This window comes from Nycticebus coucang, chromosome 14 (genome assembly GCF_027406575.1).
Source record: "Nycticebus coucang isolate mNycCou1 chromosome 14, mNycCou1.pri, whole genome shotgun sequence".
Lineage (NCBI taxonomy): Eukaryota > Metazoa > Chordata > Mammalia > Primates > Lorisidae > Nycticebus > Nycticebus coucang.
This window is the reverse complement of record NC_069793.1, coordinates 14,273,902-14,345,990: the sequence shown is the minus strand read 5'-3', so window position 1 is coordinate 14,345,990 and position 72,089 is coordinate 14,273,902. Positions and strand designations below refer to the sequence as shown.

At 37.0% G+C, this 72,089-nt stretch overlaps 3 protein-coding genes across 3 annotated transcripts; all 3 read right to left on the bottom strand.

Moving 5' to 3' along the window:
• Window positions 1-16,050: 16,050 nt before the first annotated feature.
• Window positions 16,051-36,433, bottom strand: LOC128564299 (olfactory receptor 10W1). The gene is made up of 2 exons (XM_053559793.1): window positions 36,356-36,433; window positions 16,051-17,088 (listed from the first exon to the last, which is right to left on the bottom strand). Exons 1-2 carry the CDS (start codon window positions 36,431-36,433, stop codon window positions 16,051-16,053), a joined length of 1,116 nt encoding a protein of 371 aa, XP_053415768.1.
• A 1,216-nt stretch (window positions 36,434-37,649) lies between these two features.
• Window positions 37,650-38,609, bottom strand: LOC128564298 (olfactory receptor 10Q1). Its single transcript, XM_053559792.1, has one exon. It carries the CDS (start codon window positions 38,607-38,609, stop codon window positions 37,650-37,652), a length of 960 nt encoding a protein of 319 aa, XP_053415767.1.
• Window positions 38,610-58,238: 19,629 nt separating this feature from the next.
• On the bottom strand, window positions 58,239-59,183 carry LOC128564297 (olfactory receptor 5B2-like). The gene has a single exon (XM_053559791.1). The coding sequence runs from the start codon at window positions 59,181-59,183 to the stop codon at window positions 58,239-58,241; it is 945 nt and encodes a 314-aa protein (XP_053415766.1).
• Window positions 59,184-72,089: the final 12,906 nt, after the last annotated feature.

Below are 72,089 nucleotides of genomic sequence, written 5' to 3'. Positions count from 1 at the left end.
AAGCAAAAACAAAGAAAATGTGAGCAACATACAAAATAAAATAGCTTAAAGTAAGCTGAGGAAAGTCAGTATTTTATTTATGAAAATTTAATGGAGTTTGTGTTTTGTTAGAAACAGTCTCACACTTATATAAGAAAAAATCTGATGACATGGAAAGGCTAACATCACTTATGTTCAGCCTTGTGTCCTGTGATTTAACCAATGCAATAAGGCAGAAAAAAGATACAGATGATGTGATTGTCAAACCAAAAACACAACAGAATCAATTGAAAAAAATGAGGACCGATAAGATATTCATTACAGTAGTTAGTTCCAAATGAAGGTCGCTTAAGTAAACTTCACATAACTTATGTGTCAGATTAACCAGTGTCCCTCATTCACCCTGTATATGATTTTGTGACACACTGAACACAAGAGACCCAACCTTATTTGCCAGTATGTCTGAGTGTTCCTATCCCCACCAGTGGAGTGGATGCCTACAAGTCAGTTCAATTTTCTTCAAACCTGCTTCTATCATGTGGATTCATTTTTGTAAGTATGTCATTGTGTTAAAAATTACAAAATCAGATAATGTGTCATTGTGAATAAAACATATTTAATGAAAATTAATAATTGAATGTTTGAAAAATATTTGATAATTATAGGTTGCTGAACCAGGTCACGATTAAAAGGTAGGAGGAAAAGTCATAAAATTTTGAATAATTTTCTATTCGTATTTAACTTGAATCTTAATTCTTCATTCCATATTAAAAAAGATAATACTGGGATTAATACACGAGCTGTGCAAAAGGGGCTTTGACTTCAGGTAACACATACATACTCAAGTAAAGCCCTTGACTTTATATCCAAAGGGTGATGAATAAAAGTCCACTTGTATGACTTAAGTTAAAGCAAAATGATGAAGTTTTATGTACATGCTTCATACATACATACTGAGCAGTATGTAGTTTATGCTTTGGATCACAGGATTTCTTTCTTAACTTTTCTTTTTTTTAATCAATGGTACCTTAGAAAATGTCCTTCCTCGAACAACCACAATGAATGCATGAATGAATGAATGAGTAAGAAATGACTCATCAGCGAATAAACTTAATAAATACAAAGAGAGTTATTTGAAGAAGCTTCACATATTGCCTATGTGGCAAAAGTCAATATTGGGGTATTAACTGACTCTGAAATAATGTTTGAATTCCATACACTTCCTATCTAAATCCTTAGAAGAGAAACAAGTGACAAGATGAAAGGATGTTAAAGGAGTGCCACAGCGGAATGACACTTGCACCAAAAATATTTATATAAAATATGTCTTACTATATCATAAATCAAAATGGTATTTGTAGAGCAGTAGACATCCAGCAAAATAGAACAGAATCACGAATAGTAGCTAGTTGTTCTCTTGTGCTTATTGGGTGAGACATTATTCTGTACACTTCACATGTATTAACTCATTTCATAACAGCCCTCCACAAAGGGGATCTTACAACTGTTTTACAGATGAGGAAATTGAGGCACAGTAAGGTTCCGTAACGTTCCCAAGTAATTTACACAGCTAGTAGGTGTTGGAATGGGAATTTGAACAGGCAGGCTGACTCCAGAGTCCCTTGCCTTAATCACTTTATCATAGTCTCTCTGTGTGTGCATGTTTAATTATCTATAGAATGGAAATGAAAATGCATTTACCTACCTTCTCAAGGAGTTGTGAGACTTGAACATGTTATTCCATAAAAGTATTTAGAACAATCCTGACACAGAGTACATGCTCAGGGTGCATATAGTCCATTGACCATTTTCACTATTTTAAATCTAGGAGAAAGAATCAATTTCCTAACATGGCTTTAGGACAAAGGGCTAATATTCACTTCCCAATGCATGTAAATCAAAATTTATTTCTGATGGACTTAAGATTCAAACATTTAAAAGGTGACAGAAAATTAGAAAATAGTGTGGATGAACAGTTGGCAGATCTCAGGATAGATAAACAACCCAACAAACCAAATGAGGAAAGGGCAGAGTACATAACATTGATATTTTACATAATAAAAATTTAGAAAGCTTTGCGGATCAAAAAACCACAGAAGCAAATTACATAGAAAATGATCTTTTATAGTTCAACAAAAATAAGCCTATCATTAGAAAAACAAATGATGGAATTAAAAAAGTGAAAAAGTAAAACACCATAAAAATCTATTTTATTAGTATTTGAATAAATATAACATTAAACAAAATGATATATAATTTTCTGTTTAAAAACTGATAATGGGAAAAAAATAATTCCTGGTGTTAAAGTTTCAAAGAGAGATATATTCTTTTTTTTTTTGTAGAGACAGAGTCTCACTTTATGGCCCTCAGTAGAGTGCCATGGCATCACACAGCTCACAGCAACCTTCAACTCCTGGGCTTAAGCGATTCTCTTGCCTCAGCCTCCCGAGTAGCTGGGACTACAGGCACTCGCCACAACGCCTGGCTTTTTTTTTTTTGGTTGCAGTTCAGCCAGGGCTGGGCTTGAACCCGCAATTCTCGGTATATGGGGCCGGCGCCCTACCGACTGAGCCACAGGTGCCGCCCGAGAGATATATTCTAAAATATATTACTGGAAGTATAAATTGCTATAAAAATTTGTGGAGTGCAATTTGGTAATATAATGAAAGACTTGTAGAAATTCATATGCTTTGATTCAGCAATATTGGTTTTAGGAATTTATTCCTATAAATTAACCACATGCATAAAATTGTTGATAGGAATGTTCATCATAGTTTTTAATATAGTGATAAAAATCGTATCAAATTAAGTATCTATAATAGGAGATTGTTCATCTTAATTGTGGTTTATTCATTTGATGGGACAGTGTGCAATTGTTTAAAATTACATTGTGCAAAATTTAATAAGATTAAAAGACTCACAAAAAGCATATTATACAATAGCATTATTTAATTTTAATTAAAAAATTTTATCTATTTATAAAAAGTAAAACATGCCTCAAAATAGTAACAGTGCATATTACTAGGTGGGTGGCATTGTGGATCTTTTTGCTTATGGCTCATGCTTTTCTGTGTTTATAAATTTTACAATGAACATATGCAGTTTTATGATCATACAATGAATTAAAATTCTTCCTTATCCTTTGGTGTTTCAGTTAGTGTGAGGAAAGAAGGATAGTAGTGTGTCAATCACATGGATTTTGTAGCTAGATTTGCATTCGAAACTACTCTTCTTGCTTGCTAATTTAATTTTCATAGTAAGCATATTCCTTGATGAGCCTCGGTTTCCTAATGTGTAACTGAGGATGTGAAAATAGACCCTTATAGAAAATTTATGAAGATTACAAGTTTCTAACATGTAGTATTTCTGAGACATTACAGTTCCAATGAATGTACCTGCCCTTCTGCCCCCTTTCTTGTAATGATGTGTTTTCCTTTGATATTTAGTCTTGGGTTCTTATCTTTTTTAGAGTGGAGAGTGAGGTTCCTCTAGAGCAGTTGCTCTGCTAAACCTTAAATAGTAAGATGAAGAGTGAAAGAGAAAAGGAAGAAGAAGAAAAACAGAAGAGAGATTTCAGTATAGGGTTGTAGTCATACAGGGCAGACATAAAGTTTGTGTACAATTTACTGCATTAAACTATTTTAATTGCACATGAACTTTATGTACACCCTGTGTATGGTCAAAACCAAATGAAGATAGACTTTGACTCAGGAAACCTTTTAAAAGTGATTTTCTTTCTTGTTAGACATGAACATCAATGATCAACATTGCACCTAAATAGGAACATTTCCCCCCAGCTTTCCATAAAATATAACAATAAATACCATCATTTCTATTAGGTTAATTGCTTCAGATGTTGGGTAGAATTTTTGTAACATTTCTCCTTTATTGCATTTCTCCACTAGAATTAATGGATTCTGCCATCTAAATTCAGTCTTGTTGGCCACTTACTGAAGTAGTACATCTATTGGCACAAAAGGAATATCTGACCATTTCAAGAGTTTCATCCAGATAATGGATGAGAGATTAATTGCATGTGAAAGTTAATAAAAATCTTTCATGGGCCATTTATTTATTTCATGTCTAAAAGTTGTCTGTGTATATAAACCACATTTTCTTTGTCCCTTCATCTGTTGATAGATACTAGGTTGACTCCATACTTTGGATATCTTAAAGAATGCTGCAGTGAATATGGAAGTATAGATGTGGGAGGTCTAACAATTAAGTTTGTGAACTTATCCTAGCAAAAATGCTATATACCTCATTGGTGAATATAACTATAGTCACCTTTGAAGTACTTTCCTTGGGAAGCTATCCATTGACACTAGTGCCTAGTCTATCCTTCAAAGAAATTTTGGACCTCTTTTTCTGGAAGAGCCATCAGAGCTGTTGATATATTACCCTTGATGTCCTTTTATGTAAATCAAAATATCTTCCTTTCAATATTTCCTTTATCTTTGGGTAAAGAAAAAAGTCACTGGGGTCCAAATCAGGTGAGTAGTGAGGGTGTTCCAATATAGTTATTTGTTTACTGACTAAAAACTCCCTCATAAACAGTGCCATGTTAGCTGGTGCATTGTTATGATGCAAGAGCCATGAGTTATTGGCCAAGATTTTAAGTTAAGATTTTTCTTTTTCTCTATTGATGTTTACTTGATCTGCTGTGCTTCTCACAGTCAGCTGACAATTCTGGCATACAATTTGACAGAGTTTTGCAATGTTTTCATCAACTCTGCTCATTACTGGTTTTGCCTTAATCTTTCCTCATTAGTGATGCTTTCTTTCCCCTCAGAAATGTGTTTAATCTATTTCTATACTGCTGTTTTCTTCATGGCACTATACTTATAAACTTGGACTAACATATTCCTAATTTCCACTTCCATTCTTGCCAAGTTTAACAAGGAAGTTAATGTTTGTTCATTGCTCTAATTCAAGCTGGGACATTTTTGCAATGGCACACAAAACATACAACAACAGTAATGAATGCCACTCAGCCACATACCTCCACGCATTGACATGAACGTTATTGTGAGACACTGACATACCAAGGTTATGAACCCTTACTGAGTTGTTTTTACAGGGCTGCCAACTTGACCTCATGGTGGCAAGTTCATAAACTTAATTGTCAGGTCTCATATCTCTTCAACATACTTATTTCATTTCTTTTGGATAATACCCAGTAGTGGGATTGCTGGATCATATGGTTGTTTTACTTATAATTTTTTGAGAAATCTCCAAACTGTTTTTCATTTGCCAGTTAAAAAAAATAATAAAGTAACTCTGTGCAAATAAATTTATATATTTTGGATCTGTATCATCTTATTGTATGACATGAAGCATTCAAAACTTTATTACCCAAAGCTGTTCTTAGAGGAACTCTTAACCTTTCCATCTTCTCTACCCACATAATTCACCTGACTTCTGGGTTCCTATATTGTTTCCTTGGGGAGATGACACTTAAAACACTCACTCCTGGCAAGGCCAGGAGTGATAAGCATTTAAAACATAGCAATATTTAGGCTCCATAAGGGCAAGGATGTCTGTCTTGTTCACATCTGTATTCTCACTTTTTATCCTCACAAATAATTGATTTGATTTGAACTAAATTGAATTACTTTGTAGTTAAATCTCATGTCCTTTAAACTTCCTTTAAAAGCCAATATTCAGTGGCACCTTCTATAACTCCATCATGAGATTTAATTACTATTGCCCTACAAAGATTGGAGCTTTTCTCAGTTCAGTGGTTAAATATTTATATTTGTTTGCTGCGTGTAACAAGGGAGACCTTGATGGAAGGGACTCAGTTGATAAACGGACAATGGGAAGCACAGCAGTTAATTGATATATTTTGCTGAACCAGTAAGTTTGGTAAAATTGGGAAGGTCATCTAGGTACCGGTTATCCCTCAATGGCTGATGGTCAGTCTTGCAGTGTGCAATGTACACATACTGCTAAAACATAAACACTGTACATATAAAACTGAAACACCTGAAAAAGTTAGGGAGCCATGGAACTATGGAAAAGCCCAGTCATAGGTCAAATATGTGCTTATCTATAAAATATATATGAAATAGTCTCTACCTCTAGTCTCTAGTTCTGTGAGGAACTCAAGAAGCATTTAGTCTTATTTCCTATAACCTTCACACAAGAACTGAGATTCATGGAGATTAAAGCCTTGCCCAAAGGCATATGGTTGGTTATGGGCATACCTGAGGCCAGAATCCACCTTCTATTGAATACTAATGTACACAATGTCTTCTTTCTTTCTCCCTTGTCTTCACTATTTTCCTCTTTCCACATCAGAAACTATGCAACATAGTTAAGAGAGTGAAAACAGCCAGGCAGAAAGGACACATTCATATGATTCTGGCCATGGAGCTAAAACAAATTCCCAGCCTCAGTCATGCTATTGTGTGCCCAGGTAGGGGAGACAGTGTCCTGGGTAGAATAATTCAATAACCCTTCAGTACTTTTCTTGCCTCAGTTTATTTCCACTGATGGCAATGGCCATTGTGCCACTCTTTAGCTAATTACACCTTTAGGAGATATTTGATCTTTCAAGAGTGTGAGTGCCAAATCTGCCATTTCCTGCATGGAGAACCATGGACTAAGTTATGAATCTCTACAAATCTCAGGTTTTTGTCTACAAAGGATATGATATAGTTACCCTGCAGAGTTGCTGTGAGGATTAACAGTGAGGCTCATTAAGTACACTGCTTGACTTCTAGTAGGTTTCTTTTCTCATTCTCCTAATTGTATTTGCAGCCCGAGCTCTTTTGAACCATTTTCTACTCCTTGCTATGATTGCTCTCACTCTGAGTACTTCAAATAACCTCTGCCTTGGACACTCTTCTCCTCCAAAACCTACTCCATCTTCACAGCTCACTAATCTCCTCATCTTTCCCCAACTAGTTATAGGTGCCTCTTCTATGAATCTCCAGAAAACTTTCTTCTCACCTCAACTATAAGGCCACTGTGTCTTATCAATAAGTAAGCCAGGCAGGAAAACATTAATTATCTGTTGTGATCTTAAGTCTTGGGCTTAGCTATGTGGAGGGATTTAAGAGAATTATAAGGCCTGGTGACCACATAAGAAAGGAATTTAAACATCCTCTGGGAAACTCACTTCTAAAGTGTGTTCTTTAGAACATGAATTCTACATGAAACCTTAGATATGAAAGTTTTTCTGGTTAAATTGGAAAACATTCACAGTTTTCCTCAGATATTCATATGTTAATTCATAGTAACACAATAATGTTTTATGAGGTCTTGATGTAAAGCAGCTAGCTTAATTTTACTTCAAATTATTTCCAACTGTATTTCACCATAGAATACATTTTTTCTTATGTAACACCATTAAATTGTCTATGATTTAATGATGCTTCTTTAAAAAAGTGAGTTCCATGCCGTTCTTTTTAGGATGGACCTATGGAAGAACATTGAAAGAAAAGGCAGAAGATTTTAATTCCATGCTGGCTTTACATTTTTAGGCATACGGTGCTGGGAAATGCAATCATTTATCAGAGCTCCCTTTTCAGTATCTATAAAAGTGGATACTCTGATAACTCTTTTCTTGTCCACAATTCAATATTAATCATATAAACAAATTATAAAGCGTTATAAAATTTATTATTTTTATAAAGAAAATCAAAATCAAATCAAAGAAATAATGTCTTTTAAGATGGTCTCTTACCACTTTGAAATTTGCTTCAGTCCATCAGCCACCTATGGAAATTCACAAATGAGGTTAGCTTTGCTGGGATACTAAGAATCCTGCAGTAGATGATCGAGGGAGCTCTACCAGAGAGGCCTTAGCAATCTTCTTTTTACAGGGCAAAATGGAATTAGGGTTCATGAACTTTGTGGTGTATAGCACATTCTGGAGGGAAAAAGTAGACAATATATGATACCCTCATAATATCTGGATGACAATGGAGAAATATCCTATACATGCATACTCAGGAGGACAATCACATCTTAGAAATTTGGGATGAGGGGAGAATAGGGTGAAAGGGATGACTTTTGGAAGTGTGATACTATGGAAAAATCCTAACTGGAGTCCTGAATGAGAAGCCCTATGTCCCCAACGATAGAAGAAGGTTCTGATGTATTTATTAAGAGTCCAGTCTTGCCTAAGATAGTCAGATTATTTAGTGTCCTATTTGAAATATTTTTAAAATTAATGGGTCCCCAAAGACAAGGAATTTCCCTGATGGTTTCTCTTAAGCTGAACCCAACTAGAGAAAATATTTGAAAACAATGAGTGGGGTTGATTGAGTAAGGCAAGATGGATGAGCAGCTCTTGTGTGTGGTCACTGTAGTCATTGCTGTCTGGGGATTCTGCTCAGGTTTCCTCATTCCTTTCCTGTATGCATCAGATATTTACGATGTTGCATTCCAAAAATATCTTCCCTCTGAGAGTGGTTGAAGGCAGGTATTTATTCCAGCTTGACCTCAAGGAACACTTGTAATGCACAAACCCAACATTAGCCTAGGCATCTTGAGATCTGGGGTCCAGTTGTTGTTTTGCCATGTGGTTGAGCTGTTGACTTCAGTCAACCAGGGAATCTCTTACATGGGCTTCCTCATCTGTGATATTAAATGTTGGATTACATGAACTCCAGGGGTCTTTCCAGCTCCTAAAATTCCATAAACTGCATTTATCTTGAGAAGCAGAACATTTATGAAGGATTTTCCCATAAACATCATACTTATTTCTGTCTTTTGATCAAGTTTTCCCTCTGCTATTACTTTCATAATTCTTAAAGCTTTATTTTTTGTAATTATAGCTGTCCCCTGAACTATTAGCTTAACCATATTTTTTTTTGTTTCTTCTTCTTGACATCTACCTTGACCTTACATACTTAAAATCATGTGCTTTTCCTTCACTGATACTATTAATTTTTAACCATATTCAGCCTCCCTATCTCATGTCCACTGTCAATAATACATCTTTATTCATTATGTAACTTCTACTATATTTATTGAACTTCTACTATACGTCAGGACGTATTCTCAATGCTTAGAATGATACACTAGTTTTTAACACAGGCAAAAATTTTGCCCTTATAGAGATTGCATTCTTGGAGGGATGAGATGGAATAAGTAATTAATAAAAAATAAGAACATTTAATATTGTGTTAGAAAGGGTGAGTGCTACTGAGCTTGCTTCCTACCAAACTAAAATGGTGAGGGCACTGAGAGGATGTGAATGAGAAAGGGTGTGCAGTCTGTGGCAGGCACAGATGACAGCTTTAGACAAAGTGTTCAGGGAAGGCCTCTGAAACAGTACCAGCCCATGATCTAAGAGTTGCCAAGACAGTCAGGAGAGGAAGAAGAGGCCATAGCATGTAAAAAGGTCTCTACTGAAAGCAAAATAAGCACATAAAATTTATCCATAAAAGTCCCCAAAACTTAAAATCCATTTGAATAAACATTTTATATTCGTTGGCAATATTCTTTAAAGCAATATTCTTTATATTCTAATGGCAATCAATGGTCAGTCAAAAGAGTTCATCCTAGTTCTTGGTACATACAGAATGTAGTTAAGTGAATATGGAGATATTATTTAGCCTTATTTCTATGTATCTGGATTCTTTTTTTTTTTTTTTTTGAGACAGAGTCTCACTTTGTGTGGCGTGGAGAGTACCAGGTGACAGGGCCATGGCTGCGCTTCTGCTATGCAGGTCATGCTATGCTATGATGCTGCAGCCCTCTGGGTGAATGTGATGGCATGTTTGTGAGGCCCCCAAGATGTGATGATATAAGGGATATTTGATCCCACTGAAGGATGTTTTCTGCTGGATGGCTCTGCTCTTAAAATGGCGCCATTTTGTAGCAGGCTGGGTTTATAGAGTTAGGGGGCACCAGTGTAAATTTCCTCTCTAGAATAGTTAAGTCATGTAGACTCCCCTATACAGGGCTCAGGGCCTGCAAAGGCTTTGGAGCTTTAGTGTGGCTAGAATTGCAGATGTCCGTGGTGGGGATTTGGGCTGCTGGGGGGTCTCTTGCTTACTTTTTTCCTGTAGTGGGAAGTGCCTGTTAGCTCTGAGTTCCTCCTAGCCAGACACTTTATTTCCCTCTCCGTGCTGCTATCTCAAGTCTTTCAACAATGAGGGCCTTGGTCACCTCTTTGCTGAATTCCAGTTTTTTCCTCTCTGGTGGGTAGTTATCTGTTCGTTATTTTGGTCTTTCTTTGTGGAGGAGGTGAGAGCTGGGCACCTCTAGTAGCTGTATTCAGGATGTTTCCTATTGTAAAATATTTAGAATCTTTTGTGGAAATATACTTTTAAAAATACTTTGTAACTTTTGTCTGGCTGCTCATATAATGCAGAATATTTTTGTTTTTATGTTCTGTTTTTCCATGGAGTCAGTGTTTTCAATCTTTTTTCTTCCTCTTTTAACTTGAACCTATAATTAAACTTCCACAGCACACTTAAATTATGTTGCTCAAAAAAAAAAAAAAGAATAAAGAATATACTTAGTGTGATTTGAACTTCTTTTGAAAACAATGTAATCCATGGCACACCTAAGATCCTCTCACAGCACATTAGTTGAAAATCACTGTTTTGAGCTTTCAGTCATTTTCAATGAGTTTTTTTTTCTTTCTGTTATCTTACCCATATTCCTGGGGTCTCTGCTTCTGAGCATATATTAAGGGATCATGATTTTTGTCTTGGGAAACATATAGGCCCCAAGCCACTAGATGGCTCGACTCAGTTACCGTTTATGTGATTTTCTTTCCTTTCAAGGGAAAATGTATTTTTCTGGAAAAAGTACTCTTTATGCTCAGTGAGAACCATTCAGATCTTAATTTTGTGTATGTAGTCTGGGTCTCATACTCTACCACCAATGCCTATGGCTGATCATTTCCAAGTATGGATACCAAAAACTTGCCCATCACTGTACACATACGCCGTGCTTCCCATCAAAAGACAGAGTTTATATATTCTCTTCCCCAAACACACACATCTTGAATTTGGGATGTCTTTGTGACTTCCTTTGATCAACAAAATAAAGTGGACGGGGCATTTCTAGTACTCGCTAGACTATGCTTTGAAAGGTTTGTAGCTTTCACTTTTAATCTCTGGATCCATAAGTCATACCAAGAAGCTTGTGCTGGACTACTGAATGCACAGAGAAAGGCTTTGGCAGTACCCAGAACCCAAGACTGGATAATATGTTATCTAGGATGTATCAGCTCCAGTGTAGTTCTCAGCTGGATGCAACTGCATCAGTAACCTTGGCGAGCACAGAGCAGAAGAATCACCCAGCTCAACCTAGCCAAACCACATAATCATGAGAATTAACAATTAGTTGCTGTTTTAAATCATTAAATTTTGAAATTGTTGTTTTTTTCAGCAACAGTTATTTGACATATGGGTCACTTCAGAAAACTGGAAATCCCAGTTTGCCAGTAGGTATTCCAGCTTTAATCTCTATTAACAATTCAGTCTTTAAAAATATTTTTAACCACAGTTGTGTTTTTTAGAATGTACATCTTTCATCAATCATTTCATTGTGTTTTGGAGTACAATGGGGAATATTTCACTTATTCCTACTGAAAATCATTACAAACTGAAACGCTATTCTCTCACCCTAATACTTCTTACATGGCTAATACTTTTGGCAAATCTCAAAGTAAAAGAACTCTCTCAGGTAAGTTTACCTTTTCATTGTTGCTCCTAAAACACTCAAGTCTGACTATAGCATAAAAGTAAAGCCTATTTGATTAACTCAGCAGAAAATTCCAGGGAGTGGTTTATACATGTTCCTGGAGGCACCTTTCATAACCCTGTCTGTACAACACCTTCTCGCCAATTCTCTTCCTTTCTTCCCTCTTAACATATCCCAAATAATGATAATGATAGTAATAATAATGTATCTCATGTTTGTAAGTATTATGATAAGATTAAATAAATTTATTAATCCTTTGAAAAAAATTTCAGAATGATAAAAGCAAATTAATTTTTTTTATGTTTATTTATTTATTTTATTAAATCATAGCTGTGTACATTAATGTGATCATGGGGCACCATACACTAGTTTCATAGACCGTTTGACACATTTTCATCACACTACTTAACATAGCCTTCCTGGCATTTTCTTAGTTATTGTGCTAAGACATTTACATTCCACATTTACTAAGTTTCACATATACCCTTGTAAGATGCACCGCAGGTGTAATCCCACCAATCCCCCTCCCTCTGCCCAACTCCCCCGTCCCTCCCCTCCCTTTCCCCATATTCTTAGGTTATAACTGGGTTATACCTTTCATGTGAAAGCCATAAATCAGTTTCATAGTAGGGCTGAGTACATTGGATACTTTTTCTTCCATTCTTGAGATACTTTACTAAGAGGAATATGTTCCAGCTCCATCCATGTAAACATGAAAGAGGTAAAGTCTCCATCTTTCTTTAAGGCTGCATAATATTCCATGGTGTACATATACCACAATTTGTAATATCCATTGGATTACAAACAAAATGGAAATGCAGAATTTAAGTGATTTTCTCCTGTCACACAGACATGGAGAGGCAGAGCCAGGATGTAAACTCAGGTAATCTGGGTCAGGGCCACATGTCATTCCATTGGAAATTGCCTGTAAACTTCCATGTAACCACTTATATAATTATATAACTAATAAGGAATTACCGTCTTTAGAATGCTATTGATAAAAGAACATATGTGACTGGCAAGTTAAATGCTATCTAAGATAATGGGTAACAGAGAATTTTAAAACAGACATAAAAATCATCTTAAAACCCTCAAAAGCTGAGGAAATATCAGCTCCTTACCAGGATGTACTTGAAAGGAAAACATAAATCCAGGAAAGTAAATGAGCATGGAAGCTACTTTTATTCTTCCCAGACAGTAGGGCTGGGTTGGAGGACATTATGAGACAGGAAGATATAAACAAAAGCTCAGAGCATTCCAAAGTATGAGTCTTACATATGAACTCTTGAGCATTAACCTGATGCCAAAGTCTACACCAAGAGGGGAGGTACAATGACTAATGATCCTGGTTTGCCCAGGACAGCTGTATTTTAGATTTTTGGAAGACCAATAATGAACTCCTTTAATAATTCAGGAAATCCTCAGCCTGTTTCAACTGAAAAAGATGCTAAAATTAGGAGGTACACTGTTAGGAAAGTGTATTCTGCAGAGAAATCCAAAGATGCTAGTACTTTGGAAGGATAAAAAGTATTCATTCTCACAGAGACTATTTGAAGACATTAGGTGTGTGTATTTCTTTAACGATCTCAGCAGAAGCCAAGAATATGAGATTATTCAGGAAAGATACATGGAGGACTCTCTGGTCTAATGGAGTAAATTCCTATGACATACATAGAAAACTCACAAGATTTTTGAGAAAATATCAGTAGAATCTTTGATAGCCTGCATTGAAAGGTACAAAGGAGAGAAGAAATGAAATAAGGCTGTCAGACTCCTAAAATTATATAAGTAGGATATGGGCTGATGAAACTGTTTAGCTGAAAACACATGCCACCATTTGTAGGAGGAAGACTCTGAGGACAGAGCCATGAACTTGGAGAGTGGCTCCTTAAATCAGGGAGGGTGGATTCTTTGGCCCAGTTGGCAAAACCATGAGCTGCAGACAATTAGTTCCAGGTCTTAAAAACTAATAGAGTTTTCCTTGTTTAGTTTCAACATTTCTTGGGATTAATAACTCCTTTTTTCCCCCATTTCATTTTCTATCTTTTGGAATGAGACTATCTGTAACCATTATTCTATTTGGATTCCATCATTGTATTTTGGAAGTAGATATTTTATTTTCTGGTTTTGAAAGTCCACAGATGGAAAGGAATTTTTGCCCCAGAATAGTTTATACCCAGAGTCTTACCTCGATCTATATTTAGACAGTTTAGATGATGGGATTTGGGACATTTAGGTGAGACTCTGAACTGGCAATATTTAGGTGAGAGTTGATGCCATAATGGGCTGAGACTTTTGGGGATGTTGAGATAGGGTGAATGTATTTTGCCCTTGGGATATGTTATTAAATATAGTGAATCAGCTCCTTTTTTATCTCCTACTTTCATCATAGTGATATGCTTAAGACCTAAAGAGAAAGAGAAAATATTTTATGTTCAAGTGAGGAAAACAAACCAAGAAGACAAGTTATTTCTTATCTGGTACAATGGGAACCAGAAGGCAGTGGAATGACATCTTTGCAAAGATTAAAGGGAGCATTCTTAGATTTTTATATCCAGTGAAAATATTCTTAAAATTACATTAAAAATGTAAAAACTGCTTTTAAATAAAATACTATTTATAGCAAAAATAATCTATGATAAAATGTATAAATAAAATATGTTCTAATAAGAGCAGAAGGTACAGTAAGTGGAATTAAAATGTTGAAAGTTCTGGACAAAGGATATTACCAGCAAAAAGAAAAGAATTGCTTAATGATAAAATGGGTAACTCATCAGTGAGATATAACAAGACTAAATATGTTTACATCTAATAACAGAGCTTCAAAATACAAAAATCAAAAATTGTCAGAACTGAAGGGAGAGATTGATGAGTCTGCACTCATTGTTGTGGATTTCCACCCACTTCCATCATTAATTGACAGCAAAGGGGACAAAAATATGTAGAGAAGGTGAAGATTAGAACCCACTACTAGCTAATGTCACCTAACTATTTCATTCAGTATCTATGAGTAAACGTTATTTTCTTTTTTAAAATTACTTTTTATTGAGATAAAGTATACATATATAATTGAAAATCTTTATTATTTTTAAGAGGATATACATTGTTTTCAAAGGCACATGGAATATCACAACAACACATATGTGGTGCTATAAAACAAATTTCAGAGATAAAAGTTATAATTCAGGCTCAAAATCCAGGATCTTGTAATTAGCATTAGTTTCCTATTTAGACTGTAATGTAGTCACTAGTCTTGGGCACACTGTCAGCATCCTCTACTCTGGCACCGAGAATGTTCTTTCATTATTGCCCAATTATGCTCCTTGTGACCGGTTTCCTAATCCGTAATTAACTACAGATAATGGCTCAACTCTCCAGATCTGTCCTTTGAAAATTTCTTCCCTTTGTATAAAAATGGGGACAATGGCCTTATTTCATGGGACTTTTAAAGATTAATAGAATATATAAATATTTATAAATCATAATCTACATTTATGTTTCTGGTACACAGTAAGCAATTAGTCAGTGTTAGCTATTATTAATAACTAGTATTTGAAAACATAAAATTGAGGTTAAGTAATATTTTTTCATGCAATAATTGCTTAAACAATACTTTACTATAAGGAAACTGGATTGTTAATTTATTTTTATATGTAATAATATTATAAATAGCCTTTGCTCTGGTTATGTTCTATGTATTCCTAATTCTCAAAGTCTTTGCCTTCCTTGCCATGTACCCCAAGAGATTGACTTCATTGCACCCGGACTCCCCAGCCCTCTTGCTACCAGTTGGGTCTGGCCAGGGGGAGACAGAAGGAGAGATGGAAGGTTTTGAGCAGAGGGAGGTTGAGTTATTTACCTTCCTGTTCTCTCATTTCATGGCCATAGTTCTGCCAATAGTTGCTTTTTATTTCTTAAGCCACATTTCCTGTAGTTTCTCTTCTTAGATCTAGTTCTAACTGGTCTCGGATAATACTGCACCCCTTTTTGTCTTTTAGTTCTAGGGGTGATGATGCCTTCTTGCTATTGCTAGTATGTCAGTGCTAAATATATCTACATCTAATAAGGGAGCAGGGAGACATGGCCGCGGCTTGCTGGTTTCCTTATGCACAGGCACCCTAGATGGGCCCTCTATTACTTTAGCTCAATCTATTGAATGAGCCATCTCTTTCCAGCAGGTACATGGATACAGTCTTATACTTTATCACTTTATATTACTTGATGCTGACTTGCATATATATATATATTTATTTATTTCTCAGAAAAAAATTTACTGAGTCAAATTTTAGAAACATTTTAAAGTCTTTGGCACATGTAAACATAATCTGCAAAATGCACACCGTGTTAAAAATGCCTTTTCACATCAACTGCGAGACATCCTAGTTGCACAGGCATTCACAGGGCTGGAACCGAACTTCTGTCTGATGGGTGATACCCTCCCCTGTCCTGGAGGTTCTGGGACAGGCAATTCCTGCTCAGAAGTCTCCCTATGGCCGCTTTCATCTCCCTGTTCCTCAGGGTGTAGATGAGCGGGTTGAGCAGTGGGGTTCCCAGTGTGTACACCAGTGAGATGAACTGGTCGCGCTTGGGGTGATAGCTGGAGTTGGGGCGCAGGTACACGAAGGCACAGCAGCCGTACTGCAGCAGCACCACGGCGAGGTGCGCGGAGCAGGTGGAGAAGGCCCGGCGGCGCCCGGCGGCGGAGCGCGTCTTGAGCACCGCGGCCACTATGCGCGCGTAGGAGGCAGCGATGAGGAAAAAAGGCACCGCGATGGCCAGGGTGGCCTCCACCAGCACCAAGTGTTTGTGGATGTGGCTGTCGGCGCAGACGAGACGCAAGACTGGCGGCACGTCACAAAAGAAGTGCTCGATACCCCGAGACCTGCAGAAGGGCAGAGAGAAGATGAAGGCTGTCAGTTGCAAGGACAGCAACAAACCGATGACCACAGAGGCCAAGACCAAGAGGACGCAAAGAGCCGAGGTCACGATGAGAGGGTACTGCAAGGGATGGCAGATAGCGACATAGCGGTCGTAGGCCATGGCGGCCAAGAGGAAGCAGTCGGCGCTGCCGAGTCCGATGAAGAAGACCATCTGGACGGCACAGCCCAGGCGCGGGATGGTCCTCCCCGACTGCAGCGTGCTGGCCAGGATGTGGGGCACCACCACCGCCGTGTAGCATACCTCCACCCCGGAGAGGCTGCCCAGGAAACAGTACATGGGGGTGTGCAGACGGGCTTCTGTGCGAACGGACACCATGATGAGGACGTTCCCGGAGACGATAAACGTATAAACCAGGCTGACCGCAAGGAAGAACAGCGCGCGCAGCCGCGGGCTGCAGGGGTAAGCCAGGAGCGCGAGGTCCGGCAGCGCAGAGCGATTCCCCCAGGCCATAGAGCTGACGGCGAGTCTCTGCGGAAAGTTACCGGACAGACCCTAGAGTGAGACGCAGCACACGTCAGTTTACACTGCAATCCACACATCTCATCTAATCAGGTCTGGAATTGGAAACAAGATAAGAACTAGTTCTTTCTTTTTTTTTTTTTCTTAATTCCACTTTACCAAATTTCTCCACAGAAATATCTACACCTGAAATTCTAACTGCCAAGAGTCGGGCCAAATTATGGAGGAGACTGTTGAAGAAAAGTGGCGGGGAAAGTGGGCAGAATCTCTAGGCACTGTTTTCAGATGCAGTGGGATGAAAATTAAATTTTCTTAGCAAATTGTCAAGAAATCTTGGAGGCTGGAAGTCAAGAAGGTGAGAGAGGGGAACCAAGAATTCATTCGTTCATACATTTATTTACACTCAGTATCTTCCAAGGTGTTACATTAGTGATCTGTGGGTGTGTTTCACTCAAAAGCTCATGATAACAAAGACGTTTGCAATGTTTATTGCAGCCCAATTCATAATTGCCAGGACATGGAAACAGTCCAAGTGCCCATCAACCCATGAATGGATTAACAAATTGTGGTATATGTACACCATGGAATACTATGCAGCCATAAAAAGACAGTGGCTGCACATCTTTCATGTTTACCTGGATGGAGCTGGAAATATTCTTCCAGCAAAGTATCTCAGGAATGGAAAAACAAAGCATCCGATGTATTCAATACTACTATGTAGGGACTTATATGAATATGTAGGGACTTATATATTGAATAGTACTACTATTCATACAAATGATAAAACATAACTATAGTCCAGAAAGGAGAGGGAAGAGAAGAGAGAGGGGAGGGGAAGGGAGGAGGGAGGGTATTGGGGGGGACCTCACCTAATATGCAGGATGCAATGGTACATTTCAAAACTATTAAGAAAAGATTATAATTGTGATGGATATGTTAATCAGTTCACTGTAAGCATTTCACATTGTATATCAAATCAATACACTAAACCCCATAAATACACACAGTTATCATTTAATAAAAAAGAAATAAATAAAAAGAAAACGAAGAAAGAAAAACATGCACTCGAGGCAAAGGGCTGGCCCAGGCCTGAATTTGACAGTGTCAGGGATAAGTCTCAAAAACAAAGCCCTCCATACTCTTGGCTTCTTTAGCCTTATCCAATGCAGGGACACATAGGTCTTTAAAGAAACAGGGTGTTTTATCACAGGATTCTGTCTGGTTTGTGGCGGTATGAGAAAATATGTGATAAAAGCTGTTAAAAATCTAGGAATCTTTTTCCTGTGAATTTGGGCTTGAATATAAAAGACTGAGCCAGTCCTCCTTTCCCATACTTTTAAGAAGATTACATGAAATCTGGGGAGAAGCCATCTAGTATTCATGTAAATCCTTTAATGAACAGACATAATTCGCACAGACCATCCATTCCACTTCTGTTCCCAGACCCAACTCATATTCAGGGAAGTGGAAAAGAGATAATATACAACCTTATTTTAACTTGCCAAATTTTAATATTTTCTGATATTCAATATGAGCTTTGAAGAGAAATTTCTATCTGGAAACACCACTGCGAGTAAAAATCATTCACATACACGGTGTTATAAGCATGGGTACAAATGTGATTACAGACAGTCACAAATATTAAGAGTGCCCAGGGCATGATGGCTCTGTGTTGTTTTGTGAACAGCTAACAGGTAGTGTCTTTTCCAGTGATTGTGTTTTCCTCATCTGAGCTTCAGTAGTGCTTTGAGTTATTTCTAAGGCCATTTAGCATGTTGCACATTTATTATAATACGGAGGATGGGTAGTGTATCAGTGTGAAATCAGCTCTCGAATTAAATGATGTGGTTTGAATAATTCCATTTCCCAGTTCCATGATGCCAGGCAATATATAATTTCTCTAAGTCTCAGTTTCTTTATTTGAAAAATGGGGATAATAACTATACTTACACTCAAGGATTGCTTGAGTTTCAGTGAAGTGGTGATGTAAGATATCTACCACAATCACCAGTTTATGGTAATGGTTATAATGAAAGACAATTATCATTATTATTTGTAAGTTCAAGGGCAGCCATTCTGACTTATTTGTATTTTTATATCTTCATGGTCACCAAGCCTTATGTTGTGCAGATTGTAGAGACTTGATAATTATATCTTGGTCAGATGCGGTGGCACATGCCTGTAATCCCAGCACTTTAGGAAGCTGAGGCAGGAGAATTGCTTGAGGTCCAGCCTGAGCAAGAGTGAGACCCTATCTCTACTAAAAATAGAAAAAAATTAGCTGAGCATGGTAGTGGATGCCTGTAGCCCCAAGTTACTCAGGATACTGACGCAAGAAGATTGCTTGAGCCCAGGAATTTGAGGTTCAGTGAACTATGATGACATCACTGCATTCTAGTTTGGGACACACAAACTGTGTAAAAAATAATTTTATATTGAATGGATAAGTATACTGTAAAAAACATTGATCACTTTTTTCCATTTTCTACTTCCATTTTTAAGTGAAAAATTTAAGATTATTTCATAGTCAAATCACTTCTTTAGGAGCCTGATGGAAAATAACTTCGTATGCATATTTGGGCGGCACTGTGGAAAAAAATCCTATCAATCTAGAACATAGCATAGAAAAGCCTACAACTAACTGATAGCTGAAGGCTAGTCGGCATGTGTTACGAAAGAAGGAGGCTTTGACATTCATGTCATAATGACTTCTGAGAATTTTATTTTAGTCTGTTATATTCACATCATCTTTTAAAAATTTTTTATTTTATTTTTAATTGACAATAATGGTATATATTTGTGGATACCATGTGACGTTCTGAGACACGTGTACATTGAGGAATGATCAGGTCAGACTAATTATTAGCATATCCGCATCAAATATTTATCATCTCAATGCTGCTGTCCAGCATCTATAATAAAATATCTACATCTGAGCTGTCATACGTCATGAATTCTTGGTGCTGGAAGCCCCCCCAAAATTGTCTAGTTTGGTGTGCTATCAGAGATACTCGAATCTTCCACACAATGTGGGGACAGGCCACCTTGAAAGCCCAAGGACTTTCATTGCCTCCCGGCTCACTGACTCCCTTGTTGGAATACTAACTTCTCTGAAAATTATTTCTGTGGTCTGTTGAAACCTATCTCTGTGGAAGTTTAGAATATTCCTTCTGTTCTAAGCAATGTGGCCATTTCTGCATAAAACACTTCAGATGTTAAAGAGCCCTTATTCTGTAGCTTTAAGTGTTTTTCCTAATTTCCTTATACTATTTCTCACATGACATGGTCTTGATAATGTCAAGCAATTTAAGCTCTTACCCAAGTGCGCTGCACGGGACATATCACAGCAATGGTTACATTAAAAAGATCTAGACAGAAAAAATTGTGTTCATGCTTCTAAGTGAGTGAAAGTTATCATATCAACATATAGTTAATTTGCTATTCCAAGTTGTTACTAAATATGTGGCATAGGATGGAGTAAGTTAAGAGCACGTTAGCACCTGAGATCCCCAGAAATCTCCCCCAGATCTCAGGGCATCCAGGTCAAACCCCACTTCATACTCTCAGACTCCTTCTTACCTCTCCTATTAGCCTTGCCCCAGTAGGCAAGAATATCCCAAGAAACATTTGCTCTGTTCATTTTAGAAATTGAGATATCTTCTAGACTAACACAGCTCTCCAGTTGTCTAGCTAGTGTTATGTAAAAGAGGAGGCTAGTGGATTTGTCACTAAACAGACCTGAGCTAGGATCTCAGCCTGCTATTATTAGCATGATCCCTTGGGCAGATCATCTCACATTCATTTCTGTTTCTTCATGTTTAAAAGATGTAAATAATAACACATAATGGACCTGTGATGAAATTAAATGAGAGAAATTATTTAAAACACTTGGTTTGATGTATGAAACCTATTAAGTTGCACAAGGAATGTTAACTGTTTCCTCCTTTCTTTGTATCTAGTAAGGGTATGATATTAATACATCTGCTTCATACCAGAGTATTAAATGAGGTACACTATGACCAAAAGGTTTTTATTAATTCTTAAACTTTATCCAAATTTTTATATTTATTCCATTCCTCAATGTTTCTTTGACTGAGATTAGTTATTACCACTTTAATCAGAGGAATTGGGTTGCCCAGTGAAATTCAGAGAAACACCGTAAGATGGCCTGAACTGGTTCTGAAATCCTGGAGTCTTATTTGTAAAGCCATCATTCACTTTTCTAATTCAGTGTGAGCAGGTGCTGGACCGTTGCAAATCTGGAAGGAGGCAGAAAAAGACTTTCTCTTACCTTCAACATGAGAGGGGAGAGGAGAGGGATACGCTGAACCAGCCTCCTAAATTACATTCATAGAAGATAGGAACCAGCAGGTGATATCTGACTACCTGAGTAGTTAAGGAAGAGAGGACATGACCCTGGAGAGACTACCCAGTGGGATTAAGCCTTTATGTAAACTCCCAAATAAAAGCCATGGAAGCAGCAAATTGCTCTGTCATCGAGGGTCTTGCCTCCTAAGTTCCATCTCCCTGAAGAAGGCAGTTCAGCCATGGCTTATATCGTCCCCTGTTACTAGACAATTAGTCTGAACTAAAACTGTCTCTATTATGTAGAAGGTCTGGAGTGTGTTTGTTAAAGACCCATATTAAACCCTTTAGCAATATTCTCAGTACCCAGAACAATGAGATATGCGAAGTGCCCTAATCAAGGTCATTTGAGCCTCCTGTTTCAGAGAATTTACCCCCACTATTCTGCATAGCTGGGTTCAGTCCTAGTTTCAGATTATCACTGCCCTGGAGAATTAAGACTATATTTTATATTTCATCTCTCTTCCATGGGGTCCAGCATAGTGTTACATTATTAACAGGGTCTCATTTAATACATATCAAATGTTTCACTTTTTCTACAGCATCTTTCTTTCTTTAATTTTCCTTGAGCAGAGAAATTCCCATTGGTCTTAGCAAATTAGATTAATTCCCTTGGGAAAAAAATTGTTGATTGGTCCTGCGTAAAAAAATATATATCATATTTTAAAATGTAGCATATAAGTGTTTATGAGTCTGGGTGTGAATGTATGCTCCCGTCTTCTACACAGGCCTACAGTGATTTATGTGGTTCTCTGGCGTGGATGTGAGTTGGGGTGGGAGGGGCAAAATGATCAGATACCAAAACAGGTATGGCCGAGATACCTGAGATGTTTAGAGACTTCTGAGGTATCTTTGGTGCCAATAAATGCAGGAGAGAGAAGGTGGGAAAGGGAGGTAGCATAATGTATTAAGTGCCTACTGTGTGCCCAACATTATAATAATTACAGTAGCTGAATCTTACATCACACTTACTATGTTCCACACACTTTGCATTTATTAACTCGTTTCATCCAACAACGCTAAGAAGGAGGTACTATTGGTATCATATCCCATTTACACAATATATCTAATAATAATCATAAGAAAGCTTTACAGTAAGTGTCATTCCTATTTCACAGGTGAAATCCAAAGGCGAAAGATTGGTAGAATTTGAGCAATTTGTCTAAGAATAGATGCAACGAGCAAGCCGAAGTCACCTGATTCTGAAGTACATTTATGCACTGTCCTTTAGAGTAGGCTTCATCTGGTCACGTGGCCTTCAATTGCTTTTCAGTGAAAGTAAAATCTGGCATATATTACAAAGATGAACCACAGAAAGGATTAGAAGCCTGGATAAGGTGAACCCCTGCTGACATCTGGCTTCCTCCCAACTCTTCTCCAGGGACCCTGTCTTTCTTTCAGTCCCTTTTTCTCACGTGCTTCCTCTCACCATCAGGCCTTTGCACATGCTATTCCCTCTGCTTGGCATGTCTTTTCCCTTTTCTTTTTACCTAAGTAGTGTCTACTTATCCTTTGTCTCACCCAGTTCCATTATAATATCCTCAGGGAAGATGTCTCTGACCTGGGTCATGTCAGGGTCAAATGCACCTTTTGGAATGTCATGTCCTCCTCCCTTGTTGCAACTACCACCGCTGGAATTTTGCACATATTCTAGTGCCATTTGATGCACCTCTGTCCCCCAGTAGTGTGTAAGGTCAATGAGGACAACAACTGAGTCTCCTTTTCCTCAACTTGTATGTCTATGGCACGAGGATTTCCCAACCTGGGCACTGTTGCTATGTCCATCTGGATAGTTATTTGCTGTCGAGGACTGTCCTGTTTGGTGTAGGATGTTTCACAGCATCCTGGCTTCTACCCACTATATAACAATAACGTCAGTCCCTACTTTTTGGTTATAATAATCCAAAATATCTCCAGATATTTCCTTGTGAGTGAAAATTACCTCCTATGAAGTCAACTGGGATAGCCATAGATGTGGTAGAAGGTGCAAGGCTACTTATTGAATAACTGAATAACTAGCTCAGGATTCATGTCTAGATCACTGTAGGAATGAATATTTCAACTCCAGATAAAGATGGGGGGTTGGTAGGTGAACACAGAATTATAGCTGAATGGCATGTGTAGTTTTAAGCCTTCTATGGTAGCTTGATGCATTTTCCTTGCTGTCGTGGTGATATTTCAGTTACACGATTAAGAAGGATTATCTAGAATCACAGCATCCTTTGTCCTGATCAGGTCTAAGGAAACATCAACAGTTCTTCCTTACCAACTCTCCATTTTGGAAAACATAAGATTAACTCCTGTCTGTATGAATATTTTCTTCAGAAGTGAGTTGTCTGTGTGGGATCTTACTTGGGAAAAATGAAGGGTCCAGTGACTGGTCCTACAGCTCATGCAATGAAACAAGATCCATGTGGGGGTGGGTTGCACAGGAATTAGGATGACTGAGAAAAAATGCAGGATTACTTTCACTTTCTTAAATAATTTCTCACTATGGCCTGTATCTCTGTGAGTGGAACATGGTATTATCCAGCAATAATGATGTTAAAACTTTGGCCTGCTACTGTCTTACTTCAAGTAAGTGTCTAAAAAATTCATTATGGAACAGGAAACTGCATAGCATGATTGCAAATGTCACTTTTCAGAGAACCTGGGAGAATGATGTCACTATGCATATGTGTGTGAAAAATACAACATATTTAATGACTCTGTATACTATCTGATGAAAACCTTTTGTTCTCTAAGCTACATTAGTGGGAGGCTGGTACTGCAAGTGTTTGTTTGGTAGACAGGTGTATGAGTTTGCTAGGGCTGCCGTAAAGGGTGTCATAAATTTATTTTCTGTCAGTTCTGGAGGCTGGAAGTCTGAGATCAAGGTGTCAGCAGGGATGGTTTCTTTTGAAGCACCTGTCCTTGGGCTACAGATAGCCATCCTCTCCCTGTGTCTTCACATGGTTTTCCCTCTGTACATGTCTGTATCCTAATATCCTCTTCTTGAGAGAACAACAATCCTATTGGATTAGGACCCACTCTAATGAGTTCATTTTAACCTTAGTACCACATCTTTAAAGACCCTGTCTCCAAATATGGTCACATTCTGAGGTACCAGGGATTAAGGCTTCAACATATGAATAATATTTTGTGGGGAACACTGTTGATAGAATTCCTTTTTGCAGTATGTCCTTGGTCTCAGAGATTTGAAGAATAAACCCATAGACCACAGATTAGTGGTAAGATAGGATTTATTAGACAGAAAGGAATACAGATGGAATAAAAAGCACCAGATCTCCTGGCAGAGGGAAAGATCCAAGTGGGAAATCTTCAACACAGCAGATCTTTTATCTTGGGGTTCTATGTTGCTTTGTAAAAAAAGAAGGTCTTGAGAATTACATTTGGCCAGGAGTTGGCAGACTTCAGTGTTTATGAGTATATTAACAAATGAATGCAGTCCTTCCAGCTCCAGGGAGAATGACAGGATGTCCACTTCAAAAGAGGCCTGGATTACATGAAATTGCCTAGGCCTAGGAAACTGAAGTCCCTGTCCAGCCCTGAATGGGGGAATGCTGTATCCACACAATTCATCTCACAACATTATGTATGCATTAAAATGGGGTAAAATTTTGTCACACCAGGGAAATCTCATCTTTGACTTTTTTCCATCAAGTCATTCATCTATCAGAAGTACCTCTGTTCCACATTTTGTAAACCAACTCTAGAAATACCGTGGTAATGGACCAAGTACTTCATTGACTGAGGAACTCATTGCTGCTAGAATTCTGCTTTTCCCTTCCTGATTTACATGGACTGTATTTAATTAATCCCAAAGGGAACTTGGTTGAAAAAAATCGAGGCTACTGGCATACTTTTCCTTCAAGAAAGCTGAGATTTTTAAAGATCAAACTTAAAAACTAAAAATTGGATAAATTGAGAAATGCGAGTGGGGTTTACAATTATCAGCACAGACAACCTCCTTATGAAGTTCCTATAAATGATATTATCTCATTTATAATGAGATAAACTTCACGTCCCAGTTTAGATGACCACAAAACAAAAATGAGGAATTCACCAAAAGAACCGTCACAGAAGGTCCCTTGGGTAGTGACTTCCAGAGCTAAAATCTAAGGATTATTAACAGTAACCCAAGAAGATCAATATAAAATGAGATAAGTAAGCCCTCATATATTTATGTGGTTCAATGTATATATGGAAGATTTGATTTGCAAATGTTTAATATATAAACTCTAGTTCATGTGACTTAACTGGATGCTTATTTTGAATGAATACTTCCTTACTCTTCACTGGTATTGAGCATGGGATTTTGGAGACAGCAATTTCCCCAAATCCTGCCAGTGATTCTGATGCGGCAATCTAGATGACTGCCTTGTACTGCTTTACAAGAACTCAGGTTTGTACCAGAACTTATTCATCCTAATATCTTGAATTAGGCACTTTGTAAAGCTTTTCTATAGCCCACATCGCTGCCCCTATTCCAGGAACTCCCTTTCCAAGACAGATAATACAGTGGGTTCTTCATTGGGAAGAGCCTGGGCACGTTCAGTTATGTATTCCATGCTTATAAGGTACACAAAGTAATACAAAGTATGGGGAGAGTTAAAAAATAGCTACATTATTGCAAATTAACCGTACATGTAGTACATCCAGGCATAAATTATGTTTGTTAAATCAGCATTCCCTAAAATTTTCTATTCACACTTTTGAGCCATCTGGAAGGCCCAAACTCTTAGCTATTTCTCTCACTTTCTATATCTATCTTATCTGTAAGTAGATCATCTGTATCTATTAATAGATATATTTTTATATGTGTGTGTGTATATATATGTGTATATGGGGGTGTTCATATGTGTGCATGTTTGTGTGTACATTTACGTGTATAGTTGGAAAGGTTCTTAATCAAATAATTTTATTGGGAAAAAATGTCTAACTAGAACATACTGAATTGTCACCTTAGCGAGGCCTCTATACACTTTGCAGAAGAGTTATCTCATGTCTAATTAAAAATAGACAAGAAATATGACATGTTAGAAGGTCTGATATGTGCTGCTAGGTTTTTTTTTTTTTTTAAGTACACCAATTTGAATACTCTGAGAAGCAGATGCCAAGACAGGATTACACATGGAGGAGATATTGGGGGGAGAGAGCCAGAGGGTGCAGGAAGAGTTGGACTGTGACATAGAATTGACCCCTACGGAGAAGGATGGGGGGAGGAAAGGTTGAACAGGCAGAATCTTAGACTGCAGCATAGTTCTAAGAGTTTCAGCAGAGCTGATGGGATGTTCTCAGCCAAAGTCACAAGAGTCCTACATCTTGCAGAATTGGGTTTGTCTTTTCATCCCTAGCACACTCAGCCATTGGTTGGAGCATCCTGTGAGCAGTGTGGTCATGGCATGGGCACAGTGATAGATTGACCTCTGCTGGGAGAAATCCATTAGTCATCCTGCATCAGAAGGTTTTTTACAACCACTTCATTAAGGAACTGGTACTAAAAAGAAAATTACTGTTCCGATAAACTGGCTCCTCTGGTCCTTGTTTTGTGAAAGTCCTCCAACCCACTGTTGTTCTGTGGGGAAGTGGTTACTTCTCATTTTCAGAACATTCTTAAAGTGGACTTTGATTTCTGAAGGTACAAAAATGACATCCAAGATTTTTTTTTATTAACTCATAGCTGTGTACATTAATGCAATCATGGGGCACCATAAACTGGTTTTATATAAAATTTGAAGTCTTTTCATCAAACTGGTTAACATAGCCTTCCTGGCATTTTGTTAGTTATTGTATTAAGACATTTATATTCTACATTTAGTAAGTGTCACATGTACCCTTGTAAGATTTACCGGAGGTGTGGTCCCACCAATTACCCTCCCTCCACCTATCCTCCCCCCAGGCCTATTCCTTCAAGAGTTTTCCCTGCACTTTCTTCTAGTATTTTTATAGTTTCATGTCTTAAGTTTAAATCTTTAATCCAGTGAGAGTCTATCTTAGTTAATGGTGAAAGGTGTGAGTCCAGTTTCAGTCTTCTACAGGTCGCCAGCCAGTTCACCCAGCACCATTTGTTAAATAGGGAATCTTTTCCCCACTGAATATTTTTAATTGGCTTGTCAAAGATCAAATAATGGTAAGTAGCTGGGTTCATTTCTTGGTTCTCTATTCGGTCCTATACATCTACCTCTCTGTTTTTGTGCCAGTACCATGCTGTTTTGATCACTATCTATTTATAGTATAGTCTGAGGTCTGCTAGTGTGATTCCTCCTGCTTTGTTTTTATTTCTGAGTAATGTCTTGGCTGTTTGAGGCTTTTTTCTGATTCCATATAAAACAAAGTACTATTTTTTCCAGATCTTTAAAGTATGACAGTGGAGCTTTAATAGGGATTGAATTAAAATTATACATTGCTTTGGTTAGTATGGACATTTTAACGATGTTGATTCTTGCCATCCATGAGCATGGTATGTTTTTCCATTTGTTAACATCTTCAGCTATTTATTTTCTTAGAGTTTCATAGTTCTCTTTATAGAGAACTTTCATGTCCTTTGTTAGATAATCTCCCAAATATTTCATCTTCTTTGGCTACTGGGAATGGAATAGCGTCCTTGACTGTTTTTTCAGCTTGTCTATTGTTAGTATATAGAAAGGCTACCAGTTTATGAGTGTTGATTTTATAACCTGAGATGCTGCTGTATTCTTTGATCACTTCTAAGAGTTTTGTAGTAGAATCCCTGGTGTTTTCCAGATATACAATCATATTATCTGTGAAGAGTGAAAGTTTGATCTCTTCTGACCCTATATGGATATCCTTGATTGTCTTTTCTTCCCTTATTGTGGTGGCTAAAACTTCTGTTACAATGTTAAAGAGCAGTGGAGACAATGAGCAGCCTTGCTTGGTTCCTGATCTGAGTGGAAATGATTTCAATTTAACTCCATTCAATACGATATTGGCTGTGAGTTTGCTGTAGATGGCCTCTATCAGTTTAAGAAATGTCCCTTCTATACCAATTTTCTTAATTATTCTGATCATGAAGGGAAGCTGGATATTATCAAACACTTTTTCTGCATCAATTGAGAGAATCGTATGGTCTTTGTTTGACATCCAAGGTTTTATCACAACTTCTCTGTGATAGGAGGTATTTCCTTCAATAAACTCTGAAATAGGTTGACATTTTCTTGTTCTTATGAATCTGGGAAAGATGTTCGCGGATGATGATGATATCTCTGAGTGTTTATTCTGTATGTTCACTTCTGTGATGATGCAACAAAGAACTTCAAAAAGAAAGAGTAAAAATCAGATTAGAAAGAAACATAACCACCTTGACATTTCCTGAGTATTACTTTTTAACTACATGTCTGGCGATGGTAGGAGCTTGGTAATTTTCTTCTTTAACAATTTAATGCTAAATGTTGTATAGATTACACAAGTGCAGAAATACGTGAGTAGAGAGAAATGTGCAAATAACACGTCTGGGGAAATCATCCACTTTTTTCAGGTTAGATTTTGTGGGCTAACGGATTGTAAGGAATCAAATCTGGGGACAGCTGGACCCATTAGAGGTAATTCACATGACAGCTAATGGTGAACTCCACTGGGACAGTGGAGATAGAGATGGCATAACTACTACATAATTAATCATGTGTTTTGGACCTGGCCAACCACATCTTTATTGAGGACTCAAGCCAGCCTAGGTTGGGGAACATATTTCAACTCCTTCATTCAAAGATCAGAGGACGGGCAAGTGTTAAACTGGTGTTAGAGCTCCTTTGAGTGAACTATGATAAAGAGAAGGACTCTACTTTCACGAAGAATTGATGACTAAGGAGGGAAACTTCAGCCAATTATGCAGAACCCAGCCTGCATAGAAGTCCCATAGATGGAAAGGAAACACATTAGGGTGATCCAGACAGATAAAAGAATCTAGGTGGGCAGGTGACTCATGTGAGGATGGTTTCAGCAAGCAGGAACATGACTATTACAAGTTCTGGTGCTGAGCCAAGATTCCAGGTCTAGGAAGACTGCTGAGCACGTGGCAGAGAGAATCAGGTTATCATCATGTAGGTCAACTCCTGAACCTGTGCAAAGGGGACTCTACCTAGTGATCTCCTTCTTAAAGAGGAAGGATCTCATAGGACTAAGAGAACATGCCACTGCAAGTCTGCAGCAATCCTACTTCCACTCTAGCACTGTGTTCCAGTATCCTGAGCCCTGAGTTTGTGTAGCTGAAATGGGCTTTTTCCTCAAGCCAGTACACCCCAATTGCACACTTGCTAGCCCAAGGAAGACTGAGGGTTAGCTGTTCGAAGAGGTGGTGTAGACAGAATGGGGGCTGGGAATGTATTCACAGTGACTGATTATCTACATGTGCCAAGTAAGTAGGAGAATGTTGTGGTAATAGTTGAGCCAGGAAAGTACAAAATCTGAAAAAGGAGGGACTCTGGTAAATTTGGCTGTGGATAAAGAAACACTTTGAAAGGAACACTTGACAGGCATTTAACTTTCCTCAGTTACTTTTAATATAATTCCCTTATGATAGTCTTCCAGGATTTAATTAAAGGATAGATATTTACTTAATATAACATACAGCTTTTATAGGTTTTGATCATGGTGACTGTTCAAACATTAACTTGGCATATTAAAACTCACTAGTTTAAAAAATCTTTGCCTTTATTACATTTCTCTTTTCCACATTCCCCTTAACTATTAGATGTTTTACAATGGAACAAACTTTTGGTATTTTTTTTTTTTTGAGATATGATACTTACCTCTAGGTGATAATTACAACGTCTCTGTGTTTATCAATTTAGAGTTTGGCTTGTCGTTGATCAAGTGATTGAACAAACATATGTATAATATGACGTACACATCACGATTCTAAGTTCTAGAGGTAAAGATATAAATAAAACACCCCTCCCTTCACAGAACTTACATTGTAGCTGATGAAGCAGACAGTAAACATGAAATAAATAAATATTATCAGATGACAATAAATTCTTTGAAGAAAATTAAAAAAATTAATAGGGTAGAGCATGACTAGAGGAAAAGGGTCATTTTTTTTTTTTTTAGGGGGTGACATTTGACCTGAAATCTGAACATTAAGAAGAAACAGCCACAAAATTCTAAGGAAAGAGCAAATTAAACAAACAAAAAAAAGTGATAGAACTAGTAAAAAAAAAAAAAGAACAAAACACCTTGAAAATAATAAAAAATACGTGCTTAAACAAAATCTTAAAATCTAAGCATATCTAATCAAAAGGGTTTCTGAGAAACCCTAATATCTTAGAGATTTTGACCAAGAGACTGAGAACCAGAGAAGTTATCTAATTTATGTGACAGTGTCCAACAAGTCAGCGGAAAAAAGAGGAGCAACTCAGTTTTGATTCCATCCAATACTGTTCTCTAACTACCCAGAAATAAAATTCAGGGACTCATTAAGACCTCAGAGGAAGTGAGTGAAGAATAAGTATTGATACTAAGAAAAAGTCATATTGGTTTCAATAGTTTGTTAAACTAAGGTTTTAATCAATCTAAAGAAAATTACAACTAATTAGTATGAAAATTTTTGAGATAAAATATATAATACTTGATTGACAACTGCATATTTTGAAGAGTTTTGTGTGTGATGAGTTTTCTTTTTTTTTTTTTTTTTTTTTATTGTTGGGGATTCATTGAGTGATGAGTTTTCTTATAAAGTTAAATATTGTCAATGTCTTTCCTCATACATTGTGATGATAGAAACGTAATACCATTGCAATCGAAACTTATATCCTGCATCATTTTCTGGGTCAAGAGCATATCACTGTGAATCTGGTCCCAAATCAGGCTAATACACATATGAAACTGCCTTTTTTTGACTGATATGAGAACACTGGCAGGAGTTCTACAGCCAGGTTTCTTCAAAGTACAAGCATTCCAGGGGAAAAGAATATCCAATGTACTCAATACTCAAATGAAACCAATATATAAACAACTACAAGCCCACTGGAAAGGAAAAGATGAGTATACTCTAGCGAGGAAGAGGGGCAGGAGGGAGGGTGACTGGAGAGATCTCACCTAATGTGCACAATGTGATGGGCTCTCCTACAACTTGAACTTTACCTTAGAAATGCAAACAGTGTAACCCAAACATTTCTACCCTCATACCATTCTGAAATTAAAAAACAAAAAAGAAAAGAAACAGCAAAGTACGAGCATTCAGCATAAACAAATGCTTCAGGAAGCAAGTATTAACTGGATGGTAAGAGGATAGTGGCAGACAGGAGTGTTCATGGGTTTCCTCTGAAACATTTTAGTTCATGGAAAAAAAAACAACAAAACCCAAAACAAAGCAACCACAATAAAGAACACTGTGCTGGCCACATAAAACATATCAGCAATTCAGATTCACTTCACAAATTGACATCTTTTGAGAATTATAAGAATATCCAAAAGTCTTAGGGTTTGACTCTAGGATAAGATTTTATTCATATTTAGACTATGGATGAATATAAAAAAATTCAATATTATGGAACTTTATAAATCATTCAAATGAAAAATCAATTACATCAAGGAGATATCACTTGTTAGGAGCTACACTATGTTTTCCTTCTCCAGTTCACTACTCTGAGAAAATATCTCTGTGATATGGGGAATAGGCAGTGTCATCACTCACTTTAAAGCAATGAGCAAAGAGAATGAATAGGTATTCAATACCAAGAAAAATTCTCTACTTAGATTTTGCTCGTGAAGGTAACTAGAGTTTGATAGTAGAAGACAGGTAGGACTCTTCCCACAAGAACTCACTATCAGTAAATTCTGTCTTTTCATATAAGACTATTATGATACTCACCCAAACCTCTAATTTATAAGGTGCGCGCACACACACACACACACACACACACACACACACACACACACACACACACACACACACACACACACAGAGGATGCCACAAAATGTATACACATTTTAACAAAGGAAAAAACTGTTGATCTCATAGAAAGAGGGAGTAGAAAGGTGTTTACTAGAATCTAGGAGGGGAGGGAAGGATGGACAAAAGCGAGCTATTGATCACATGGTATAAAATTTCAGTTAGACTGGAAGAATAAATTTTAGGATCTATTGTACTAGATAGTGACCACAGATAATAATAATATAATCATGTATTTTCAAATGATTAAAAGAATAACTTTAACAAATTTTATCATAAAAAATGAGTAGATAAGATGATAGATGTGTTAATTAGCTTGATTTAATCTTTCTACTCTATTCAGTAGTCTCCCCTTATCCATGGTTTCACTATCTAAGGTTTTAATTACCTGTGGTCAACTGAGGTATGAAAATATTAAATGGAAAATCCAACAAATGAACTACTCACAGTGTTCCGAGTGGAATGATGAAATGCACCCCCCTGGAGATGTAAATCATCCTTCCGTCCAGCATATTTACACTGTATACACTACCTGCCATTAGACACTTAGCCTGTACTATGGTAGAAACATAATACCTTTGCAATTGAAACCTATATCCTGGGTTATCAGATCGACTGCCACTTTATCACAGTCCTTGCGCTCAAGTAACTTTTATTATACTTAATAATGGCCCCAAAGCTTAAAAGTAGTGGCATATTGTTACAATTGCTCTATTTTCATATTAGTTGTTATTGTTAATTTCTTATTGTGCTTAACTTACAAATTAAACTTCATCATAGGTCTAGGTATGCATGTATAGAAAGAAACACAGAGAATATAGGTTTTGGTTTATTGGTGATTTGGGGCATCCATTGGGGGTCTTAGAATGTATCCCCTTCAGGTAAGGGGGTGCTGCTCTACATGTAAATTAAACTATCACAGTGTATGCCATAAATATATGCAATTATTATTTGTCAATTAAAAATGATTAGAGTGGGGATTTCTTGTTTTATGATTGCTTGACTTATGATGTTTAGAAATTTTAAAATTTCAAAACAAGGGGGTATAAATGCTTTTGTTACATAGATGTTATACCGTGTATAATGCTTATGTCAAGACTTTTGGCATGTCCGTCATGAGAATAGTATTCACTGTACCCAATAAGTAAGTTTTTATCCTTTCCCTGCCCTCCCATTCCCCGCCTTTGGTTTCTAATGTCCTTTACATCTCTTTGTGTCCGTGTGTACCCATTGGTTAGCTCCCACTTATTAGTGAGAATATGTATTGTTTGGTTTTCTATTCCTGAGATATTTCACTTAGGATAATTGTCTCCAATTCTATCCAAGTTGCTCCAAGCAACATTATTTCACTCCTTTCTCTAGATGAGTAGTACTCCCCCGTGTGTTTGTGTGTGTGTGTGTGTGTGTGTGTGTGTTTGTATTTGTATACCTTAGTGGTTCTCAACCTCCCTAATGCCATGGCCCTTTAATACAGTTCCTGTGGGTCATGACCCACAGGTTGAGAACTGCTGGTATACCTAGAGAGAGAATTTTTGGAAAATAAATATATTTTTAAGACTCAGTTGATGACTGCATATTTTGTATGAGAAGTTTCTAGTAAAGTTAACTATGTTAAAAGTTGCAAGCCTTTCTTTGCAGTTTGCTCTGGAGAAACATAATACCACTGAGATTTATTTTTTATTTATTTTTTATTAAAACATAGCTGTGTACATTAATGCAATCATGGGGAACCATACACTGGTTTTATATACAATATGACATATTTTTATCACACCGATTAACATAGCCTTCCTGGCATTTTCTTAGTTATTGTGTTAAGACATTTATATTCTACATTTAGTAAGTTTCACATGTACCCTTGTAAGATGCACCATAGGTGTAATCCCACCAATCACCTTCTCTCCACCCATTCTCTCCCCTCCCCTCCCTTGCTCCTTTCCCCATATTCTTAGGTTATAATTGGGTTATAGCTTTCATATGAAAGCTATAAATTAGTTTCATAGTAGGGCTGAGTACATTGGATACTTTTTCTTCCATTCTTGAGAACTTTGCTAAGAATAATAAGTTCCAGCTCCATCCATGTAAACACGAAAGACATAAAGTCTCCATCTTTCTTTAAGACTGCATAATATTCCATGGTGTACATATACCACAATTTTTTAATCCATTTGTGAGTCAATGGGCACTTGGGCTTCTTCCATGATTTAGCAATTATGAATTGGGCTGCAATAAACATTCAATACCACTGAGATTTAAACTTAGATTCTGTTATTTCCTAGGCTGTGATGACTAATTATATGTGTCAACTTGGCTGGGCCACAGTAGCCAAATATTTGGTTCAACACAAGTCTAGACATTGCTATGAAGGCATATTTTAGATGAGATTAACATTTACTCTCTGCTTTGTGAATAAGCCTTATCTAATCAGTTGAAGACCTTGAGAAAAAAAAAAATCCTCCAAGGAAGAGGAATTCTGTTTTCAGAATGCCTTTAAGTCCAAACTGCAACTTCAACCCTTGCCTAAATCTCCAGCCTGCTGGAATACCCTGAAGATTTGGACTGCAGATCTTCCATAATTCATAAGCCAATTTCCTAAAATAGTTTTTCCCCTGTATCTTATTGGTGTTATTTTTTCTGAAGAACACTGATTAACACATCTTTTGGTACTGACAGTATTTCTAGTGGAACAGAACCTTGGGGATAACATTTCTTAATTGATTCTGGGGTTTGTGATTGTTTCTCTAATCTGATTAGATGTAAAGACGTTGATGATGCTATTTTCAGTAGTAAGGAGCAATGAGTCATGGTGTTACATGGTAGTAGTGCTATACAAAATACCACTATTGGGTACATTTAGTCAAATATTTATAGTAGGCAAAGTTCTGGGTGACCATGCATATGATACCCATGAAAACTTTTGTCAAACTAACAAGTATAAAGAAATTGCTCTAGACCAAGTGAGAAGAATGAGTTCAGGGTTTCAAATTCTAGGTTCAAACCTGGGTATGGTGGCTCAAGCTGATCCTAGCACTCTTGGAGGCCAAGGCAGGTGGATCCCTTCAGCTCAGTACTACCAGCCTTAGCAACAGCAAATCCCCATCTCTACTAAAAGTAGAAAAACTAGGCGGGCATCATTGTGGATACCTGTAGTCCCAGATACTTGGGAGGGAGGCAAGGGGATCACTTACACCCAAGAGTTTGAGGTAAGCTAGGCTGATGCCAAGGCACTCTACTAATGGCAACAGAGTAAAACGCTGCCTCAAAAAAACCCCAAATAATAACAACAACAAACCCCCCAAATTCTAAGCTCAAGAATTGAATAAATGATGTAAAAACTTGTATGCCTGTCTTGAAAGAGGGCCATAGACCCTATAGTGATAGGGCTGATATTTCTGATAGCCAAGTCCATAATCTCATCTTGTGAGTGGGTGATTTACACTGCATATTGAATTCTCAACCTTGCAGGATGTCTACTTAAGGTGAGGACATGAATTGGGAAGAAATAGTTCTAGAAAATAGGAATAGGGGCATATGAGAGAATTCTGATGAAACTGGGAACACAGAACTCCTAAATTCTGGTAAATCTTTGCCAGTAAAGTAGCTGATCTATACTTGGTGAAGAAGATTACTCCTGATTTCCCTCTTACGGCATCCCCTGAGGTTGTTGCCTTATAAGACACTGCTAACTCTCCTCAGGACCAACTCCCACCCCACCCTTCTTTGGTTTTAACCTTATGTCTAGAATCAAGTCCCAGTAAGCTGACAACATTATGCTCAATTGATCTTCAATAAGCATGCCAAGAATACACAATGAGAATAGAACAGTCCCTTCAATGACAGGTGTTGGGGAAACTGGATCTCCATATTCCACACAGTGTTGCTTCTGATCAAGGCTGTCACTTCATAGCAAATCAAGTGTATGAACAGGATTAACTGTTCTAACCATGTTCCCAACCATGCTGAAGCAATTGGCTTTCTAGAATCATGAATAACCTAATAACTTAGTTACCAGACTTAGTTACCAGCTTGGTGGCCATAACTTTCAGGACTGCACAAGGTTCTTTCCGAAGCTGTATGTGTTCCAAATCACCATCCAACATGTGGTGCCCTCTCTCATAGGCAAGATATATAACTCCAGGAATGAGTGGGTGAAAATGGGAGTGGCATCACTCACCTTTATTCTTAGTGACCTGTCCCTTGACCTTATATTCTACTGGTCAAGAAGTCTTAGTTCCAAGAGGAAGAATGTTTCCACCAGGAGCTGCAGCAATGATTCTATTGAACTGATATCAAGATGGTCAATTGGCCATGTAGGACTCCTCTGTCTCTCTGAATAACAGGGAAATACAATTCTATGCTGGATGGGGTGACTGATTCTAATTACCAAGGGAAAATTGGATTGCTCCCCTTAGGAAGACTATGTCTGGAGTCTAGGAGATATGTTAGGGAGTTTCCTAGTACTACTATGACCTGAGATCAAAGTCAATGGAAAAGTACAAAAACCCAATTCAAGCAAGGGCTGCTGAAGACCCAGACTCTTGGGGAATGAAGGTTTGGGTCATCCTTCAGGTAAAGATCCATAGCAAGTGTGGTATTTTCTAAGGACAAAGGGAGTATTGGTAATGGGAGAAAGGAGTTATAAGTACCATCCTGACCACATGACCAGTTACAGAAAAAAGGACTATTATTGTTGGGTGTATTTTCCCCTTATTTTTTTAAGGATATATATGTATGTATATATTTGTGTGTGTGATATAATAAATATCTTTATTTTTTTCTCTCTTATCCCCTTTGCTGTGTATCTTAAGGTGTTTTAACTTCACGTCATAATAGTTAAGAGTTGCTAACTTTACATCATAGTATTTAAGGCATATAACATAAAGAAGAATTAAGATCACCCCCACAAGCACACGAGACAATTCCTTAAAATGAATCTCTTGTTCATACTTGGGTCACTATGAAAGTTGTAAACAGGCTGTGTTATGGTCTATTTTCTCTCTTCTAAGAAGCACAGAGGACAGCGTCCTTTCTGATTCACCCACGCATGTTTCAACTTGCTGGACTCATATTTCAAAGAAAAGAAAAACTTTTAAACTTTGGGTTAAGTGAACAGCAGCATTCTACAGTATCCCTATCCACTTTTTTTTGAATTTTAAGGTTTCATAGAACTTTTAAAAAGTGAGAATGAACTGCAGCAACTATGTGTATTAGGTACAGAGAATTAATTAAAGTCCAAAGTGTGGGGGAATGAAGGCACATCGGGCATTTGCATATGAGCCCTTCACAGCTGTCACCTGCTGGAGGGCTCCCCAAACTTCAGACAGCTTCAGATGTCCCTTTGGTACTGATGATGTTTTTCAGAGCGCCTTTGACATCCTTGTTCCTAAGAGTGTAGATCAAAGGGTTGAGTAGGGGGGTGACAAAAGTGTAAACGAGGGCAAACTGGCGGTCCTCATCCACCGAGGAGCTGGACTGGGGGCGCAGGTACACCAAGGCACAGCAGCCGTACTGCAGCAAGACCACGGTGAGGTGCGAGGAGCAGGTGGAGAAGGCCCGGCGGCGGCCCTGGGCGGAGCGCATGCGCAGGATGGCAGAGGCGATGAACACGTAGGAGACACAGATAAGCAGGAAGGGGACGGTCAACACGAGGACGCTCACCACGTAGAGGACGGCCTGGTGCACGCGGGTGTCAGCACAGGCCAGGCGCAGGAGCGGAGGCACGTCGCAGAGGAAGTGGTTGATTTCGCGGCGGCGCCCGCAGAAGGGCAGCGTGAAGATCAAGGCTGTGAGCTGCAGAGAGAGGGAGAGCGCCAGGCCCAGGGCGCCGACCACCATCTGCACGCACAGCTTCTGGGTCATGAGGAGGGTGTAGTGCAGCGGGTGGCAGATGGCCACGTAGCGGTCGTAGGCCATGACCGCCAAGAGAAAACAGTCCGCGCCACCGAGTGTAAGGAAAAAGAACATTTGGGCCCCACATCCAGCCAGCGGAACCGGCTTCTGGGGCCCCAGAATGTTGGAAAGCATCAAGGGCACCACGACCGTGGTGTAGCAGATCTCTACGAAGGACAGGTTGGACAGGAAGAAGTACATCGGGGTGCGGAGGGAGCTGTGTGTGCACACCACGCAGATGATGGCTGTGTTGCCGCAAAGGATCATCAAATACAGGAGGAGGAAGACCAGGAAGAGGAGGGCCTGGAATTCGGGGACTGTGGTGAACACGCGGAACACGAACTCCGTGGGGCCAGAGTGGTTGAGGACAGGTGTCCAGGCAAACATGCCTTCTGCAAAAGAAGCATAGAAGTGCCCAGCCCTCACTGGCTGAGTTGCTTCATGGCTGGAGTAAAAAAAAATAAAAATGAACTGAGTTTTGTTTCTGATGTGGAAATCACATAATTGTCATTCAGATTCTAATTGTCATAGAAGTTATGGGATAAATTTCCTGAGAAATCTTCATGTGCATGTTCTTAAAGAAGAGAAACAGGCTATCTAAAGAATGTTTTAAGGGCGGCGCCTGTGGCTCAGTGAGCAGGGCGCCGGCCCCATATACCGAGAGTGGAGGGTTCAAACCCAGCCCCGCCGAACTGCAACCAAAAAATAGCCGGGCGTTGTGGCGGGCGCCTGTAGTCCCAGCTGGTCGGGAGGCTGAGGCAGGAGAATCGCGGAAGCCCAAGAACTAGAGGTTGCTGTGAGTCCTGTGAAGTCATGGCACTCTACCAAGGGTGGTACAGTGAGACTCTGTCTCTACAAAAAAAAAAAGAAAAAAGGCTTTTTAAGTAGAAGTTAAAGATAGTAGAATGGAGGTAGCCAAGGGCAGTGAGAGAGAGGAAATGGGAACCACAGGTGAAAGGATGCAAACTTGCCCCTATATAGGATGAATAAGGTAATAATATTGTGTTATGCACTGAGAATTGGCTAAGACGGTATATTTTAGGTGTTCCTGCCAGAAAAAATTGCTATGTGAGGTGACGGACATGTTAATGCGTTTGAGGATGATAATTAATTCACTATGTATCTGTATATCAAAACACCATATTGTACAATCAAATATATACAATAAAAATAAATTACAGAAACACAGATTTATGAGTCAGGTCTTTATTTCTGCTAGAGATTCATAATGTATAATTATAAATACTTATTTTGCAGATAACACATTAGATGATGGAACTGTTTATACTAATCCCAATGTTATGGCCTCATGAAGGATTGGTATCATACCTCTATTCCAATTTTATCTGAACATATGCTACTTATTTATTAGTGTATTTGCTGTAGGACTTGAATTGTCAACCCCAATTTTAGAATTCAAATAGCCTACCATGGGAAAGTATTTGGATGTGTGGTAGACAGAAAGAAGAGAGGAGCTACCAGAGATAAGGAAAGATAAGGAGGGAACAAAACATTCCAAAGCAGAAAGAATATGTATAAACACTTCCTGCAAAGTAACCGCTCAGAGAGATTTGTGTCTAAAAGTCCTATTTTGTGACACAAAAATCCAAGAGATGATGGATTACTATCAAGAATGTTTTTAATAATAAAAAAATTTTAAAAAGAGAATGTTTTAAGGAATATAAATTCTGATCAAGGAATCCTATGCCAAGTCGTCATCCATGTATAAAAACATCGAAAAGAATTCTTCAGATTTGCCAATCGTTGCATATCTGTTACCCACATGCATTCTGGAAGCAGTTCAGAAAAATAACTTTGTTAAAAATCAAAATTAAAATTCAACATTGGCTATTTTATGATATGAAAGTAGAGAGAATTAAAATACAGTAAAATATAGGTATGGCTAAGTAATTATTTCAATTTTGTTTTATAAAGAAGAAAATTTTCAAGCATAATTCTTAAAAATTGAATAATGAGAAAAATGTTAATAGTAATGCGGATCTAATATTTCAATAAATATAAAGAAGTAAGAAAATGGGTAAGGGAGAGGAAAGATGTGAAATTGTGCTGATTTTCTGTATGGGGAATGGTTTAATATAAGCCACATTATTATTTAGATGTGGATAAGTGAAGCTCATTCTTCTTACATTCTTTAACTTTCATGGTTAATCACTAATATTAAGCACCAACAGAATGTACTTTTTCAAATGTATATAGCATACAATATATTAATATACATATCACATAATACATGTGAAATTATGCACACACACTGTATATATATACGTATCTTTTCCCTAAAAATAAAAAAGTGAAAGAATGAAGCTATAGTTTAAAACAAGGACAACGAAAATTGGCAAGGAACTGTATGTAACAAAAATCTTATTTAAAAAAAATTTTCAGAAGCAGAATAAAATATATTAGGACAATAAGTTTAGATGTGAATACATTCCTTTGTTAAAAAAAAAAACTTCAAATTGATTTAAGAATCAAAAGAAAATTTTAAGAGGGGAAAAAAGTAGTGCCATGGAAAAACTATTATTTTTTTCTGAAAGTCCTAAAATAAAAAATAAGCCACGAATCCCAACCAAAAAAGATGACAGATATCTGATTATCCCAATGAAAACTCCATGGCAACTAAGAAGTTGTTAGAACTAATAAGGAAATTCCTTAAATTGGTCAATAGTTAACCAATTTCCATTTAAGCTCTTTGTTCTCTTTACCTCTATAAACACTGTCAGGTGTCCATAGCACATTCAACTCTGGGCAAGGAGATTTCACTTCAATACATCTGAGCAGTTCTACGAACCTCTAAGTTGAGGTTTTTACTTATCAAGTCAACTGTATTTGTTTCCAACTTTCAATAAGCTAAGAAAACTTGATATTGCCAAAGTTGAGAAAATAGTGCATGAAATGCTGCAAATGATATTGAACTTAATGTGAAAAAGGATTCTTTCAATAGAAATCAGTGTTTGAAATTCTTTGATAAAAATGAATTGCAAACAAATGATAATTTACTGAAGAATTGGCTGAGATGGACAGAATTACTGTATATATTTAAGGAACAAAATCACCAAAATCTTGGATGATGTAGTATGCATTTTGTTTCATTCCAATGTTAAAGACACTGTTTTTGCAAATTGTAGGCAATGATTTGTAGCTGTGGTTCACATACGAGCACTTCCATTGGCAATAATTCAACCCAAATCACATGCATAACAAAAGGCTTGGTCACGTCACACCTCAGAAGTTTGGGACTTATATGTTTTAAGTTAAATTAAGATTTTAGGTATATTTAAGATTTATGCTATGAAAAAATTCATCTCCTAGTAAATGACTTTTTAATTATTGATTAAGCATTGGCGCTTTAGATGAAAGTGTTTTTACTGTATATGAAACATGACATTGTTTCTGTGTATAAACAATAACTAGTTAGAAAATTCTAATCCCCAAAAGACACACAAATATAAAATGGCAATAAATGTAATATGCAATAACCAACACAAATTTAAAGCAATTGCCAATGCTTTTTTTTTTGGTTGGGAAAATTCAATATTTTAAGAGATTATAATAATATTCAAAATAATGTATATATTTGGTGCAAACATGATAAAAATTCCAAGGGAATTTGAGTGTGTATGTGCATGCATAATGTGATTTTGAAGTTTATTTGGAAGAATAACCAAGTGAGAATAAATACATGTTCAAAAAAACAAGGGTGGAAACTTATATTAAAAATTCAAATGTTGCACACATTATAATATTTCATAAATATATAATGCATTAAAATTATAGCAGAAATAAAAAATAACTGCAGGAATAAAAAAGTATTTCAATAAACAGAAAATATATATGAATCTCACACAACTAAGTCAAGGCAGCATAGTAAAGTGGTTAAGAACATGCTCTGTCATCAGGCAGCTTGGGTTCAAAATAATCTTGGACATGTTACATAAAATCTTTACATTTTAATTTTTTCACCTATAATATGGAAATGTACTTACCAACAGGGTTTCTGTGATAATCTGGTGAAAATATACAAAAGGCACTTAAAATAATGTTAGCCCCTGTAAACATTCACCAAATGTCAATTCTTACTATTTTTCAAATAACCACAGCATTGTAAAAACGAGCTAATATTTGTTTTGACACTATTTCCCTCTACCTATAAACTGACGTTTAGTTTGGATGATCAAAATGTTTTTTTCAAAAAATGAAATCACAAAGGAATTAGAAAACTATACAGTTAAAGGCAAAACCAAGACCTCAACCCAGCAAGCCTAATTAGTATTAGAAAGTAGAATTGACCTTGTAGTCTTTGGTTCTTGGATTTTGCTCTTTTAACATATATTAATTGCTTTGCAACTTAGTCAAGATGTTGCTAAGATATTCACAGAAAAGACAGATTAGTTGAACTGGTCTGTTAGAGTCTGATGAGGCAATCTTCTATGAAGAGTAACTTGAGAAGCCTCTGAAAGTAATTCCTGCCCCTTATGTCCCTCTAAAGGCGTTGAGCACTGGGAAGTAAGTTCTTGAGTTAATTATTCCCAGAGAAAACTTAACAGTGTTTAAGGTCCTTCCATTTGCGTTTGAATCCTGACTGTGTCACATGCCAGCTCTCTGGTCTTGCAGGAGTGGTGTGCATGACAGCTAAAATATATGCAAAGTACCCTGTGTTGTGCCTAGTCTTTTTCTTCCTCTAAAGATTTCTTATTGTAAAATACGCATAGCATAAACTTTACCATCTTAACCATTTTTGTATAAAGTTCGATGGTGTTAGGTACATTCATATTCTTGTTCAGCCATCACCCCACACCCCGTTTCCAGAACTCTTTTCATTTTGCAGACTTGAAACTCTACCTCATTAAACAATAACTTCCTATCTTCCCCTTTGCCAGCCTCATGCAACCACCATTCTACTTTCTGTCTCTAGGTTCCTCGCACAAGTGGAATCATACAGTATTTGTGTTTTGTGGCTGGATTATCTTCGCATGCCTAGCTTTTTTTTTTTTTTTTTGGCCGGGGCTAGGTTTGAACCCACCACCTCCGGCATATGGGACTGGCGCCCTACTCCTTGAGCCACAGGCACCGCCCGCATGCCTATCTTTTAATTGGGGCTCATCTCTTCCCAGTCCCCTTCCTTCCCCAATCTCTTAAATACTCTATTACCTCTCCTAAAATCACTGAAACTTCCTCAGCCTGGCAACTTTTCCATTTTTTCATTTTCTTAGCTAATTTAAAAATATTTCAGCTCAGGCTTCAGTTTAAGAATCATTCATCCAGAAAGCATCCTTGATTCTCTTTCTCCCCACACCTTCAGGAGAAGGTGTTCCTAGGATGTGAACTCCTGTAGAACCATGCTTACACCTGACTTACAAGATTGTTATCCCTGCATCAGGCTAAGTGCTGTCAATCAATCAGTCAGTCAGTCAATCAAGGAAGCTAACTAGCCTTTACCAGCACATGTTATATGCTGAAATCTTATTTCAGGTCTGTGGGAAAATATGGAAAAAATGGTATAAAAATGGTCCTTGCCCTCAATCACGTAAAAAAGACCTGACATTTAATGGAATTTGGGGGGAAAATATACTTAGTGAAAGTTTCCTAAAGCGTCTTTTTTAGAAAAGTAAAGACATAAAATGCTCCTCTTTCTAAATAGATCGATCCATTGACACAAATTGAAACATTGATAGATACTTAAATGCATATATATATATATATGTGCACAGTTGTGCACATTTGGCAACTACTAAAAATTTGCAGCACTGATTTTGTTTCTTCCCAGTTAGATGATGTTGGATAAACCACAATCAAAGCCTCATTTTCCTCATCTAGGAAGTGTGAATACCCAATCCATTATGTCATTTATTTATTTAATTCTTGTTCAATATACTTTAAAGTGTTCCCTACACTTGAAAAGAGGGATTGGAAATCTTTTATTGTAAAAGACCAGGTTGTCAATATTTTAGGCATTGAGTAAGTGCCATATCAGTTTGTCATATGCTGTGACTCTTTCTCTCTCTTTCTCCCCTTTCTGCGTCTCCTCTTTCTCTCCCTTTTTCTTAACCTACAAATATAATACATCACATAAACAAAATAAAAAACAAAGACCATAGGATTCTCTCAACTGATGCAGAAAAAGCTTTTGATAATATCCAGCATCCTTTCATGATCAGAACACTTAAGAACATAGGCATGGAAGGGACATTTCTTAAACTGATAGAGGTCACCTACAGCAAACCCATAGCCAATGTCACATTGAACAGAGTAAAATTGAAAACATTTCCACCCAGATCAGGTACTAGGCAAGGATGCCCATTGTCTCCACTGCTTTTCAACATTGTAATGGAAGTCTTAGCCATTGCACTCAGGCAAGAGAAGGTGATCAAGGGTATCCAAATAGGGTCAGAGAAGATCAAACATGTACTGTGCACAGATGATATGATTTTATACCTGGAAAACCCCAGGGACTCAACTTCAAAACTCTTACAAGTGATCAAGGAATACAGCAGCATCTCAGGATACAAAATCAATACTCACAAATCAGTAGCTTTTGTACATACCAACAATAGTCAAGCTGAAAAAATAGTCAAGGACTCTATTCCTTTTACAGTAGTGCCAAAGAAGATGAAATATTTGGGAATTTACCTAACAAAGGATGTAAAAGATCTCTATAAAAAGAACTATAAAACTCTGAGAAAAGAAATAGCTGAAGATGTTAACAAACGGAAAAACATACCATGCTCATGGCTGGGAAGAATCAACATTGTTAAAATGTCCATACTACCCAAAGCAATCTATAGGTTTAATGCAATCTTATTAAACACCACTGTCATACTTTAAAATCTGGAAAAAACACTACTTCATTTTTATATGGAATCAGAAAAAACCTCAAATAGCCAAGACATTACTCAGAAACAAAAACAAATCAGGAGGAATCACGCTACCAAACTCAGGCTATACTATAAATCCGTAGTGATCAAAACAGAATGGTACTGGCACAAAAATAGAGAGGTAGATATATGGACCAGAATAGAGAACCAAGAGATGAACCCAGCTATTTATTGTCATTTGATCTTTGATAAAGCCTATCAAAAACATAAATTGGGAAAGATTCCCTTTTTAACAAATGGTGCTGGGTGAATTGGCTGGCGACTTGTAGAAGGCTGAAACTGGACCCACACCTTTCACCATTAACAAAAATTGACTCTCACTGGGGCAGCGCCTGTGGCTCAAAGGGCTAGGGCGCTGGCCCCTTATGCTGGAGGTGGCGGGTTCAAACCCAGTCCTGGCCAAAAACTGCAAAAAAAAAAAAAAAAAATTGACTCGCACTGGATAAAAGATTTAAACTTAAGACGTGAAACTATCAAGATACTTGGAGAGAGTTCAGGGGAAACTCTTGAAGAAATTGGCCTGGGAGAATACTTTATGAGGAGGACCCTCTGGGCAATTGAAGCAACACCAAAAAATACAGTACTGGGATCTGATCGAACTAAAAAGCTTTTGCACAGCCAAGAGCACAGTAAGTAAAGCAAACAGACAGCCCTCAGAATGGGAGAAGATATTTATTTGTAGGTTATGTTTCTGACAAAAGTTTGATAACCAGAATCCACAGAGAACTCAAACTTATCAAATGAAAAGAAAAAGTGATCTCATCTCAGGTGGGCAAGAGACTTGAACAGAAGCTTCTCTGCAGAAAACAGGCGCGTGGCCTACGGACACATGAAAAAATGCTCATCATCTTTAATTATCAGAGAAATACAAATCAAAACCACTTTGAGATATCATCTAACTCCAGTAAGAGTAGTCCACATAAAAAAAAAATCCCCAAACTACAAATGTTGGCGTGGATGTTGAGAAAAGGGAACACTTCTGCACTGTTGGTGGGAATGCGAGCTAGTATGTTCCTTTGGGAAAGAAGTTTGGAGAACACTTAAGGAACTGAAAGTAAACCTGCCATTAGATCCTGCAATTCCTCTACTAGGTATATATCAGGAAGACCAAATATCACTTTACAACAAAGATATTTGCACCAGAATATTTATTGCAGTCCAGTTCATAATTGCCAAGTCATGGAAGCAGCACAAGTGCCCATCGACCCGCGAATGGATTAACAAATTGTGGTATATGTACACCACAGAATATTATGCAGCCTTAAAAAGATGGGGACTTTACCTCTTTCATGTTTACATGGATGGAGCTGGAACATATTCTTTTTAGTAAAGTATCTCAACAATGGAAGAAAAAGTATCCAATGTACTCAGTGCTATTATGAAACCGATATATAATCACCCACTCACACTTTCATATGAAAGATAAAACACAATTATAGCCCAGGATGAAGAGGGGAAGATGAGGGGGAGGAGGGGAGTGAAGGTGGGTGGAGGGACGATAATTGGTGGGACCTCACCTAGGGTATATATTGCAAGGGTACATGTCAAATTAAAAAAAAAAAAAATAGAAGTCAGAAACAGCCCAGCCTCTGTTATATCTGAAAACTGCTGCCTCCTAAATGCCATAACCGCTCAACAAGAAAGAACTTGTATGATTATAGCACAAATGCTTGCCACTCAAACAAGACTGTAATCTATGCTCCTTAAAAGACAAGATACATATTCTCCATCAGATTAATAAAGACCTATTTCCAAGAAAAAAAAATTTATCAAGAATAGAGTATAAATGTCTTAACACAATAATTGAGTGAGGTGAAGGGTATGGTAACCAGTTTGATGTAAGCATTCCAAATTGTATATAAAATCAGCACATTGTACCACATCAAAAATGTATTAATGTATACAGTTATGATTTAATAAAAAAATAAAAATATGAATACACCCCCCCAAAATGAATGCTTTTAAATTCTATTGTAAACTATAAATTGCTACAAAGTGTCAATATTTTTGTTAATGTACTACTATACAGTTCTATATGTTTTAAGGGAGAATTGGCAACACTGAATAAAAATGGATGTTTTCCCTTAAAATTAAAAAAAATGTAAAGCACAAAGAAATAATAAATGTTGGAGATGATGGATGTCCCAATTACCCTGATTTGATTATTACACATTATATGCCTGTATCAGAACATCACAGGTACTCCATAAATACATGCAAGTGTTAGGGACCTGTAATAATTAAAAATAAAAAAATTAAAAAATGTAAAACACACCTTATTGAAACGGCTGTACAAAAAGAGGCTGAATTTGAATTCTATATCAGCTTCCCTATGCTTTTTTTAAAGTATTATACACTATAAATTAAGATGAAGTAGGAAAAAGTATAATCAATCAGTTTATATAAAGTAGTATCTCTGAAGATGTTTTCTTACCTCTTTGCAATTCACTTCACATCAACGATCAAAGAAAATTTATACAGGTTTCTTTTCAGTTTAGAAATGCTAAAATTTTCTTCCACAGAGGGTTAAGTTTGTTCTCTCAGAAGGCTTTCTGATTCTAAATATATATATATATATTTATATTATAAAGGATATATTTATAATATAAATATATATATATATCCTTTATCATTATATATATATGATAAAGGATAAAAGGATAAAAATTCACTAAGGATCCAGAATCTCCTTGAAAGACTGAGTGATTAGAAGCCAATGTCCATCTAATATCCAGGTGTGAATGGGAAAGATGGTGCTGGTGTCTAGGAAAGAAGTCAGGTTTTAGAGAGCTGTGCTTGGGGTAGTGAAAGAGAAAGAGGGACACCAAGAAAGCAGGCATACAATGGAATTATCCCAAGCCAGACTCCTGCATGGGCAGACCAGGCTTCCTTCTGCATTCTTATTTTTACTGAGGGATGATTCTCTGATTTAGGCTGACTTAACCTAGATAATTTGGTGCCCTGAAACATGTTTCTTTTAAAATAATGAGTCTCCAAAGAGAGGAAGTTCCCTGATGGAATTTTCTGAACCAAGTCCAACTAAAACATATTAGGGAAAAATTTCCTGTGTTGATAAACTGTGACAAAGTTAATGGTCAACTTTTCAGGTAATGATCACAGATCACTGCCATCTGGGGACCACAGGTAGATTCTCTCCCTGTTATGTGGTTGCGTGGTTTCCTGATTCTAAGGCAGAATCAGGTCTTACACGAGGAGTCCATGTTTCTGTGGATGTTATGTCTATAATGGAATATTATGTTTGCATTGTAATACTCATTATATACTGATAAAAGATGAATACAAGTCACGTTTGAGCATCTCTTGTAATTGCAGAAGTCAAACATGACTTAAGTATTGCAATTTAATGCAGTTTTTTCCTTTCTTAAAATGTTTATACATTTTTGGCACCCACTGTTTATTTCACCCCTGTAATAATCTGAAATTAAAAAAATAAAATGTTTCCTTGCTAAAAAGAAAAAGAATATCTTTGTTCAGTTTATCTTTCCAATGATGATCTCAACTAAAATGGTGCTGCTCAAAATATGGGTTAATCTGGGAAATGGCTATTTGAAAGAGGTTGACTTTGAACTTTAGGTCTGTCTTCTCCATGCTTGCCTTAAAGTATTATACACTGTTAAGTTAAAAGCAGTTAGGAAAAAGAACAATCAACTGGTTTATAAAAAGTAAAGTTAATCTGGGAAATGTTTGTTGCTTATTTAGTAAAAGACATGCACAGAAATTGAGACTGTTTCAAAACTTTTAGTGCAATGTGACATTCCTGTGCCACTCACAAGGAGCTTTTCACACTAATATTGCAGTTGGATATCACACCTTTCTGGCTGGGTGTGTGTGATCAAACTCATATAGCATGAGTTGCAAAATAGTAATGAGCAATAGAACACATTAAATTGTGTGATATTCTAAGATTAACTTGTCAAATGTAATTCATAATTGTATGAATGTGTGGTAAAATAAAAGCATTTTGAAATTTTTATAATTTGTTTTTGTGGTAATTTAATTTTTAATCAAACCTACCTTTAGAAATTTATAGTTCAACTTTAAAGCTAAATTAGGAAAGCAAAAACTCCATATTTTTTTAACTTTTAAAATCAAAGCACAATTTACATATGGTGAAATGTACATTTCAATCATATTTGACAAATACATATACTCATGTAATATGTAACCCACATCAAGTTTCATTATCCTAGAGAGTTTCCCTGTGTCCCTTCCCAGCCAATACCTGCTTTGGAGCCCAGCACTTTTTTCTTTCTTTCTTTCTTTTTTAAATTGTATATTAGCTTTGACGGCTACTGAACTTCATGCAGGTTGAATCATATGATATGTTCCCTTTTGGGTCTGGCTTCCTTCATTAGATTCATCCACCTTTGGGGGTGTATCATCAGTTGACTCCTTTCATTGCTGAACAGCATTTAATTGTATAGATAACACTGAAAAATTTCATCTGTTATTTTGTTGAAAGACATTTGTCTTGACTAAACACTTAGGAATCAAATTTTTGTATTACAGAATTGATGCATTTTTTAACTTTGTAAGAACTGCCAAACTGTCTTCCAAAGTGGTTGCATTATTTTATATTCCTGAAATTTTCATTTGTTATTCTGAAATATAAAATTTTCACAATATGCTGAAAATGCAAACAGCATAGTATCAATAGCTTCCTTTAATTGACACATTGCCTTCTTCCTTTGTAGTCAAATCCCTTTTATAAAAAACACTTGCAGTTTTAAATGGCCCAACTGGATAACCCAGGATAATCTTCCAATGTCAACATCTTCAGTTTAATCACATCTTCAAAGTCCTTTCCAGGTTGCAGGAATTAGGATCTATATACCTTTGAGTACCATTATTTAGCCTACCAGATTAGGGGTACATTATACCAAGATAGATATTGATAGGCATCTAAAAATAATTTATAGCTGGAACATTGTTTGTCTCATAAGATCTGACTTTAATTAATTTTCTTATGATTACTAATATTCAGCATTTACTTCCAAAAGAACCACTTCGTGTTTTCTATCTATAATGATTTTTTACTTACTTATTTTTCTACTTTCTATTTTTTAGTTGTTACTATGAATTTTTTAGACTCCTAGAAATTTTAGGTGATCAATAAACAGTATCCTTTTATTTTTATCCTCCATTTACAACCAACTGTTATAAATATGTTACAGAGTTCATAAAGGTGGAGATCAAAACTACCCTTCCCACCAATAAAGCCAATAGCTAATTAATAAAGGAATAAGTATAAAGTAATAAGTAATTACTTATTACCTATAAAGACAATTCACACACTTGGCTTGGATCTGTAAGCAGATGTGCTTGGTAATATTTTCTTCTCTGAATTGATTTTATCCTCCTGTAACAGACTCTGTTGGTGCCTTACTCACATCCGTCAGCACACATTATCTCTGTGCATGCTATTACTTATTGATGAAACAATATGCACTTTTGGCCTGAAGGATGATTATGACTGAAAGGGGACTCTCTCAGTGCACAGTTAAACCAGACCAGAAGTGCTAGGAGTTCATTATTCTGGTGACATCATCAATAAAGGACAGAGGGAAGATGAAAGATAAATGCCATAGATTTCTTATCCCTCAGGTGGTATTACTCTGAAACCTGTTTTATATCGTCTTCCTTGAAGTTCAGCAAGATTGATTCCCTAGTCTCAGTTGATATTATCTACTATCTACAGCATTGGTTTCCTCGGCTCTGCCTCACTGTCCCATTCCTTTACCAGTTATTTCTGATATCACCCCTAAAATAAACTACTTGAGCTCAAATCCTTAACTCTGGGATTATTTCTGAGGGAATCCAACCTAATAGACATCCACAGGAATAGGTCTTCCCTTTGCAGAAGATGATTCTTCTTGTTTATTCTTTCCATATACAGAGATCATGATAGAAGGTACCTTGCTGCAGAAAATGGGAGCAAAAAGAAAAAGAAAAGAGGATGATCTGGTAATATTCCATTCTCTTTTTCCAACTCTCCAATCAGATAAATTGCTTCTTTTTGCCTTTACTGAAACACTTTCTTTATACTTCAGTACCTGTGAATAGTAAATTAACTATCAGTCTTTGCATATTTGAAGATGTCCTCTTTTTGCCATCACACTGTAATGATATTTTATCTGGGTGTAGAAATATGGATGGGTATTTAATTTCCTTCAGCTATTTCAAAGATAATTATCCACTGTCTACTGACTTCAATGGTTTTTATGAGAAGTCTGCTGTCAGTCTGATTGTTATCACTTGATGTGTTCCTCTTTGACATCTAAAAATCTTTCCTTCTTGATTTTCCAATTTCACAATGTCAACCAAAACAGATTTTAAAAGCATATCCCTCTTAGAAATTGGTGTGGCCCTGTAAGCAGAGGACTTACACAATTCTTCAGTTTACCAACTTCCTAGTCATTTTCAATTTTGACATTTATTTTCTTTTATTCATGCTGTTCTTTTTTTGAAATTCCTATTAGGACTATATAAGAGCTTCTCAATATGTTTTGCTTGTCTTCTAAATTGTCTCAGGTTTTCCATCTCTTTTCTCTCTAGGATATATTTTGAATATTTTGAAAGTTTTAACATCTACATGTTAATTCTGAAATCACTTTTGTCTAGGATAATATGTATTCAATTCATTGAAAGATTTTATAAAAATTTTAATAGTATATGTTTTTTTTTTCCAAGGCCTTTTAGTTATTTTCTTTCTATATTTCTTGTGCTAATTAATAACCATCTTTTTCATTTGTTTCCTTCTCAGGTTTTAAGAATGTACTTTTCTTCATAAATTGTGAGTATTTTAAACTTGTTTATTTTAGGTTTTTGTATTATTGTACTGTGATTTATTTTCTCTTTGCATGCAATATTTTATCTTCTTTGGGGTCTGATTGATTCTGTTCACTGATTTTTTTAGTTGTGTTTATGGATGAAATTTCTGTATATTTAACACACCCTTTTTATTTGAGAGCTCATCTCATGTTGGAATATTTCATTTTCTCTTTTTTGGATAAGCCCTGTATGTCAGGTGGCTTTGCATTTTCAATGGTCAACATTTCTGATATTCACAGATTATACATTAATGAGTCAGAGTTTTCTCAGTGGTAGTTTGATCTTAGCCTCCATTCATGGGTAAGAATAATGTAGATTTCTTGTTTTTTGCATGGAATCTACCTTTGTTACTTACTGAACCTGTTTGTTCAGGGCTGTTGCTGTCAAGGGCTCAAAAGTTTTTTTTTATTTCCAGAGCTCATAGGATCATAGGATCATTTCTTACTCATCATTTTAGTTTTCCTGCACTTTTGGGGCAACACATGTTTGTATATATAGTTTTGAGTCCAGGTGTATGTTTTTAAATATATGGTATATAATTTCTATATGTTTAGAGGTGGTTCTCAACCTTCCTAATGCTGCAACCCTTTAATACAGTTCCTCAGGTTGTGGTGGAACCAACCATAAAATTATTTTTGTTGCTACTTCATAACTGTAATTTTGCTACTGTTATGAGTCATAATGTAAATATCTGATATGTAGGATGGTCCTAGGTGACCCATGTGAAAGGGTCATTCGAATCCCAGAGGGATTGCGACCCACAGGTTGAGAACCACTGGTTTAGAGCAAAGAAAGGAGATTTTTTTCTTACTTTCTTTTCAGATGCTTAATGAACAATTTACTGATGGAATTTAAGTCAGCTCTTATTAAAAATATTGAAATATCACACAACAGATTACTTTGAATGGATTCCAAATGTTCTAACCCCCCAATCAATAAATTTTTATCCGATCAATGAATTTGGAAGTGTTTGCTTGTACTGTAATGCTGACACACACATTCATGATTGAATTTGAAGTTGGAATAAACTACTTGATGAAGTCATCAAAAACTTTATGGAAATGATTTTGCACATTTACTCAATGTCCTCTCTACAGTATGCTATCTCTTCTTTTTACGCTCCATCTAATTTTTCAACAAATAGTAGTCTCTTGAGAAAGCCATTGATGAAATGTAATACGCTATTGCAAAGAAAATCTGGCTCTTTCCTAAAACATTAGAGAGAGTTACAAAGGCAAAAATATTATGTGTATACGTGTTTTGAAGACAAGCATCATAAGAATATCATAAACATTATTATTTAAAAGGCTATGTTAACCACTGTGATAAAAATGTGTCAAATGGTTTATGAAGTGAGTGTATGATGCCCCATAATCATATCATTGTATACAGTTATGATTTAATAAAAAAATTAAAAAAAAAAAAGAAAAATATGAAAAAAAAATAAAGTTATTTTTTAAATTCTACTTTAGTACTACTGATGAAAAGGACATTAAAGTCTTCCATTCTGAACAAATTTCCTGGACATTCCAACAGAAAAGAATAAGGGTCTGTGGCTGAGGTCACAATTTTAAATGTGGTCTCATTGACTGGACTAAACAAAGCCAGACAAAGAAATCAGTCCTTTTTGTGGTTTCTCCATATGTTTCTTGGTCCAGGAAGGTGGAAGTTGCACAGGTTTAGGTAAAAAAGTTCAAGAACTTAAAGTAGTAGAGAAAAATGGTGAGGCAATTCTGGAGGAGGAGTGGGACAGAGAGATGAGATGATCTAGTTCACTATTACTTTTGCTAAAGAAATAATAAAATAATTTACATTTATTTCTTTATAGTAGGCTAAGCACTGTGATATTTCTAAAATATGCTATCTCATTAAATACCACCCCATCCCTATGAAGTAATTGCTATTATTATGTACAGTTCTCAGACACGATAACTGAGGCACAGAGCAATTCATGCAGTTTGAACCCATGTTGCCTCACATTGGGTCCTTTCATCTTAATCACTTCATTAATAAAAATTAAAAATACTACTTCAGAGTAGAGAGTTCATGACATAATTTTCTTATAATTTTAAGGCAGTTAAAATTCTCTTTTCTAGGTATTTATTTTTCTAATGGAAATTCTTAGAGGAAAGCAGTCTTATCCTTGCAATCTGGGCTTAAAAGTATTAATAGCACGGGCGGTGCCTGTGGCTCAAGGAGTAGGGCACCAGTCCCATATGCCGGAGGTGGCGGGTTCAAACCCAGCCCCGGCCAAAAATCACAAAAAAAAAAAAAAAAAAAGTATTAATAGCAAGAATTCTAAAGGTGACTTTGGATAATGATGTATATCTTATAATCTGTATCTATTTTTTTTTTATTGTTGAGGATTCATTGAAGGTACAATAAGCCAGGTTACACTGATTGCAATTGTTAGGTAAAGTCCCTCTTGCAATCATGTCTTGCCCCCATAAAGTGTGACACACACCAAGGCCCCAACCCCCTCCCTCCGTCCCTATTTCTGCTTCCCCCCCCATAACCTTAATTGTCATTAATTGTCCTCATATCAAGATTGAGTACATAGGATTCATGCTTCTCCATTTTTGTGATGCTTTACTAAGAATAATGTCTTCCACGTCCATCCAAGTTAATACGAAGGATGTAAAGTCTCCATTTTTCTTAATGGCTGAATAGTATTCCATGGTATACATATACCACAGCTTGTTAATCCATTCCTGGGTTGGTGGGCATTTAGGCTGTTTCCACATTTTGGTGATTGTAAATTGAGCTGCAATAAACAGTCTAGTACAAGTGTCCTTATGATAAAAGGATTTCTTTCCTTCTGGGTAGATGCCCAGTAATGGGATTGCAGGATCAAATGGGAGGTCTAGCTTGAGTGCTTTGAGGTTTCTCCAGACTTCCTTCCAGAAAGGTTGTACTAGTTTGCAGTCCCACCAGCAGTGTAAAAGTGTTCCCTTCTCTCCACATCCACGCCAGCATCTGCAGTTTTGAGATTTTGAGATGTGGGCCATTCTCACTGGGGTTAGATGATATCTCAGGGTTGTTTTGATTTGCATTTCTCTAATATATAGAGATGATGAACATTTTTTCATGTGTTTGTTAGCCATTCGTCTGTCATCTTTAGAGAAAGTTCTATTCATGTCTCTTGCCCATTGATATATGGGATTGTTGGCTTTTTTCATGTGGATTAATTTGAGTTCTCTATAGATCCTAGTTATCAAGCTTTTGTCTGATTGAAAATATGCAAATATCCTTTCCCATTGTGTAGGTTGTCTCTTTGCTTTGGTTATCGTCTCCTTAGCTGTACAGAAGCTATTCAGTTTAATGAAGTCCCATTTGTTTATTTTTGTTGTTGTTGCAATTGCCATGGCAGTCTTCTTCATGAAGTCTTTCCCCAGGCCAATATCTTCCAGTGTTTTTCCTATGCTTTCTTGGAGGATTTTTATTGTTTCATGCCTTAAATTTAAGTCCTTTATCCATCTTGAATCAATTTTTGTGAGTGGGGAAAGGTGTGGGTCCAGTTTCAGTCTTTTACATGTAGACATCCAGTTCTCCCAACACCATTTATTGAATAGGGAGTCTTTCCCCCAAGGTACGTTCTTGTTTGGTTTATTGAAGATTAGGTGGTTGTAAGATGTTAGTTTCATTTCTTGGTTTTCAATTCGATTCCAAGTGTCTATGTCTCTGTTTTTGTGCCAGTACCATGCTGTCTTGAGCACTATGGCTTTGTAGTACAGACTAAAATCCGGTATGCTGATGCCCCCAGCTTTATTTTTGTTACAAAGAACTGCCTTAGCTATACGGGTTTTTTTCCGGTTCCATACAAAACGCAGAATCATTTTTTCCAAATCTTGAAAGTACAATGTTGGTATTTTGATAGGAATGGCATTGAATAGGTAGATTGCTTTGGGAAGTATAGACATTTTAACAATGTTGATTCTTCCCGTCCATGAGCATGGTATGTTCTTCCATTTGTTAATATCCTCTGCTATTTCCTTTCTGAGGATTTCATAGTTTTCTTTATAGAGGTCCTTCACCTCCTTCGTTAGGTATATTCCTAGGTATTTCATTTTCTTTGAGACTATGGTGAAGGGAGTTGTGTCCTTAATTAGCTTCTCATCTTGACTGTTATTGGTGTATACAAAGGCTACTGACTTGTGGACATTGATTTTATATCCTGAAACATTACTGTATTTTTTGATGACTTCTAGGAGTCTTGTGGTTGAGTCTTTGGGTTTCTCTAAGTATAAGATCATGTCATCAGCAAAGAGGGAGAGTTTGACCTCCTCTGCTCCCATTTGGATTCCCTTTATTTCCTTGTCTTGTCTAATTGTATTGGCTAGAACTTCCAGCACTACGTTGAATAGTAAAGGTGACAGAGGACAACCTTGTCTGGTTCCTGTTCTAAGAGGAAAAGCTTTCAGTTTTACTCCATTCAGTAAAATATTGGCTGTGGGTTTAATCTGTATCTATTTAGTTCTTGAATTTCAGAGATCAAAAACAGAGTTCAGGATTTATCCCAAAATATATCAATATCTCAATGGGCTTTTTGAGGAGGGACAATCTCACTTGTGGCGTCCTCATAGGGAATAAACTGTGTCATTGTCATCTAGATAGAAAGGACGCAGCACCATCCTTGGCATATAGTGAGTGCCTTCAATGGATGACTGGCCGTTTCCGATTATCTTCTTGCCCATCAGGCCAATAGAGCTAGAAGAGAGGGGCCATTTTCTTCTATTCATCTTCAGCAGTAGAGGTTTATCTGTAAAGATTGGGCACCCTGACCTTTATTTTCATGAGTGGTTCGACATAAATTGATCATTTTCTTTAACTGGTTGTCATGGCAGTCCAGAAGCCTGCAGGATACCAGGTGAACTATATCCTGAGATGTAAGCAATGGGTTTAGTTAGAGTGAAATGGTACATGGATTATACATCACTGGGTAAGGGAAGAGAGAATATTGTGGGCTGATCTGAGACACATCCTCTCATTGGATACATAAAATGAGCAGCTCTTGAATGCCTTGTGATCCGCTGTTAGGGATCCAGTTTGCTGCTGACTCATTGATTCAATCTCAGTTCTACTTCCTGTCACCCATTTACTCATTCATTTTCTCACTTGTATAATCATCCAGTCACACATTTCTTCATTCAATTAACAATTTAATAATCTTAATTCATTTTATTTTTCATTAAATAAGCATTTAATGACTTCCATGCTATAAAATACCAAACCTGGTAGAAGATAAGAGGGCTGATGCCAGTCCTCAGGACCTCACAATTCCCATTAGATGCCAGATCTAGACATCATTTATAAACTTACAGAAAACTCCATCTGTGATTTCAGTTGTTACTGGTTGAACCCATCTTAGTGACTAATGGCATTATTTCTCTCCTTTGTAGCCCCATCTTGAACTCAGTGACTTGTAGAAGTCAAAATCACAGTTAATAGTTTGGAGTAGAACTTGAGTCCATTTTCCCCCTTCATGATTCCCTTCACAGAATAATACAGACATAAACTGCCAGTTTTATAATTCATTTGTCATTTTTATTAACAAATTGCAGAAATATATTTACCAGGAGATGTTGACGTCCAACGGCATGATTAAAGTGCTCTCTAGAACTGAGATAAGGAGAAGATTTTGATATATTTTTAAATAAAACCTTGCCCTCTGATCTCTGTTTTTGATCTTTTAAATTCAGAAGCTAAATAAATTTAGATTATAAGGCATTCATCATTATCCTAAATCACCATCGGAACTATTGCTATTTTAAAGATCAGCATTTTTAAATGTGTGTAATGAGAGATAGTGTTATGGATTTCTGGATTTCATACCAGATACACTAACTCAAATTATCTTGGATTAGATCCTGGAATTCTGCACTTTGATGGTCTTTCAGGGTGATTCTTAGGAGGAGCAATGTCTAAGAACTATGGCTCTATGCTGTGTACAAGAATCATAGAATTCTTTTGAATTGTAATAACTGGAAATGTCACTGGTGTTATACATCTATGAGGCTTACCTGCAAAGCACTTTACACCAATAGTATGGTGAGCTATGGGGTTTTATAATCTTAATCTCAAAATAGAAGTGGCATTCCATTTCTGGTAAAAAATACATCCAGAATTTTCTCTAACCTAGTCATATTCAAAAAGAAAGCATGAATAGAAGAGGCTCAGAAAAATTAAAAACTAGAAATAATAAAATTTAAAAAATATTCTCAGACACTGGAGATCCAGTGAAATCTTGACATGGTTGGTGAGCAATTTATATCTAATAAGCTAAGCAACATGGAGAGTTTGCTTTTCCAACAACTTTCTTGAATGCATTCTTGACTTCTTTGTTCCTCAGGCTGTAGACCAGAGGGTTCAGCATGGGGATGACCATGCTGTAGAACACAGACGCGATTTTATCTGTGTCCATGGAGTGGAAGGAACTCGGCTGTAAGTACATAAAGATGACTGTCGCATAGAAGATAGACACAGTGGTGAAGTGGGATGCACAGGTGGAGAAGGCCTTCTTCTGTCCCTCAGCTGAATGCATCTTCAAGATAGCAACAAAAATAAAAAGATAAGAATTCAAAATAACCAAGAGAGTGAAAAAGACATTGAATGCTGCCAATGTGAAGAGCACAATCTCATTTGTGTAAATATCAGAACAAGAAAGAGCCAAAAGTGGGGGAATGTCACAGAAAAAGTGATTGACCACATTGGAGTGACAAAAGGAGAGATGGAAAGTCAAGAAAACATGGATGGAAGTTTCAAAGAGTCCACAAATGTAGGAGCCAGTGACCAGTAGGACACATGTAGTGCTTGTCATGGTTGTGGTGTAATGCAGGGGTTTACATACTGCAGCATGACGATCAAAAGCCATTGTGGCAAGGAGAAAACTTTCAGTAGTGACAAAGGCTGCGTAGAAGAACATCTGGGCAGCACATGCATGGTGCGATATGATCTTATCTCCTATGAGCATCCCCGCCATTACCTTGGGAGTGACAGCTGAGGAATAGACACAGTCTGCCAGGGAGAGATTACCAAGGAAAAAGTACATGGGGGTGTGCAGCCGGGAGTCCAACAGAATCAACACAATCATCCCAAGGTTTCCAGCCAGAGTGATGAAGTAAATGAGAGTGAAGGTTATAAATAAAGGGACTTGAAGCTCTACAGCATCAGTTAACCCCACAAGAAGGAATTCTGTCACCTCTGAAATATTCTCCATCAAAGTTGTTTGGGAATTATGAGAGGTACCTATGATAAGGTGAGAAAACACAAAATTATGATAATTGAACACTGTCATGGGAACAGAAATGTGGGCAGCGTGTCTTGCTCCTGTGTCAGATTCCTGTCAAGGGCAAGAGTGCAAGAAGCTCTCCAAATGTTGGGTAGGGGTGGGTTGTGTGAAATCACTCACGTGGAGGTGGTTTGGGCACTGGAATATCCCTGCTGACCACGGCCGCCACAAATGGTAAGTGGTATGACTCTCGGGCACATTTCAGCTTCCCTGGTGTATGGTATGCTCTACTACATTAAACCATACAGGGCCATTTTTCAGTGGTTGCTATGTCTTGCAAATACTCTTGACCAAAATATACATAAAAACTGTTATCAACAGAAAGCAAAATATGAGAAACATTGGGTCATTCTTTGCTATGTGATGATAACAGGGTGTGTCACATGCATTTTCCATCTCTGGTAGACCCATCCCTAACCTGTTTTTGATAGCTAAAGATAGCAATGATTCAGGACGCTCATACTTTTCTCTCTAATTCATGAGGACCCTTTATTGGCTGATTCCTGTGTAAGCATTGGCCTAAAGAAAACTGCATGATCTGTGGAGCACATTCTTGCTGGTATTTTTATGTCTTTCAGTAACTCAAGAATTAAAGGAGCAGTTTTTTAAAAAGATTGAAGAAAAGCTTTAGCTTTTTTCTTTTCATCTCTCCCCAACACTTACATCTTTGCTTTATTTGTGGGAATAGGAGAAGATGGAAGAGTTACTTTTGGCCTTCCCTAGAGACTCTGTGGTTTTAACCAAGCTGTAGATAGCCTATCATACCCAGTAGTGTATCTGATTATGCTCACCTCCAGGGGTGGCTCAGGTGACAGCTTACTGTGCTGCAGGGGTTACATATGAGCGACTCTCTCAACCCAAAAGACACTTCTGATTCTGGAGCCTTGAGTCATACTCATTTCTCCTGGATTAACAATCCTTCATATTTGAGGAAGAAGATGATATAGCTCCTTGTCTTTAAAAACAGCCAATATGAAAATAATTTTCCAACAACCTCAGGCTTTTATGTGACAATGAATGGAAAATTTTTTGAAAACCACGAAAAATGCTAACGTTTTTAAATTAGACAGTCTGATCCATTATTTTTCATAACCCATCTCATCTCTGCTTGGTTGTTACAGAACATTTAGCCAAGAACATCCCAAATAGATGTTGAAAGTGCTATAACCCCTGAAATTCAGAAAGGGAGATATGATCTTTGCACTGCTACTCCTATAGTACATTCACAATAAAAGAAAATTAAAAAATGGGTTAAGGGAACACTTCTACAATGCTGGTGGGATTACAAACTAATGTAGCATTTTTGGAAAGAAGTAGAGACTCCTCAAAGATCTAAAAGTAGACCTTTCATTTGATCCTGCAATCCCATTATGAGGTGTCTATCCAGAACAAAAAAAATCATTTTACCACAAAGACATTTGCACCAGAATATTTATTGTGGCTGAGTTCATAATTGCCAAGTTGTGGAAGCAAACCAAATGCCCATCAATGGATCAACAAACTGTGGTATATTTATACCATGGAATACTATTCAGCCATTAAAAAGACAGAGACTTTACATCTTTTACACTTATCTGGATGGAGCTGAAACACATTCTTCTTAGTAAAGTATCACAAGAATGGTAAAATAAATATCCAATATACTCAATACTAACATGAGTCCAATATATAAACAATTATATGATCATATGAACAATAAAACACAAATATTGTCTAGTATGGGGGCAGGAGGAGGAGAAGGGGGAGGAGAAGGGGAAGGAGGGAGAACAATTGGCAGAAGGAGGGAGGGCATGAGGGGGATCTCAACAAGTCTCTGGGGAAACATTTAATGTACTGTGAGTAGATATCTCGGGAGGCTTCTGATTCCAGGTTGGCCTTCCCCGTCTGACCCTGACTGGGGATATCAGAGGATAATGTTTGCACATTGGGTGAGTGACGTGGAGGAATGGAGGGTTTAGGGAAAGAGGAGAAAGAAATTAGGGGAAAGAGCCTCCAATCACCAAATCAGTGGCGTCACAGTCACATTAGGCAATAAAGATACAAGCCTCTCTAAAATTTCTGGTTCATGTGATGTCAGGACCTCATTCATTTGGAGGTCTTTCATTTGGAAGTAAGGGAATCCATTCTTTCCTCTGCATAATTGTCTGGTCCCAGACTTCATGGTGAAATGATCTCATTTTTTAATCAATAAAGTCAAGTACTGTGTGGTCATTTGGCCTAGCTTCAATTCTAGTCCTGTTACCTATGGCAGTGTGACCTTGGTTAAGTTATTTGATCTCATCAAAGTTCACTGTATCCTCTATAACAAAGGAATAATAATAATCATAATTGTGTATCTCTCGTGGGAGAATCATCAAGATGAAATGTGCTAATGTAGATCATGATGACTAGCATATATTAAGAACTCAAGAAATTTAGGTACCTCTACTTCCTTATAAGTAGAAAAGTTGATATGTGAAGTAAAAATAGTGGTGCTCAAACATGACTTCTACTTCCCATATTTCCCTGCCCCACCATAGCTAGTTAGAACCATGAACTAGCTCCATAAAACAAACTTATGAAGAAGCAATATGTGTCATGTTGGGGTTGAAGTATGGCAAAGCCCATGCATAAACGTTCATTTCCCTCCCTTGCCCACCCTGCTCTGGTAACTGGAAAGGCTGCTGTTCCAGAGGATGTAGCTGCAGACAACAACGTCTCCACTGGCCTGGGTATTGGAGTAAACATGTGGAAAGAGACTTCCCCCTGTGTAGACAACCTAAGATGCACATGCATTAGCAAAAATAAGAAATAAATTTCTTCTGTCTTAGATCACTGGAATTTTGGGTTGATTTGTTACAAGAGTTTACCCTGGTCTCTCTTGTCTAATACAATGTATAATAAGTATGTATGCTCTGTTGACTATTTATCTTTCATTTTTATTTGAACAGATGACATGTCTTGGCTATCACTCCATTTATTTTGTATTCCTTTTTTTTTTTTTTGTAGAGACAGAGTCTCACTGTACCGCCCTCGGGTAGAGTGCCGTGGCGTCACACAGCTCACAGCAACCTCTAACTCTTGGGCTTACGCGATTCTCTTGCCTCAGCCTCCCGAGCAGCTGGGACCACAGGCGCCCGCCACAACGCCCGGCTATTTTTTTGTTGCAGTTTGGCCGGGGCTGGGTTTGAACCCGCCACCCTCGGCATATGGGGCCGACGCCCTACTCACTGAGCCACAGGCGCCGCCCTATTCCTTTTTTTTTTTAAATGTCGGCCTAATTGTGGTAGAATTAATAGACTATAACATTTACTCATTTAAAATGTAAAATTCATTGAATTTAGTATACTTAGAGTTGCATGTCTGTAACCACAATGAAGAACATTTTTAACACCGAGAAGAACCTTATACTGATTGACAGTTACTCCCATTTCCTTCTCCCTACCCTGGATTTAGAAAACCACTTAGCTACTTTCTGTCTCAATGTGTTTGTTTTCTATGGACATGTCATATGAATAGAATTATATAATATATGGTCATTTGTGACTGTAGTCTTTTAGAATAATATTTTCAAAGTTTTTTTCATGTTGTAATGTGTCAGTACTTCATTCCTCTTTATGACTAAATGACACTCCATTGTATGGATATACTGTTGTGTGCATATTCATGCTTTAATCAGGTTGATAAATGTTTGATTTCTTCCAGCTGTTGGCAATTTTGAATAATGCTGCTGTGAACATTCATCTACAAACTTTATCTAATAATGTGCTTTTAGTTCTCTTAAGTACATACCTAGAAGCAAAATTATTGGATGACATGGTAACTGTCAAAGACTGACAAACCATATATAGGGCACCATTTTATATTTGCCCCAGAAAAGTATTAGGGTTCCTATTTCTGCACAATAATTCCAAAATTTTCAGTTTCCATTTTTTCAATTACTATCATCCTAGCAAGTATAAAATGATATTTTATTGTGTATTAGATTTGCATTTCTCTGCTGACTAAAGATGCTGTTGTTCATCTTTTCCCATGTTTATGGGCCATTAATGTATGTTATCAGCAGCAGCATGCATTGGAGTATCTATCACCTCAGGCATTTACTTTAATTCCATGTCTCTTAGTTATTTTAAAGTATACCCTAACTTATTATTGATTATATATAGTCATTTGTCGTGTTATCAAATAACTGGTCATTCTATCTGACTATATTTTTGCACCCAATATCCATCCTCACTTTATCTTTTCACCTCCACTACCTTTCCTAGCCTCTGGCAATCCTTATTCCACTCTCTTTCTCCATGACATCAATTGTTTTTAATGTTTAGCTCCTACTATGAGTGGGATACGTGAGATTTGAATTCTGTGCACTACTCATCTAACTTAACATAATGTTCTCCAGTTCCATTCATGTTGTTGAAAATGGAAGAATTTCATTTTGGATGACTAGAAAATATTCCATTGTATATATGTACAATTTCTTTTTCCATTCATCCATTGATGGACATTAGATTGATTCCAAATCTTGGCTATTGTGAATAGTGTTACAATAAACATGGGAGTGGGCCCACATCATGTTACAGTAAACCTGGGGTTGGGCCCAAAGTCTCAAAGCCACAGATGCCGGCATGGATGTGGAGAGAAGGGAACACGTTTACACTGTTGGTGGAACTGCAAAACTAATACAACGTATTTGGAAGGACGTATGGATAATCCTCAAAGAACTCAAACTAGACCTCCTATTTGATCCTGCAAGCCCATTACTGGGCATCTATTCAGAAGAAAACAAATCATTTTGTCATAAGGACATTTGCACTAGACTCTCTATTGCTGCTCAATTTACCATTACCAAATTGTGGAAAAAACCTAAATGCCCACCAATCCAGGAATGGATTAACAAGCTGTGGTATATGTATACCATGGAATACTATTCAGCCGCTAAAAAAGATGTAGACTTTACATCTTTTGTATTAAACCAGATGGAGTTGAAATACATCCAGTGTATTCTTGCTTCTCCATTCTTGTGATGCTTTCCTAAAGCATCTAATCGCAAAAATGGAGAAGCAAGAATACACTGTACTCAATCCTGATATGAGGACGATGGATGCTAGTACATATTGGGGGTGGGGGAATGGGAGAGGTGACAGAGGGAAGGAGGGAGGAGGTGGTGTGTCATGGTGTGTGACACACCTCCTGGGGGCATGACGCAACTATTAGAGGGACTTTACCTAACAAATGCAAGCAGTGTAACCTGGTTCTTTGTACCCTCAATGAATCCTGAATAATTTTAGAAAATGGTAATGAAGATAGCCTTTTGATATACTGACTTCCTATCCTTTGGATATATACCCAGCAGTGAGATTCTGGGTCATATGGTAGTTCCAGTTTTAGTTTTTTGACTGTTCTCCCTAGTGGTTGCACTAATTTACATTTCCACTAACATATTTCTCATGTTTTCTGATTGGTTTCCTTTTTACATTCCACATTGCTGCTTATTTTTCTTTCATTTATCTTCTGCTCTTAAATGAGATTATAACCCATGAAGACTAGTCTAAAATGCACCACAGTCTCAACTATCCTTCCAAAATCCTCAAACTAATTAACTTTTCAAGGTGTTTTATTCCTCATCTGCTTCATAGAGGGTACCCATTAATATTTACCACTACTGCTGGTACTAATACTACAGCTACTATCAAAATAGACAGTTACAGTGTAGATAAAGGAATGAAGTAATAAATAAAATGGTATAAAAAGAAAAAATATAATGATATTATAATACTAATTAGTAAAATGCCAGGCAAGATAAAAAAAGCTCATTTAAGAATTGAATGTAGGAATGAGACATGGATAGTGAAAGGATTGAAATTGAAGAGAAAAATTAGAAGTTAAAATGTGTGAGATTGTAGATATAATGTAACCATTTGGAAGAAGGCTCCCTGGAGCAGGTTTATACCAAGTATATTGTAAGGACATATTTATAAAGTAACTTGCCTGGATTTACAGATACAGATTTGAATTTAGATGCATGTGGCCTTCAAAACATTGCTGCTATTGTTTAGATCTAGATTCATGCTCTGAAAAACCCAACTCATGTAATTTCCAGTGTCCTTATTTTACGGAGATGTGAAGATCATATTTAATGCTACATAGAACCCTTCTGACGTGATACCTGACACAGGACTGCAGTCGGGGTTAGTTCTTGTCTAAGTCTCCTCCTATACAGCTTTGCACATAAGCTAAGCTTTAGCACTTTGTAATAAATCTGCTTCATCATATGTAATTGGAAAATAGTTTGCCTGGATTGAATCTCTTTGATCAAATTCACCTACTTAACCATTGAGTCCAACTTTGTACCAGTTCCTGTGTTAATCACTGTCATTAAAAAGTGAATAACATGACTCCTTACTTAAGAGGGTAGAGACAGTGAAGTCTGTAACTCAGTGCCGAAAGAGTAATAAATGCTATAATTAAAATATCTATAGAGTGTTTTTAAATTACCACGAAAATGTGCCAGAGCACTCTACATAACACGAATTTCCTTCCTTATGTAAGTTGACATATAAACATATGAAAGAGAGATCAACATATAAAATATGTATCTAATTAAAGTCATTTTTAAAAATTAATTTCTGTATCCCACTGATACCCTGAGTGTCCAATGTATTGTCCAGACTCCCTTACATATTCTTCTAGTTATAAAGAGATACAAAATGAGTGTTTTTGGTTCAGGAATTTGAGGTCTAAAGGTGTGGATAGAATTGTACTATAAAATAGAAGATCAATTATAACCTAGCTCTATTCGTAAATATATGTGTATAGACTTTTCATGATCATACTTTTTTAATTCAGAAAATGAATACCTCTCCCCTGATAGGCTAGTCTCCTACTCTGATGCGATCATGAAAATGAAGTTATTTCACAGCATAAAATGGGCTGATATTTTTAAATCAGGCAATCCTAGCCATTATTTTCCTTGTCTGCCTCATCTCTTATTGTTACTGCTCTAGAATTTCTATCTAGTGATGTTTCATAATTACTCTTTCTTTACTGAAATTCTGTGTTTTTTGAGGCATTGTTTTCTTAGTTTAATTTAGTTATTTGTTCAAGATTTCCTTTAGCTCTTTGAACATATTTAAAATATTTGTCTTAAAAATGCTGAAAAATACAGAACATCAATTAATTAAAATTTCTAAGTAAGCATATTTATAATTTGACAGACTTTAGGAACACTATTTTCTAGACTTCAAATGATCCCAGTAGAAACTCTAGTGAGCTCTTTCTATTGTAAATATTGAAAGCTGATTATAACTTTATGCATAATGGCAAAGCTAGCAGAGTAGACCATATAATTATGAAAAAGAACAATGTTGGAACATGCACATTACTTTGCTTCATGTCTTACCATTACATAAAGGAATCCGGACAGTATGGAACTGAGGAAAAGGTAGAGAATATAAATCAAAGGAATGAAGTATAGGACACAGAAATTGACCCACAAGTGATAATAAAATGATCTTGTGAAAGAGAGAAAGCCAAGTCAATGGAGAAAATATGCTGCGTTTTGAATTATTCGTTTCCTCCAAATCCCATGATGAAATTTAATTGCCATTGGGATGGTACTGGGACCCTTAAGAGATGTTTAGGTCATGAGGGATCCAACCCCAGGAACGGAGTAATGACATATTGCAGGTGGGTTTGTCTCCTCTTGTCACTGTCTCTCCCTTGTTGCCCTTCTCCCACGGGGTGATGCAGTAAGAGGGTCCTCCCCAGATGCCTGCCCCTCGATCTTGGACTCTCCATCCTGTAGAACAATGAAAGATGAAATTTCTTCTCCTTATAAATTACCCAGTCTGTGGTATTCCATTATAGAAACAAAGACAAAATATATGCTTTTCAACAAATTACCACAACAGTTGTTTGCCCATATGCAACCCCCCTAAACAAACCTAAATGTAAATGTATACTGAGACCATATGTCCCTGTAAACGCTCATTTAAATGTTTGTAAGAAGCTTTATTGATAATGACAATTTCCAAACTGTTAAGCAGACTTCGATCAAGTAATCTAATTGTATTATAAATGTGTGAGTTAACTTCACCATAGGGAGATGAGGAGAAAAAGAAGTTGGCTTAGATGATACCTCAAAGTAGTTTTGATTTGCATTTCTCTGATGATTAAGGATGATGAGCATTTTTTCATATGTCTGTAGGCCGTGTGCCTGTCTTCTTCAGAGAAGTTTCTCTTCAAGTCCCTTGCCCAGCCTGCGATGGGATCACTTGTTCTTTTCTTGCTTATACGTTTGAGTTCTCTGTAGATTCTGGTTAGTAAAGTATCTCAAGAATGGAAGAAAAAGTATCCAATGTACTCATCCCTACTATGAAACTAATTTATGGCTTTCACATGAAAGCTATAACCCAGTTATAACCTAGGAATATGGGGAAGGGCGAGAGGGAGGGGAGGGAGGGGGGAGGATGGGCAGAGGGAAGGTGATTGGTGGGATTACACCTGTGGTGCATCTTACAAGAATAGGATATAAATATCTTAACACAATAACTAAGAAAATGCCAGGAAGGCTATGTTAACCGGTGTGATGAAAATGTGTCAAATGGCCTATAAAACCAGTGTATGGTGCCCCATGATTGCATTAATGTACACAGTTATGATTTAATAGGAAAAAAAAAGAAGTTGGCTTAAGTAATGTTGGAAAACAGTGTAGTGACCAAAAACTTTAAGTAAAAATAAAGAGGAACTATGCATAAATATTGTACTATATCAATGCTAAAGGTGCTTCTCACTAGGGTATCGATTAGCAACTTTGGAAGTGCTTTACTTGTATATTGGAGTTAAACAAATAAAAATCTGTGAATAGGGGTTGTTGAGAGTCAAGTTTCTGTCAGAGAAAAGTTATAGATAAGAAAGGGGTAAGATTGAATTAACTGGATTAGAGTCAGAAATATCAGTATGAAGTCATGTTTAGCTTACTATCAATGCGATGGCTAGATACAGAAATAAATATAGTGGTACACACATATGTATAAGCTCAAAAGGACCTAGGAGAAATTAAACTCCAAGATATGGAGATGCATACAGCAGTGTGTTATTGATTGAATAAATAAACAAAGGTGGGGGAAGAGACTAATCTTGCAAACAGAAGAAAACCTGATAAGCTACCCTCCATCCTAGAGGTGTAGCTTAGTTCTACAATACCTGGGGTGTGAACTAAGTTACTGACTTGTTCCTAAAGAATAAAGTTCAGAAAAGGGAAAAAAGTGACTCTACAATGGAGAAACCTAGCAAATTTTATCCAGCACATATGATCACGTTAACATCAGTGATGAGGTCACACTGATAGAATGTATCCTTAATGTGATGTCATGGGAATAGCACTTCCCCTCAGTGGTTTCTCTCCCTAAAACCTATAACTAGGTCAAATCATTAGAAAACTTTAGAAAATTGCAAATGGCAAGCATTTTATGAAATTCCTGGCAGAAACTCCTCCACATTATCAAGGTCATTAAAACCAGAGAAAGACTGAGAACATGTCACAGAGAAGCAGAGAATAAGGAGAAGAGGAAGTAAGACGGACTAGGGCAAGGACACTAGTGCAAAACTATTGAAATCCAAATAAAGTTTGAAGTTCAAAAAGTAATGTGTTCCTCTCAGTTTCTTAGTTGTGACCAATACCATTGCAGTATAAAATTATAATCTAGGGGAAAACAGGAGGGGTGGTATTAGATTCCTGTGACCGCCGTGACAAATTGCTACAAATTTAGAAACTTAAAATAGCACATATTTATCATTTCACACCTCTTTAGGTTCAGAGACTCAAAATAGTTTCACTGGTCTCACGTTAATTGTTAGCAGAAAGGATCTTCTTCTGGGTGCTCTTAGGGAGAATCCATTTCTCTTCCCTCTTACAGTGGCCGCGGATATTCTCTGGCTTGTGGTCACCTCCCTTCACTCTCTGTTTCTGGGGTCATGGTGAAGACTCCTCCTTTGTCTGTGATCGCCTCTGTCTGACTCCTGTTTATAAAGACATAAGGTTGCCTGTAAGGCCCACACAGATAATCCACCATAATCTGTCAGTCTTTAAATAATTACCTCAAGTACATCTACCATGTAAGGTGACGCTGACACATTCCAGGAATTAGGATGGGAATCTTTTGGTAAACTGTTACTCTGCCTGCCACCAGCTTATATGGAAATATCCTGTGTGATTTTTCCATATAAACATTTTCTATAAATTATTCTAAAATAAATAATTTTCTAAATAATTCTAAGGAAGATAATTATTTAAAATAATAATTAGAAATAATCTCAAGAGAAGAAATATCACTATCAAGACAGCAATGAATATCTCTATTGCCCCACAAACACCAGCATCTGCATTTTAGCACTTTTTAAGCATGAAGTTACAACTATTGAGATGTAGAAGCAAATTGTGTAGAGACAAAATAAAATGTGCCTGCACACTCTTGTGAGTAGTTTTGTATATTATAGAGCTCCCTAAAGATTAAAATTAAAAGCATGAAAACCATGCATCATATTAGCATATTGAATATATGTTATGTTTATTACTGAAAGCTATTGTCATGTTTATATTCTGTCTGGATATTTAGAATCATTTCAGCTAATTGTGTAATTTGTATGTATAAGGTAATTTTCCAAATGCAACTGTATACTAAACTTTTACACAATCTCTTTTTTTAATTATTTACTACGTAGTATTTATTTAATGTGTTACTTGCCTCTTAACAAAATATCATTTCAAAGTAAAAATTACAAGATGACTCTTTTGGTGATGGGATTTCCAGAAAATCATTGCATCCAATTATTGCATGTCCAGAATGTGCAAACACTGAGCAAGAATGCAGATAAAAATATTTTGGCAAAGCAGAAAAGAAGTTTTGCCTCTTGGAGGTTAATATTATGGCTCAAACATTCAGTATATTGATATCATGGAACTCAAAACTTAATAGTGTTTTTTTAGGGTAATAGCTACTGCAACAAATTAGCCACTAATTTTCTTTTGTGGACCATGGTGGGGTCTTCTGGCCTAGAGGCAGATGGCCATGGGGACTGAGGTTTCTCATCTTTTGTGACTATCCTATCCTAAGGTCTCAAAGTCCTTTGCATAAAGCTAGTGATGAGGGAAGGCAATGAGGAAAAGGCACATTCAGAAGTGATACATACATATACATATGTACATACATGTATTTTTTTTAAACTCACATTCCATTAGTATGGGAGACAGGCAGGCTGAATTCCTCGCTGGCCTTCCAACTCAGAGTAAATTGCCCACTCAGGGGAATGTCTACATGAGTATTGCTGTATGGGGATTCAGCAGTGAAGATGGGCTAAGAACTTTAGATTCTTAATCAGTAGTTTCAATCAGGGAAGTTAAGATAGCTCATAGTGATGAAACCTGTTTTCCTCCTTCTTTTCTCCCTGTATACATTATCTGGGCATTTCAGATGTTCCATTATCCTATGTCCCTATTTATCCAACCACTGCCCTTCACCTAATCTTTCTTGAGGCCTTGAGCGCCCCTTCCTTTTATCTTTCACTGCTGTGCATTCCTGTACCTTTACTCTGTTGCTGAACTCAGTAAAAGACCCCTGAGAAGCAGGACTACGGCTGCACTGTTTCAGGCTGACACCCGGCACTGAGACAAAGTCTGCCTCTCCATGCTTCCAGCATTTATGCTATGAATTGCTGTAAAGTCTCTGAATTTTTCCAACACTGTTTCCCTTGTCAACCACTATCTCAGGCCAGGGTTCCCAGGAGCTCCAACAAACAAGCTCTATTCAAATTGTCACCTCTGAATGAAAGGAGGACTATAAATGTAGTTTCTTGCCAGAACCACTTTTAATGACAGTTATGCCTTATGGAAGAATTTTTGGTAGGCAGTTTTCCTTCTTTTATATTATTGTCAAATGTTAACATGATTAGTCTCTATCAGCTATTAGCCCAGCCAATTAATAAGCAGGACAAACATGTACCTGGTATTTGCCATCCAAAAATTTAATAATTTTTATTCTTCTGCTTAATGAATAATTATTGGGAATCTGCAATGAAACAGATGTTTATTTAGATACTGAGCAGGGTTCTGTAAACAAAACAGAAAAGCCGTTGTCCTCATAGAGTTTAAACAGTAGTTACAGATGATATATAATAAGTGAGCAAATTAATATGGAGCAGGGGAGTGGTAATAAGAATGAGGAGGAATAATGGTGGCTGAGGGGACAGCATGATAAGGAGGGAGAGGGAAACGAGGGAATAACAAGTGCAAAGGCCCTGAGGCAGGAGCATGCTTGGAATTGCAAATAAATATCAAAGAAATTAGCATGGGGTGGTGCCTGTGGCTCAGTGAGTAGGGCGCCAGCCCAATATACCGAGGGTGGCGGGTTCAAACCCACAGCCCCAGCTGAACTGCAACCAAAAAATAGCCGGGCGTTGTGGTGGGCACCTGTAGTCCCAGCTGCTCGGGAGGCTGAGGCAAGAGAATCACGGAAGCCCAAGAGCTGGAGGTTGCTGTGAGTCCTGTGATGTCATGGCACTCTACCAAGGGCGGTAAAGTGAGACTCTGTCTCTACAAAAAAAAAAAAAAAAAAAAAAAAAAAGATTAGCATGAATAAAGAGAGAAAAAAGACTGAGGGAGTGAAGGAGAAGATGTATCGCAACTAAATTAAGAATCAATGAGTAACATTAACCATTTCAATGCACTTGCAGAGGGAATGTGGAACTGAAGGCATTTTTAAAATAGTATGAACATTGATAGTTGTATTCGAAAAAATTGAAAAATGCCTTTACTTTTCTTCCATTTTTATAATACTCTGTTTTTACCTTTTCAAA

Coding starts and splice junctions, on each gene's coding strand:
- LOC128564299 (XM_053559793.1), bottom strand. CDS start 36,433: ATGTTGGATGGTGATTTGGAACACATACAGCTTCGGAAAGAACCTTGT. Junction 17,089..36,355: donor AAGTTATGGCCACCAAGCTG/GTAACTAAGTCT, acceptor GTCTCACTCTAG/GGTCTGTCCGGTAACTTTCC.
- LOC128564298 (XM_053559792.1), bottom strand. CDS start 38,609: ATGTTTGCCTGGACACCTGTCCTCAACCACTCTGGCCCCACGGAGTTC.
- LOC128564297 (XM_053559791.1), bottom strand. CDS start 59,183: ATGGAGAATATTTCAGAGGTGACAGAATTCCTTCTTGTGGGGTTAACT.